This window comes from Gastrolobium bilobum, unplaced genomic scaffold (genome assembly GCF_033153095.1).
Source record: "Gastrolobium bilobum isolate Gb01-03AN ecotype WA unplaced genomic scaffold, APGP_CSIRO_Gbil_v1 utg63486, whole genome shotgun sequence".
NCBI classification, from domain to species: domain Eukaryota; kingdom Viridiplantae; phylum Streptophyta; class Magnoliopsida; order Fabales; family Fabaceae; genus Gastrolobium; species Gastrolobium bilobum.
In genome coordinates, this window is record NW_026899378.1 from 17817 (window position 1) to 80781 (window position 62965).

Genomic DNA, 62965 nt, shown 5'->3' on the forward strand with positions numbered 1-62965 from the left:
GGATCCAAGTGCTTTGGTCATAATATCTGCGGGTTGAGAACTAGTGGGGATATGTTGAGTAGAAATAGTCTTGCTGAGAAGATAGTCCCGAACAAAATGGCAATCTAACTCGATATGCTTGGTACGCTCATGGAACACTGGATTAGAAGCAATATGAATAGCAGACTGACTGTCACAAAACAGTTGCATAGGGGCTGCATGAGGAATATCAAGAGAGCTGAGAAAAGACTTTAACCAAATAAGCTCAGAAGTCGCAGCTGCCATGGCACGGTATTCAGCTTCAGCAGAGGAGCGGGATATTGTGTTTTGCTTCTTGGTTTTCCAAGAAATAGGAGAATGTCCAAGAGTAACAAAATAACCAGTGACTGATTTTCGAGTCAAGGGACAACTAGCCCAATCCGAATCACAATAGGCACGAAGAAGAAGATCACTGTCAGATCGAAGAAGGAGTCCTTGGCCAGGATTGGACTTAATGTACCGAAGAACACGAATAGCCGCATCGTAATGTATCTGCATAGGATGCTGCAAAAACTGAGAAAGTGTGTGAACTGCATAACTAAGTTCTGGTCGTGTAATCGTGAGATATACAAGACGGCCAACAATACGTCTATAACGTTTAGGATCATCAAACGGAGGTCCTTCAGCAAGAGCAAGCTTGTGATTGGGATCCATAGGATAAGCAACCGGTTTACAACTTTGAAGTCCACATTCCTTAAGAATATCCAAAGCAAATTTGCGTTGAGTAAGAAACAGACCGGTCTTGCTTCGAGCAAATTCAATGCCAAGAAAATACTTGAGGGGACCAAGATCTTTGATTTTAAACCAGGTTTGTAAATGAGCTTTGACACGGTCACAAAGAGAAGGATCACTACCTGCCAACAAAATATCATCTACATAGACAAGTATAGCAACATAATGGGAACCAGTCGAGTAAGTGAACAACGTATAATCAGCACGAGACTGAACAAAGCCGAAACTGAGGAGAGAACTACGAAGCTTAGCAAACCAATTTCGTGGGGATTGCTTGAGACCATAAAGTGAACGTTGAAGCTTACAGGCGTGACCAGACTTGGTTTGGGAGAAACCGGGAGGAAAACGCATAAAGACTTCTTCATCCAAATCGCCATGGAGAAAGGCATTTTGAACATCCAGCTGAAAAATGCTCCATTTTCGAGCTACAGCTACAGATAAAAATGTACGCACACTTGTCATTTTAGCCACCGGTGCAAAAGTCTCAGTGTAATCTTCTCCTTCGATCTGATTGTTCCCAGCAATAACCAGACGCGCTTTATAGCGTTCAATGGTTCCATCAGAATTGTACTTGATGCGGTACACCCACTTACATGGAATAGCTTTCTTACCAGAAGGGAGAGGTTGAATTTGCCAAGTATGATTGGCTTCCAATGCATCAATTTCGGCTTGCATGGCTTTCTGCCAATGAGGATATTGCATAGCCTCTTTAAATGATTTGGGTTCCAGGTTACTATCCACGGCGGCAAGAAAAATCTGATGGTGCGAAGAAAATAATGCATTAGAAACATAATGATCAATGGAATATTGAATACCTGAGTCGATTGGAGAAGTGGAGAGACGAGGAAAGGGTGTAGTCATTGTGTTGCATACATAATCCTTTAAATGAGATGGGGGACGTCTGGCACGCTGTTCACGAATATCTGCCACAGATGCAGTGTTGGGTTCTGTCAACGGAACTGGTGAACCAGGGACATCCGTGGATGAAGTAATAGAACCCGGAACTGGGGAGGATGAACTCCCCCTGTCATCAAGCTCCGCTGTGGGAGTATCAATAGCAGTAACAGGTGCCACATCATAATCGGTGAAGACAGCTTGTGGTGACGGTACATGGACAGAAGGTGCAGATGAAGTTGCAGCCAATGGAAGAATAGTTTCATGAAATAAAACATCACGAGAAACAAATATTTCATGAGTGGAGATATCCATGACCTTCCATCCTTTTTTGTTGAAAGGGTAGCCAACAAACACACACTTACGGGAGCGAGGAGCGAACTTGTCATGTGGTTTGGGTAAAACAGTAGTGTAACATAAACTCCCAAAGACCCGTAAGTGATCATACTTTGGTGGAGTGCCATGCAAAACTTCATAGGGACACTGACCACCAAGGAGTGGAGTCGGTGTCCTGTTGATGAGGTGAGCAGCGGTCAAGATGCATTCTCCCCAAAGAGATATAGGTAAGTGACCATCAAAACGCAAAGCACGAGCCACGTTGAGGATGTGACGATGACGACGTTCAACGCGTCCATTTTGCTGTGGGGTGTAAGTGCATGATAATTGATGATGAATACCGTAGGATGAGAGAGCCTCTTGGACTACAGATGACAAAAATTCAGTCCCATTATCACTCTGAATTCGCTTAACAGATGCATCATATTGGGTGCGAACCAAGTGGAGAAACCGAAGTAAACATGTGGAAGTTTCAGTTTTATTGCGCATCAAAAAAATCCAAACATGTCTACTAAAATCATCGACTACAGTTAAAAAATAGCGGGCACCAGTTGTAGATGCCATATGATATGGCCCCCATATATCACAGTGAAGTAAATCAAAAGGATGTAAACAACGTTTATTATTAATAGGAAAAGGACTTCGTGGTTGTTTGGCTTTACAACAAACGTCACAAGGAGCCAAATTGTTTGCATTGGAAATAAAAGGTAACAAAGATAAATAACGGGAAGATGGATGTCCTAGACGACGATGCCATAGTGCTGCAGAATCTGACGTACTGGCAACATGAGCAGAAGCTGATGATGCACACAATATATACACCCCTTCTCGTTCAACACCCGTTCCAATCGTCCTCTTCTGCTTTAGGTCCTGTATCAAACAAACAGAATTAACAAACAATGCCAAGCAAGACTGGCGCAGAAGCTGAGATACAGAAATCAAATTACAAGCCAACGAAGGGACATAAAGAACATTTGAGAGATGAAGAGAAGAGCCCAAAGTAATGCTGCCACATTGCGTAGCAATATCATGAACTCCATTCGGCAGTCCCACAGAACAAGGAGAAATAGAATGCACATTGGATAGATAGGAGAGTGTGCCCGTCATGTGTTGGGATGCACCACTGTCGATGATCCAAGATGGGTGTAAAATCTTACCCGTAAGTTTATCAACTGGAGGGGCAGAAGAGACAGCCAAGGACATGAGATGTTGTAGAACTTCTGGTGTAAAATCTGCCATGGAGATGGATGCTGATGACGGCTCAGAAGGAACCGAAGGCAGAGAAGTATGAGCAGCCCAATTTTCATAATTGGATTGTCCACGGAGGATGACCGTGGTGAGAACAGCACCAGGATTGTCGGATGGGTGCAGGTAAAAGGGTGACTTAGAATCAGAAACCTTGAAGGTTTTAGGTGCGGAAGTCATGATGAAAAAAAAAAAAAAAATGAAGGCTTGTTGATCGTCAAGCTCTTGATACCATAACAGAAGTTGCTGTCATTCGCAGCTTGATGATATATCAAATTGGGTCTATTATATAGACCAAGATTTACAATTGGTTACATCAGGAAATCAGCTAAACTTAAGGAACAGAAAGCATAAATCAAGGAAATCAGCTAAACTTAAGGAACAGAAAGCATAAATCAAGCTAATCTATTTACATCAGGAAATCAGCTAAAACTAAGGAACAGAAAGCATAAATCAAGCTAATCTATTTTAATATACAAGGTAACAAACCGTGATAGTTACAATCAGGATCCTAACAAATTAATGCTACTCTAATAGCACTTATGACATCTTCTTGTATGTACTTCATATACATAGTTTGTCTCGTAACAAAGTATAACCACTTTGCAGCCCACATCAGTTCATCCTGCAGTCGACATTCCATAGATTAAGAAAACTTAGTTAATTAGGAAATTAATTATGGTTCACACTTCCGAGATAATTAACAAAACTTAGTTTCATGCTTCTCTGTCTGTGATGAAAATTATCTGTTATATGTAATTTTTTTATGTAATAAATGCAAGGTACTCAGTATAAAGTTTATGTCAGTTATCTCTGTTTCATTGTTTTGTCGATTTTAGCATTTTTCCTTTTTAGTGCGTTTCATCTAGGGCCTGTTTAGAAGAGCTTTTTTTCAGTCAGAAGTTACTTTTTTTTTTCAAAAAAAAAGCACTTTTAGTTTAAAGTGTATTTGGATGTTGTTTCTAAAAAAATCATAAATCATAAAAAAAGTCAAAAACTTACTTTTTTCAGAAGCTGAAAATTTTAACTTCTTGAAAAAGCAAAAGTCAAAAGCTAATTTTTTTTTTCAAAAAATAAATATTTTTTAAAAAATCTAAATAGTCTTAACTTTTATAAAAAGCACTTTTAAAATAAGTAAGGCATAAAAGTAACTTTTTTCAAAAGTGAATCCAAACGCACTACTAGTGTCGTACACCGTAAGTTATAATACTCGTAACCATGATATATTTTGTTAAGATAGTTATGGTATATTATGTGACATAAATTTTTTTTGAAAGATCTCAAACTCAGAACATAAATGATTTCAAATATTAAAATTCAAATCATAAGAAAATTGAAGGAATTAAAGTCTCAAATAATGTAACACAACAAAATAAAGTGACAAAATTAGTCAAAATTAAAACTGCCACTTAAGTGAAATATCAAAATCAAAGAACTTAAGGAACTAATCATAATTGAAATCATGAACACCCAAATCTTCATCTTCACTTTCACTTGTATTTAAGTTGTAAATCTCTTCTTTCTATGACGAGAACACTTTTACAGAAACTATTGTAGCAGCGCAATAACGGCTGCTACATCTGGTACACTTCGCCGGTGGCGCAGTCTATGGCGGCCGACCGCTGCACCGCAAATGTAAGAACCCGCATCGTTAATTTAGGAATTTAATTAAACTAAATATGAGTTTAGGAAATAATTTCATAATTGACCTTGAATAATTATGAGAAGGCTTAAATAATTATTATAAGGGCTTAATAATATTGAAAGTCTCTTTTCTGGCGAAAAGTGCCGATACCGGCTCTGCTTCACGGTATAAGTGCGTACCGATGAAGTATCCCAAAAAATTATAATAAGTGTATGAATAATCTTAGAATAATATTTAAGTCAAGAATATCAAGTTTGAAGTCGAAATGATGAGAACTAAGTCAGAACTAATAGTGACTGCGTGAAAATGCGTACCGGAAAAGTGTTGCGAAAAATTAAAATTAAAATATGACAAATCCTAGAAAAATGGCGAGGTTCAGAATACGAAGTTTGAGATTAAAATGATAAGCGTAGCTATTAGTGCTAATACAGTAGGTCTAAACTTAAGTGCACCTATAAATACATGGGCACAAGGCCCTAGGTCAGAATTCTCATCCTCCTACGTGAAATTTTCTGAGCTTTGGTGCCAGCCACCTTCCTCCACCTTCTTCCCTCCATTGAAGCTCCAAGAGACCATCTTTTCTCTTGCTTTCTTCACAAAAATTCTTAGAGTGAGTGTGCTCTAGCATTGGATGGTTGAAAGATTACTCATTTCTGAGTTGTAGGTTTAGTTTGGGTGAGTGATCTCTTCAGGAAATGGAGCCACTAGCTCCCTTCACCTCAGATACTTTGGCCTTTTTGGCCTTGCTGACCACACATACATCCTCTATATCACGACACTGCTGAATCAATGTGCCAACGTCTCTAGGTGCCGCTCTAGCTATCCTGTCTGCTATCTTCTCATTAAGTCCCCTACGGAACTTAGAAGCCAAGAATGTCGGTGTAGGCATAGCAATCCTAAAGTGGAAAAATTTGGCCAATTCATTGAACTTAGACAAATGCTCAACAACAAACATCGAGCCTTGCACCAACCGCTCGAACTCCCCCTGCTTCCTCTCCTGAGCATCATACGGAAAGTATCTACCAAGGAACAGCTCCTCAAAGAATGGCCACGTGATAACATGACCCTGCATCTCATAAACCTGAGAGGTGTTCGTCCATCACTCGTGAGTGTCTCCCTCCTACATATAAGTAGCGAACATCAACTTCTGGGTATCCGTACTTTGCATCACCCTGAATATCTTGTCCAGGGCCTGAAGCCATCTAGCAGCAACGATAGGATCATAGGATCCATAAAAAAAAGGTGGCTTATGCTTTCGGAAAGCATTCAGCCTGCGGTCTATGGTCTCTCGATCCTCTATGGGCTCAAGGTAAGGCTGCATCAATCCCTTCAAGTGACTCACACCCTCTATGTGGATCAGACCATCATGGTCAGGAATATGTGTTCCTCCTCCTCCATCCCCATCATGGTGACTAGGTGGAGATGGAGGTGGCGGCGGTGGCGGTGGAGGTGGTGGCGGAGGGAACTGGCCCTCATTGTGGCCAGCCCTCATCTCCTCTAACATGACCCTCATCATGGTCATGTTCGCCAGTCTGTTCGCCTCAAGAACGCCTTTTGTGGCTTTCCTATTCACCTCCCTCACGACGTCCATCATCGCCTGATTGGCCACTCTCGGCCTCCTGGTCAGCTTGTCTAGCCGCCTGCATCTCAGCTAATGCAGTCAGGATCGGATCGGGCTGACCCACATTCATCTCTCGGTTCCTCCTAGGAAGTAGTACCATGACTCTGCACATGTTACACAAAGAATGAGTTGATCAGGCCCACACAATGTGGTCACACATGCATCATCATTGTAAAAACCCAAAAGAAACTCAACAAACAATTCACACAACATGTCATCCTAAGTTATTGCAATACATACAGGCTTTTCCCCTAGAAAGTGCTCTGATACCATAAAATGTAACATCCCATGTGCACCCGGTGTATTAACATACAAATGGTAATAGCGCAGCTAATTAAATGCAGAAACTAACTTTTTCTTTCCAATTATGAATCATTATTATTAACCAAGTGGATTTACCTATCCCTTTTCAAATATAGCCTGTATGTAAATTGCAATAAAAAACTAACTAAATAACCTCATTCAATATATGTGTATCTAGTCACGGAACTATAACACATAGCCAGACAATATCCTGATACATTATACAACTCAAGACTAAAAGCATAACTGACATCAATGTGGCATGGACAACCCCCATGCTCACCAAAATAAGGCAACAGAACCAAAGTACCACGGGTAGCGCCACTTTCCAGGCATATCAGAAATCCAGGCATATCAGTATACTGATAACAAGGCATAACAGAAATCCAGGCATATTAGTAAAACAACATGCATAGTCAACTCAGCTCTGGCCTCCTGCCGCTAGAGGTATCAACTCCCGAGGTACCTGTACCTGAAAATGTGCCCCAACACGGGGTGGGATCTCTAAAAAAAATCTTAGTAAGACGAGGGGTCCTCAAGGATCTCTCCACCCCATGCTCACTTACATGTGCAATATAAGTTCCAAAACAGTAACAACAATATAATTTCCAAAATCAGTGCAATGCAGCATATATCCATGTCACGTGTATATGCATCCTACTGGACAGAGAATATAAAGGTAGGGATTACATACGTCTATAACCTACAGTACAAGGAACATCACTTGTACCTCATCCACGGAGTTACCATCTTGTATGTCTCCATATACTCAGGGGTTACCGTTGATGCTTACCGGCAAGTATACCGATGGCACAAGTAATATAATGATAAGAAAAGTTCGTCTCCATAGGGATTGTGATCGTTTATCAATTAATATTCCTTTCAAGAATGGAAGAGTTCAAAAGGGTTTGTTTGTGACAAATAATGTCGATTTGAGTAAAATTAAAAGTAAAGACTTGTTTTTGTATTTTTATATTGAAGAATAAAAATAAGAATAAGAATGAATTGATTTGTAAAAATGAGAAAAACATTGTAGCTAGGATACACTCACCATATGATCCCCACTTCTTACTCTGGAATGATTTACAATATTCATTTCAAATTACTCGGATAATTTATTATCTATAAATATTAATAGTTAACCCTCAATTCCTTGCAAGGTTAATCCTTTAAACCCAATTGGAACCCCAATTCCTTGCAATATTACTCATGGTATTAAGCAATGAACTCAATAATTTGGCATCCGCAATTCAATACGAACCGTTATCCTACCCCCTTTCAGGATGAAAACCCCAATATTCCTATCTAAGGTTCTAACCCTCAAACTATCCTCAACTATCAGATTGATCAATTCTAATAAAGAGAATATAAATATGCACAGGATAAAGATAAAGACAATTTATATAAACGAGTAAAAGTAAACCAATCTGACGTAACAAGGGTTCACATAGGGTTTGTGACCCTAACTACAATAAAAGAGATTTTCCAGCCATAAACATGGCTGACATAAAATTATAAAAGATAAAGATGAAAGCATGTAATTACAATGAGAAACGAAGAACGATTCTCTGCTCTTCTTCTCCCTCACGAATCCTTGTTCTGCTCCGTCATCAAAAAGTCCCTCCTAAAGAACCCTCGCAGCGCCCGTTTAAGTTCGAAATTTCCTCCACGCTAAAGTCCGCGCGGGTAGCGCCATTTTGGCGCGGGTCTAGCGTCACTTTTTTGCACTGGGTTGATTTCTCGCGCGGCTAGCGCCATTCTGGCGCGAGTCTCGCGCCAAATCCCTGGTCTCTGTATTTTTTCGGCGCTGCAACAGTGCCAAAGTACCACGGGTAGCGCCACTTTCCTTTTTCAATTTTTCTCAATTTTCCTATTTCTTCTTGCTTTAACCTGCAAAAATGATATAAAAGATGAAAAATAAACTGAAATAGGAAAACTAACTAATAAAAGTAATTAATATACAAGAAATGCTCTTTTATGACTGATTTCTTATTGTTTTTGGCTTGGAAAACATCACATGCCAGAGGCACATCAAATCATTCCCAGATTTAAACGTTGTTGTCCCTAGCAACGAACAAGACTCAATCTAGGAAATAAACAATCATTCCAGCATAACAATACATAGACACTCTCAGACACAATATACTAAGCATGACTGATCCAACATCACAAAATTCCAACAATATCATCAGCTTCATAAAGATGCAAGTCTACATTGATTACCCCTCACAAAGATAAATACTATTCACTAAACACTCAGTGTTTAGGGTATCATGAGCACTCAATCCAACACAACTATAACACTACCATAAGCTTGATCATATTCTCAAAATTCTTAAAAATGAAGAATCAAACACATGCACCAGTTGATCAAAAGGACTTCACAGGTTTTATATTGGCCAGGTTAAAAGGTAGGAATATCTGGATAGTAGTTCAAAATAACAGTGAGATTGAAAAACTGATATTCTTACAATTTAGCACATTTAACTCAATGGTCTTGCTCCACTAACATTCCCACAGAATTTCGGGAATTAATTCCTTTCAGCCACCTTTTATGCATAAATAATAATTTTTTTTTTTGCACAACCCCTTATCACTTAACCTTTGTGGAGCTTACCTCTATTTCTTTATTTATTTTCAACACATCAGTAATTCAATCTCACTCAAGGTAAGTCACATGGATATAGGCTAAGCCATCAATCATTCCACAGGTAATTTATCAACAAAACAAGTTCAGGATCAAGGGGGCTAGCAATGGAAAAATTCCATACAGGTGGGCTATTTTGGCAAATAGTTAACAAGAACAAAATGCCTTTATCACATCGACCAATGCATGTATAAACAGATCAAGTTCTAGAGTGTTGCAACAGTGAGGTCTCTCTAAAAGAAAATTCAGTGTTTAAGCTCAAACCTCACAGCTATGGTATCAATATAGACTCAAGAAAATTAACCTCAGACATTATCAGAATTTCACAACATCAGTTCAGACAAACGAGCAATCATGCAATCCAATTATGCCTATGCAATGTTATGTTAGAAAGTCATACAATATGCTTCCAAGAATTCAGTCAAGCACATTAACTAAATAAGCACATTTAAACCTGAGAATTGCTTGAAAAACAGATCATTTTCCAAAGTTTTTTTTTTATATGTAAGAACAACATAAAATAACTACCTAAAATTAAAAATTAAAATTTAAAATTTAAAAGAGTTTAGGATATCTCCCCTGATAGAAGAATTGCAGTTCTAGAGTGCTTTCCCAAAAGCCAACCATTCCCAGATTTAGAGAATTCCTGTCCTCAACAATAGTCAAACCACAAGATGGATGAAAAACCTGCACTAAGGAACAAACAACAGCATATAGGATGAACTATAATGTGCACCCTAAAGCATCATAGTGTTTGGGAAATATACAAACTTAAACAGCAAAGTGACCCTAACATTAACCTATGGTCATGATAAAACAACAAAGTACAAAATAGAAAAATAAACTAATATACACTAAATCTCCGTAAGCTAGGAGATTTAATCAATCCTCCATGTCATCCCCATCAGCAGCATGGGATGACTCAGCAAATGGAGGATCTGGTGGTGCTGGATGCCTTGGTACATGAGATCACCATTCCCAGATTTGGTCTAAATCATGAAGCCATGTTAAGAACTCTTTGAAGCATTGATTTTTCTGAGAGATAGAGTCTCGGTGTCTCTTGTCAAAGACTCTTCTTTTTTAGGCCTTCATTTGTCGGTGATCCGCACACGTCGTCCGTCCAGTATCAAAAAGTTTGACCACCTCCTTTTTCAGTACCTTCTTCAGTATAGGATGACGCCTCCCTTGGGGTTTCCTCCCAGGTTTGTCATCATCTTCATTGAGAATTTTGTGGGTACGGGAAGAGAGATCTTTATCTTCCAAACCAGTCTCCTGTTCCTTCAGTGCTTCAATTATCGCCTCCTTATTACCCAAGAAGATATCTTTTAGAGTTTGAGGAAGCTCTTTCAATTCCACTTTTGAGGTACCATCTTCTTTGTAATCATCTGCTTTTTCCAGAACCTCAACCGCTACATTTTTTTCTTCCTTTAAGACTTCAAGACTAAAACAATCGTCTTTGTGAGAAGACTGTTTTATATAATCAAAGACATTGATAGTAACGGTCTCATCATTCATTCTTACCTCAAGCTTCCCATTTTCAACATTAATCATTGCACGAGATGTAGCTAAGAAAGGTCTACCCAGCAAAAGAGGCATCTCAGTTCCCCCTTCCATGTACAACACCACAAAATCAGCAGGAAAAATGAACTTGTCCACCTTCACAATAACATCTTCAATTATTCCACTAGGCTTCCTTAAAAATCTATCAACAAGTTGAAGAGATGCCAAAGTAGGCTTCAACTCGGTGATCCCCAAGGATTTACAAACAGAAAGGGGCATCAAATTAATGCTAGCCCCAAGATCGCATAATGCTCTGCCAATTTTAGTGTTCCCAATTTCAATAGGAATGTTGAAACTTCCAGGATCACGAAGCTTAGGAGGATATTTCCTTGTAATGATGGCATTGCACTCCTCAGTAAGTGCTACAGTTTGGCACTCTTGCAACTTGTGCTTCCTGGACAACAAATCTTTCATGAACTTGGCATAATTTGGCATGCTAGCCAAGGCTTCAGCAAAAGAGATATTTATATGCAACTTCTTGAAGATATCAAAAAATCTGCCATATTGTTGCTTCTGAACATCCTTCTTGAATCTTTCAGGATAAGGTGCCATGGCTATCACATATTCAGGTTTCAGCTCAAATTTCTTCTTTTCAACTGGCTTCTCCACTTCAGCAGGTTTTTCAATTTCTTTTTCTTTTTCGGGCTCACCAGCAGTATCTAGCTTTTTTTCAACTTCAAGAGATGGAAGTACTTTACTTCTTCTAATTGTGATAGCCATACAATCCTCCTTGGGATTAGTAATTGTATTGCTAGGGAAGGTACCCTGAGTTCTGTCAGCCATTTGTTTAGCCAGCTGGCGAATTTGATTCTCCAAATTTCTGATGGAGGCTTGTGTATTTCTGGTATTTTCCTGAGTCTGTTCCATGAAAGCATTAGAATGTTGGGCCATTTGTCCCACTAGCTTCTCTAAATCAGAAGGTTCCTTCGGTTGAACTGGTGGTGGTTGCAGATAATTATTGCACTTGAAGTCAAGACTAGTTCCCTGCACCCTCCTATGAAAATTATTACTCCCAGAAGGATAATTCTAATTCCTTGGAATATTTGGTGGCAAAGGTCTTTGGTCATACCAAATACCATTCACCTGCACCTGTTGAGGAGGATCATCAGATAGCAAGGTAGGACATTCATTATATTCATGGCCTTCCTTGCAATATTCACAAATAACTGAAGCAACTTTAGCTTGGATGCTAGAGAGCTGCATTTTATCAAGCCTTAATGTCAAATTCTCCATCTGCTGTGATAACAATTTATTTTCAGCCAATGCTGAATCATTGTTGTCTAGGTGAAGAATGCCTCTTTAGGCTTAGATGACAACCCTTCATTTTCATTGGCAGTCATTCTTTCAATCAATTCAAGATTCTCATTTGCTCTCATTGACTTAATGCTACCACCTGCTGCACCATTCAGAACCATTCGGATTTCCGATTTACAACCGTTGAAGAAGATTCGGACCTAATCACCATTGGTCATGTGGTAATGAGGACACCTCCTCATTAGATCTTTGAACCGGTTCCAGGCTGCACACATAGTTTCACCCTCAGCTTGAGTGAAATTGGTGATATCATTCACCATTTGATTGTATCTTTCCATCGAGAAGAACTCCGCAAAGAACTTGTTTGATAAATTCTCCCACGAGGGAATACTTCTCGCAGGCTGCCTCTCCAACCAATTCAAAGCTTTTCTTTTAAGAGAAAAAGGAAACAGTCTCAGCCGGACTGCATCATTGGACACTTGAGGATGTTTAGTCGAGTCACAGATCATCAGGAATCTGTTTATGAACCTATGAGGGTCTTCATCATCCTCTCCACCAAACTGAGCTCTCTCCACCAGTCGAATATTATCATACTTGAGCTCCCAATTATTGTTGCCAACTTCAGGATGGACAATACTTGAATTGGGCCTGTTAAATAGTGGCGTCAGAATGGTGTCCATGAGTGGATTGGATTGTCTTCTTCATTGTTCCCTGCCATGGTGTGTGTTTCTTTAGACAGAATTTCTGACTCGTCGAATTCAAGTTTCTTTCGAGCAAATTTCCTGTTTCTCTTTTCAGTTTTTGTAATCTCCAAATCAAGTGGAAATTCTGGCTTTTTACTTCGCATACAACTCAGAAAAGAGATTAGTAGCACTGTTCAAATATCACACAGAGAAATCAAAATTAAAAATAAAATAAAAAAATTCCAATCTTCAAAATCAAATTAATTGATAAAAGATACGCCAATCCCCGGCAACGGCGCCAAAAACTTGATGCTTACCGGCAAGTATACCGATCGCACAAGTAATATAATGATAAGAAAAGTTCGTCTCCACAGGGATTGTGATCGTTTATCAATTAATATTCCTTTCAAGAATGGAGGAGTTCAAAAGGGTTTGTTTGTGACAAATAATGTCGATTTGAGTAAAATTAAAAGTAAAGACTTGTTTTTGTATTTTTATATTGAAGAATAAAAATAAGAATAAGAATGAATTGATTTGTAAAAATGAGAAAAGCATTGTAGCTAGGATACACTCACCATATAATCCCCACTTCATACTCTGGATTGATTTACAATATTCATTTATAAAATTACTCGGATAAATTATTATCTAAAAAATATTAATAGTTAACCCTCAATTCCTTGCAAGGTTAACCCTTTAAACCCAATTGGAACCCTAATTCCTTGCAATATTCCTCATGGTAGTAAGCAACGAACTCAATAATTTAGGCATCCGTAATTCAATACACATATATTCCTAGCATGCATACGAACTGTTATCCTACCCCCTTTCAGGATGAAAACCCCAATATTCCTATCTAGGGTTCTAACCCTCAAACTATCATTAACTATCAGATTGATCAATTCTAATAAAGAGAATATAAATACGCACATGATAAAGATAAAGACAATTTATATAAACGAGTAAAAGTAAACCAATATGTCATAACAAGGGTTCACATAGGGTTTGTGACCCTAACTACAATAAAAGAGATTTTCCAGCCATAGACATGGCTGACATAAAATTATAAAAGATAAAGATGAAAGAATGTAATTACAATGAGAAAAGAAGAACGATTCTCTGCTCTTCTTCTCCCTCACGAATCCTTGTTCTGCTCCATCGTAAAAAAGTCCCTCCTAAAGAACCCTCGCAGCGCCCTTTTAAGTTCGAAATTGCCTCCACGCTGAAGTCCGCGCGGGTAGCGCCATTCTGGCGCAAACGAAGAACGATTCTCTGCTCTTCTTCTCCCTCACAAATCCTTGTTCTGCTCCGTCGTCAAAAAGTCCCTCCTAAAGAACCTTCGCAACATCCTTTTAAGTTCGAAATTGCCTCATTGCTGAAGTAATTAATATACAAGAAATGCTCTTTTATGACTGATTTCTTATTATTTTTGGCTTGGAAAACATCACATGCCAAAGGCACATCAACCGTCTAGGTGGTACACCACATACATATCATATGGCACTTGCACTCAGAAAATAGCTCAATAGCATTTCAATAATTCATCACATATTTTCAGAAAAACACAGCATGCATAAAACCATCCCTCCATGAGGTGTGGTGGAACCAACAATGGACAAAATCGAGGACACGAAAGCTTACCTCTCAAGCTAACAATCCCAAACCAAGAGTCCACACCAGCCCAAGGTCACCAAACAGCACAATCACATTCTGTTTATACCAGAATTACTATCAATACACAACATCTAGAAGTTCATTACATTACGATAATGTTTCCTTTTTTCATTTAATGCCCTTAGGCTTCTCTCAAAGCCATAAGCCTTCAATCTAAGTGATTCTAACTTAGTTAACTTATTACAAAGGTCCATATTAACCAATCATGGGTCCGGAAACCCAATCTACACTTCTGTTTGGACAGAACAGTGCATAACTCAAAATTTCCAGAATATCTGGATATTCATCGGGGGCATATCCGGATATCCATATCCGGATATCAAAGGGTCAATATTCGGATATCCATATCCGGATATCTCAGACCCAATATTCGGATATCCATATCCGGATATCATATTCGGATATTTCACGATAGAATGCAGTTTAGCATTTTCGCGAAGATATCCCTCCAAGACTCTATTTTTAACACCTTAAAACGTTAAAGCATGCATATTTAGACACATTTAGATTACTGTTCATGCTAGTTACTTAATCATCTCACGGAGTTACCATCTTGTATGTCTCCACATACTCAGGGGTTACCGTCTAGGTGGTACACCACATACATATCATATGGCACTTGCACTTTGAGAATAGCTCAATAGCATTTCAATAATTCATCACATATTCTCAGAAAATCACAGCATGCATAAAACCATCCCTCCATGAGGTGTGGTGGAACCAACAATGGATAAAATCGAGGACACGAAAGCTTACCTCTCAAGCTAACAATCCCAAATCAAGAGTCCACACCAGCCCAAGGTCACCAAACAGCACAATCACATTCTGTTTATACCAGAATTACTATCAATACACAACATCTAGAAGTTCATTACATTACGATAATGTTTCCTTTTTTGTTTAATGCCCTTAGGCTTCTCTCAAAGCCATAAGCCTTCAATCTAAGTGATTCTAACTTAGTTAACTTATTACAAAGGTCCATATTAACCAATCATGGGTCCGGAAACCCAATCTACACTTCTGTTTGGACAGAACAGTGCATAATTCGAAATTCCCAGAATATCCGGATATTCCTCGGGGGCATATCCGGATATCCATATCCGGATATCTCAGACCCAATATTCGAATATCCATATCCGGATATCATATTCGGATATATCACGATAGAATGCAGTTTAGCATTTTCGCGAAGAAATCCCTCCAAGACTCTATTTTTAACACCTTAAAACGTTAAAGCATGCATATTTAGACACATTTAGATTACTGTTCATGCTAGTTACTTAATCATCTCACGGAGTTACCATCTTGTATGTCTCCACATACTCAGGGGTTACCGTCTAGGTGGTACACCACATACATATCATATGGCACTTGCACTCAGAAAATAGCTCAATAGCATTTCAATAATTCATGACATATTTTCAGAAAAACACAGCATGCATAAAACCATCCCTCCATGAGGTGTGGTGGAACCAACAATGGACAAAATCGAGGACACGAAAGCTTACCTCTCAAGCTAACAATCCCAAATCAAGAGTCCACACCAGCCCAAGGTCACCAAACAGCACAATCACATTCTGTTTATACCATAATTACTATCAATACACAACATCTAGAAGTTCATTACATTACGATAATGTTTCCTTTTTCGTTTAATGCCCTTAGGCTATTCTCAAAGCCATAAGCCTTCAATCTAAGTGATTCTAACTTAGTTAACTTATTACAAAGGTCCATATTAACCAATCATGGGTCCGGAAACCCAATCTACACTTCTGTTTGGACAGAACAGTGCATAATTCGAAATTCCCAGAACATCCGGATATTCCTCGGGGGCATATCCGGATATCCATATCCGGATATCTAAGACCCAATATTCGAATATCCATATCCGGATATCATATTCGGGTATATCACGATAGAATGCAGTTTAGCATTTTCGCGAAGAAATCCCTCCAAGACTCTATTTTTAACACCTTAAAACGTTAAAGCATGCATATTTAGACACATTTAGATTACTGTTCATGCTAGTTACTTAATCATCTCACGGAGTTACCATCTTGTATGTCTCCGCATACTCAGGGGTTACCGTCTAGGTGGTACACCACATACATATCATATGGCACTTGCACTCAGAAAATAGCTCAATAGCATTTCAATAATTCATGACATATTTTCAGAAAAACACAGCATGCATAAAACCATCCCTCCATGAGGTGTGGTGGAACCAACAATGGACAAAATCGAGGACACGAAAGCTTACCTCTCAAGCTAACAATCCCAAATCAAGAGTCCACACCAGCCCAAGGTCACCAAAAAGCACAATCACATTCTGTTTATACCAGAATTACTATCAATACACAACATCTAGAAATTCATTACATTACGATAATGTTTCCTTTTTCGTTTAATGCCCTTAGGCTACTCTCAAAGCCATAAGCCTTCAATCTAAGTGATTCTTACTTAGTTAACTTATTACAAAGGTCCATATTAACCAATCATGGGTCCGGAAACCAAATCTACACTTCTGTTTGGACAGAACAGTGCATAACTCGAAATTCCCAGAATATCCGGATATTCCTCGGGGGCATATCCGGATATCCATATCCAGATATCAAAGGGTCAATATTTGGGTATCCATATCCGGATATCTCAGACCCAATATTCGAATATCCATATCCGGAAATCATATTCAGATATTTCACGACAGAATGCAGTTTAACATTTTTGCGAAGATATCCCTCCAAGACTCTATTTTTAACACCTTAAACTTTAAAGCATGCATATTTAGACACATTTAGATTACTGTTCATGCTAGTTACTTAATCATCTCACGGAGTTACCATCTTGTATGTCTCCACATACTCAGGGGTTACCTTCTAGGTGGTACACCATATACATATCATATGGCACTTGCACTCAGAAAATAGCTCAATAGCATTTCAATAATTCATGACATATTTTCAGAAAAACACAGCATGCATAAAACCATCCCTCCATGAGGTGGGGTGGAACCAACAATGGACAAAATCGAGGACACGAAAGCTTACCTCTCAAGCTAACAATCCCAAATCAAGAGTCCACACCAGCCCAAGGTCACCAAACAGCACAATCACATTCTGTTTATACCAGAATTACTATCAATACACAACATCTAGAAGTTCATTACATTACGATAATGTTTCCTTTTCGTTTAATGCCCTTAGGCTACTCTCAAAGCCATAAGCCTTCAATCTAAGTGATTCTAACTTAGTTAACTTATTACAAAGGTCCATATTAACCAATCATGGGTCCGGAAACCCAATCTACACTTCTGTTTGGACAGAACAGTGCATAATTCGAAATTCCCAGAATATCCGGATATTCCTCGGGGGCATATCCGGATATCCATATCCGGATATCTCAGACCCAATATTCGAATATCCATATCCGGATATCATATTCGGATATATCACGATAGAATGCAGTTTAGCATTTTCGCGAAGAAATCCCTCCAAGACTCTATTTTTAACACCTTAAAACGTTAAAGCATGCATATTTAGACACATTTAGATTACTGTTCATGCTAGTTACTTAATCATCTCACGGAGTTACCATCTTGTATGTCTCCACATACTCAGGGGTTACCGTCTAGGTGGTACACCACATACATATCATATGGCACTTGCACTCAGAAAATAGCTCAATAGCATTTCAATAATTCATGACATATTTTCAGAAAAACACAGCATGCATAAAACCATCCCTCCATGAGGTGTGGTGGAACCAACAATGGACAAAATCGAGGACACGAAAGCTTACCTCTCAAGCTAACAATCCCAAATCAAAAGTCCACACCAGCCCAAGGTCACCAAAAAGCACAATCACATTCTGTTTATACCAGAATTACTATCAATACACAACATCTAGAAGTTCATTACATTACGATAATGTTTCCTTTTTCGTTTAATGCCCTTACGCTACTCTCAAAGCCATAAGCCTTCAATCTAAGTGATTCTAACTTAGTTAACTTATTACAAAGGTCCATATTAACCAATCATGGGTCCGGAAACCAAATCTACACTTCTGTTTGGACAGAACAGTGCATAACTTGAAATTCCCAGAATATCCGGATATTCCTCGGGGGCATATCCGGATATCCATATCCGGATATCAAAGGGTCAATATTCGGATATCCATATCCGGATATCTCAGACCCAATATTCGGATATCCATATCCGGAAATCATATTCAGATATTTCACGACAGAATGCAGTTTAACATTTTTGCGAAGATATCCCTCCAAGACTCTATTTTTAACACCTTAAAACTTTAAAGCATGCATATTTAGACACATTTAGATTACTGTTCATGCTAGTTACTTAATCATCTCACAGAGTTACCATCTTGTATGTCTCCACATACTCAGGGGTTACCGTCTAGGTGGTACACAACATACATATCATATGGCACTTGGACTCAGAAAACAACTCAATAGCATTTTAATAATTCATCACATATTTTCAGAAAAATACAGCATGCATAAAACCATCCCTCCATGAGGTGTGGTGGAACTAACAATGGGCAAAATCGAGGACACAAAAGCTTACCTCTCAAGCTAACAATCCCAAATCAAGAGTCCACACCAGCCCAAGGTCACCAAACAGCACAATCACATTCTGTTTATACCAGAATTACTATCAATACACAACATCTAGAAGTTCATTACATTACGATAATGTTTCCTTTTTCGTTTAATGCCCTTAGGCTTCTCTCAAAGCCATAAGCATTCAATCTAAGTGATTCTAACTTAGTTAACTTATTACAAAGGTCCACATTAACCACTCATGGGTCCGGAAACCCAATCTACACTTCTGTTTGGACAGAACAGTGCATAACTCAAAATTTCCAGAATATTCGGATATTCCTCGGGGGCATATCCGGATATCAATATCCAGATATCATATTAGGATATTTCACGACAGAATGCAGTTTTGTATTTTCGCGAAGATATCCCTCTAAGACTCTATTTTTAACACCTTAAAACGTTAAAGCATGCATATTTAGACACATTTAGATTACTGTTCATGCTAGTTACTTAATCATCTCATTTTACATGCCAAGACTTTATCTTTTACATGAAATTTCAAGAACAAAGATTGTGATGCATACCAATGGCTCAAAAAAGAGTAAAGGAGTGGTCTTGGAGCTTTCCACACAACTCTATGATTTTGACCACACAAGACCATGAAAATGGCTATCAAGCTAAGTCTTATACTTGCCAGGGTAGCTCCTTGAAGCATCAAGTGCCAAGAAAATGGCTCTCCAGCCCACTAACCCAAGATATCAGCCTCCCACACTCAACACAGTGGTTGTAACAACTCAGAATATAGTACATCTCTACCTCCCAAGGCTTGCTCTCTAGCTCCGCTAACCATTTTAATCTCAAACTTCATATTCTGAACCAAGCCATTTTTTTAGGATTTGTCATATTTTTATTATAATTTTTGCACTACTTTGCCGGTACGCCTTTTATACATAGCCAATATTAGTTCTGGCTTCAGCACTCATTATTATGACTCTTAACTTGCTATACTGGACCTAGATATTATTCTAGGAATATTCATGTACTTATTATAATTTTTTGGGATACTTCATCGGTACACATTTATACCATGAAGCAGAACCTGTATCTGCATTTTTCGTCAGAAAAGCGACTTTCAACGTTATTAAGCCCTTACAATAATTATTTAATTCTTCCCATATTTATTCAAAGTCAATTATGGAATTTATCTCGTAAATTCATAATAAATCATTTAAATTCCTAATTTAATGGTGCGAGTTCTTACACTTATCTTCATTGACTGGAGAAATCTTTTACCCATGTTTTATATATGGCTTTAATGTTTATACTATGAATGTATATAAGTTATCCACATTTATTCCCAAAATAAAGTCATTTTGGGTTAAAAAATTAAAAAATTATAATGAGAAAAACTATCATAACCCTGAAATAAATTATAATTACAAAAACACCTTGATTTCAGACGTCATTTTGAGCTCAATATCGATAACTTATCTACATTGAGAGCCAAAAAAAAATAAAAATATATATACATATATATTTTATATATATATATATACATATATATTTTATATATATATATATATATACATACATATATATATATATATATATGATTTTTATGTCTCTTATAGTGTGTGGGACTCATATTTTCATTTTTTCTCTTTTTTCTTCATATGGCCCCACATAAGTCCAACTAGGAGTGTAAATAGGCTAGATGTAAGAACTTGCACCGTTAAATTAGAAATTTAATTAATTTAAATGTGAATTTAGGAAATAATTCCATAATTGACCCTAATAATATGAGAAGGCTTAAATAAATATAGTAAGTGATTAATAATGTTGAAAGTCGCTTTTCTAACGAAAAGTGCTGATACCGGTTCTGCCTCACGATAGAAATGCGTACCGATGAAGTATCTCGGAAAATTATGGAAAGTGTGTATATATTACTATAATAATATATAGGACTAGTATAATAAGTTTGGAGTCAATATAATGAGAACTGGTGTCAGAAATGATATTGGCTAAGTAAAAGCGCGTAACGACAAAGTGCTGCGAAAAATAAAATAAAAATATGACAAATCTTAGAAAAATGGTTAGGTTCAGAATCCTAAGCTTGAGATTAAAACGCTAAGCGTAGCTATTAATGTTAATACAGTGCGATTAAAACTTAAACATCTATAAATGCTTGTTGGCACATGATCGTAGGTCATTTCTGGTGCCTTCCTACGTGAGAGTGGCTTATGTGTTTCTCTCCAAGCTGACCAACCTTCCCTCTCCCTTTTTTTGAGCCAAAGTTACTACCTTTCTTCACTTTTCCTTCATCAAAACACCATTGTTGGATGTGGGGAAGACTTGAGTGGGTGAGAGACTCTTGCTTTCTGAGTTTTGGGCTGAGTTCATGAACCTTGTTGTGGGAGCCATTGTCATGGCATTGTGAGCTTCAAGGAGTGATATTTGAAGAGAAAGAACCATTCTTGGTGTGCCATTTTCGTGGTCCTTGAAGTCAAAGCTTTGGGGGCTGATTGGTGAGCTCCAAGAGCACCCTTTTCTGAGTTTGAACCTTTGGGTAAGCTTCACCACCTTTGATCATGAGTTTTCCTTGCTTAAAAGTTGAGTCCTGGCATTTTAATGAGTTATTTAAGTAAGTAACATGATCATGAACCTAAAAGTGTATAAAAATTCATGCTTGGACGTTCTAATGGGTTAAAAGTTGAACATTGGGAGTGATATCTCGCGAAATGCAGAAACTGCATTCTGTCGAGAAATATCTGAATATGATATCCGGATATGGGGTTGGAAATATCTCGCGAAATTCTGAAACTGCATTCTGTCGCGAGAGCTGCTGCGGTTCAGGCAGTCCACTTCAGATGGTTCCCCTTTCACCTACAGCGGCACATGCAGTGCCACCTGCCACCGGTTGTTTTTACACCTTGGATAGGCAGCAATCGGACCAAGCTCCGAACCTTGTCAGAGGTACTGTTTCCATTGCTGGTTCTATGATTGATGTTTTATTTGATTCTGGGGTGACGCCTTCTTTCATCACGATCCCGATTGCTGTGGGCTTGAGTTGCCCAGTGCTGTGCTTTCTCCACCATTGCGGGAGACTACCGCCACCGGAGAAAAGTGTGATACATCCACTGTACATCGAGATGTCATGTTTTAGTGGGATGGCCGTGAGTTTTTGGTGGATCTGATAGGATTGCCGATGGCTAATTTTGAGATCATCATTTGCATGGATTAGTTGTCCAAGAATTGTGTGATGATTGATTGATGTGAAAAGTGTGTGGTGATGTCTCTGTGTAATTCCATAGCCAATTCCTCGCCTTATATTTCAATGTTGTAGTCTAGGAGAGCCTTGAGAGCAGGGGCATTTGGATATGTCATGTTGGGAGGTTTGGTGAGTGGGACACTGGAAGATATCACTGGCATTCCTGTGGTGAAGGAATTCCTCGAGGTTTTTCCTGAGGAGATTCCTGAATTTTGCCACAGCGGGAGATAGAGTTCTCCATTGATTTGTTGTCTGGTGTGGGGCCTATTTCACTAGCTCTATATCAGATGTCTCCACCAGAGTTGGCAGAGCTGAAGAAGCATATTGAGGATCTTTCGGCAAAAGACTTCATCCGACCGAGCGTGTCTTCATGGGGAGCATCGGTCATTTTTGTGAAAAAGAAAGATGTGTCTATGAGGTTGTGCACCGACTACAAGCAGTTGAACAAGGAGACAATCAATAACAAGTATCCCCTCCCTCGTATTGATGATATATTGGATCAGCTTAGGGGTGCTTGCGTGTATTCGAAGATTGATCTCCTGTCCGGATACCATCAGATTCGGGTAAAGTCGAAGGATGTCCCAAAGACCCCGTTTCGTTCGAGATACGGTCATTATGAGTATTTGGTGGTCCCTTTTGGACTCACCAATGCACCCACATTGTTCATGGATTACATGAACCAAATTTTCCAGCCGTATTTGGATCAATTTGTGATCGTCTTTATTGACGATATTTTGATTTACTCCAAGACGGTGAAGGAGCATGCAGAGCACTTGAGGATTGTGTTGCAAGTGCTGACGGAGAAAAACCTTAATGCTAAGCCTTCGAAATGTGAGTTCTGGCTCATATTTTTGAAGTTCCTTGGGCATGTGATTTCTTCTGAGGGAGTTACAGTTGATCCCAACAAGGTTGAGGCTGTGTTGGATTGGGAAAGGCCCAAGACGGTTACAGAAGTGAGGAGCTTCTTGGGTCTGGCTGGTTACTACCGGAGGTTCATTAAGGGATTCTCCATGACGGTTCTACCATTGACCGGCCTTACCCGGAAGGAGACTCCGTTTGTGTGGACTCACGAGTGTGACGATTGCTTTCAGGAGTTGAAGGAGAGACTGGCTACTGCACCTGTGTTTGTCCTTCCTGATCCTGCTGAGGAGATTGAGTTATATTATGACGCCTCCGGAAAGGGGCTGGGCTGTATGTTGATGCAGTTGGGCAAGGTGATTGCTTATCCTTCGAGGCAGTGGAAGCGTCATGAGCAGAACTACCCGACTCATTATTCGGAGTTGGCTGCTATTGTTTTTGCTTTCAAGATTTGAAGGAATTACCTTTTTGGCATGAAGTTTTCCGTGTTCAGTGACCACAAGAGTTTGAAGTATCTGTTTGACCAGAAGGAGCTGAACATGAGACAAAGGAGATGAATGGAGTTTCTAAAGGACTAAGACTTTGAGTTGAAGTACCATCCTGGCAAGGCCAATGTGGTGGTTGATGCTTTGAGTCGGAAATCTGTGAGTCTATCCAGTTTGACGATGGGTGACTATGATGTTATTGAGAAGTTTTGAGATCTGATAGTGACCTCTTTGTTTGGAGTTGCACTTCTCGAGATGGAGACTGTGAGAGTCAAAAATGAATTGATGGAAAAAGATTAAAGAGGCGCAGGTGCAAAGGGAGTGCCTTGATTATGTTAAGAACAAGATGGCATGTCTTGGAATGAGAATGGATTGTTGACTTTCCAGAAGAGGATTATGATTCCTCGAGGTCCTTTGACTAAGGAGGTGATGGCAGAAGGTCACAAGGGCCAATTCACTGTCCACCCTGGTGCTACAAAGATGTATTAGGACTTGAAGATAAATTTCTGGTGGCCGGGCATAGAGAAGGATATTGTTGTTTACGTGTCCAAGTGTTTGATTTTCCAGAAGGTGAAGATTGAACACCAGAAGCCGTCTGGTAAGCTTCAACCTCTTGAGATACCATAGTGGAAGTGGGAGAGCATTTCAATGGACTTCGTGGTGGGATTGCCGAAGACTCAGGCTGGTTGTGACTCTATCTGGGTCATTGTGGATAGATTGACGAAGTCTGCCCATTTTATTCCGGTAAAGATGAGCTTCACTACTGAGTAGGTGGCCAGACTTTATGTTCGACAGATCGTGAGGCTTCACGGGGTGCCCGAGAGTATCATCAGTGATAGGGACCCGAAGTTCACATCTCAGTTCTGGAAAGCGCTGCAGGGAACTTTTGGTATTCAGTTGAGATTGAGTACAACCTATCACCCTCAGACTGACAGAAAGACTGAGCGGACCATCCAGACATTGGAGGACATGTTGAGGGCTTGCACATTGGAGCAGGGTTCAACATGGTATAGGTACCTGCCATTTGTTGAGTTTTCATACAACAACAGTTTCCACGTTAGCCTAGGCATGGCACCCTACAAGGCGTTGTATGGTAGGAGGTGTCAGACTCCTACCTGCTGGTCTGAGGTTGGAGATAAGGAGTTATTTGGCTTGGACTTTGTCCAAGATACCACCCAGCAGATTAAGATGATCAGAGAGAAGCTGAAGCAGGCGCAGAATCGTCAAAAGAGCTATTACGATGTCAAGCATCGACCACTGGAGTTCAGTGAGGGTGAGCACGTGTTTATGAGACTATCACCTGTCACCGGTGTTGGTCAGGCCCTCGGAGTGAGGAAGCTTAGCCCGAGATTCATAGGGCCATACTAGATTCTTGGTAGGGTAGAGCCTGTTGCCTACCGGCTTGCCTTGCCTCCGAACTTGGGCAACATCCACGACGTGTTTCACGTGTCTCAGCTTCGAAAGTATATAGCAGACCCTTCGCACGTGGTGCAACCTGATGATGTGGAGGTTCATGAGAACCTAAAGACTCCCGTCGAACCAATCAAGATTCTCGATCGCGGCAAGAAGAAGCTTAGGAGCAAGATCATTCTGATGGTCAAAGTGCAATGGACAGGAAGAACTCCTGAGGAGTGTACTTGGGAGCGAGAGGACGAGCTTCTCCGGCAGTACCCCGAGTTTGGGGACATGTATGTTTCTGATTTTGCGGAAAAAATCCTAAAATGTGGGGTGAATCTAAGAACTCGCACCGTTAAATTAGGAATTTAATTAATTTAAATGTAAATTTAGGAAATAATTCCATAATTGACCCTAATAATTATGAGAAGGCTTAAATATATATAGTAAGTGATTAATAATGTTGAAAGTCGCTTTTCTGACGAAAAATGCAGATGCTGGTTCTACCTCATAGTATACATGGGTACCGATGAAGTATCCCGAAAAATTATGAAAAGTGTGTATATATTACAAGAATAATATATAGGACTAGAATAACAAGTTTGGAGTCAGAATAATGAGAACTGGTGTCAGAACTGATACTGGGTAAGTAAAAGCGCGTACCGACAAAGTGCTGTGAAAAATAAAATTAAAATATGACAAATCTTAAAAAAATGGCTAGGTTCAGAATCCTAAGTTTGGGTACCGACAAAGTGCTGTTAATACATTGCGATTAAAACTTACATATCTATAAATGCTTGTCGGCACATGATCCTAGGTCATTTCTAGTGCCTTCCTACGTGAGAGTGGCTGCTGTGTTTCTCTCCAAGCTGACCAACCTTCCTTCTCCCTTTTTTTTGAGCCAAAGTGACTACCTTTCTTCAGTTTTCCTTCGTCAAAACACCATTGTTGGGTGTGGGGAAGACTTGAGTGGGTGATAGACTCTTGCTTTCTGAGTTGTGGGCACTGTTTAGTGAGAATTTTGCGCTGAGTTCTTGAACCTTGTTGTGGGAGCCATTGTCATGGCATTATTAGCTTCAAGGAGTGATCTTTGAAGAGAAAGAACTATTCTTGGTGTGCCATTTTTGTGGTCCTTGGGGCTGATTGGTGAGCTCCAAGAGCACCCTTTTCTGAGTTTGAACCTTTGGGTAAGCTTCACCGCCTTTGATCATGAGTTTTCCTTGCTTAAAAGTTGAGTCCTGGCATTTTAATGAGTTGTTTAAGTAGCTAACATGATCATGAACCTAAAAGTGTATAAAAATGCATTGCTTGGACGTTCTAATGGGTCAAAAGTTGAACCTTAGGAGTGATATCTCGCGAAATGCAGAAACTGCATTCTGTCGCTACATATCCGGATATGGATATCCGGTTATGAGGTTGGAAATATCCGAATATGGATATCTGGAAATGGTATCCGGATATGGATATCCGGATATAGTGTAACACCTCGTGTGTACCCGATTTGTTATCATGTCATCGTATTAAGCAGCGCTTAATTAAAATGCAGAATTAACTTTTTCTTTTCTATTATGAAGTCATTATTATTTACCTAGTTGATTAAGTAATCCTTTTTCAAAATATTGCATGTATGTAAATTGCAATAAAAGCTAAATACACTGAATAACCTCATACATAAATAAGTGAGTATCTAAATCACGGAACTACAACATGTAGTCCGGACCATAATCCTGATACATTATACAACTCGAATCTAAAACAACAAAGTATGTCAATGTGGCATTGACAACCCCCATGCTCACCAAATAAGGCAACAAAGTCCAACAGAGTTTCACATCAAATAACATGATAATAAATGTAAAGCATGTCAGAATCCAGCACATCATCATAAAAGCATAAATCTCAACTCAGCTCCGGCCTCCTGCCGCCCGAGGTCTCAACCCCCGAGTTACCTGAACCTGAAAATGTGCCCCAAACGTGGGGTGAGATCTCTAAACAGAAATCTCAGTAAGACAAGGGGTCCTCAAGGATCTCTCCACCCCAAGCTCACTTACATGTGCAATATAAGTTCTAAAAGCAGTAAAATAGTATAAGTTCCAAAATCAGTGCAATGCAGCATATAATCATGTCATGTGTGTCAACTATTCTACTAGCCAGAGAAATACAGGATTTACATACGTCTATTACCTACAATCAGTGCAAGACACCACTTGCACCCACCCACAGAATCACCCTATTTTATGTCTCCTCATACTCAGGCTTACCGTCTAGGTGGCACAACACATGCATATCATGAAGCACTTGCACATAATAGCTCAACAACATTTCAAATATCAGTACATTAAAACACATGCATATAAACCATTCCCCCATGGGGAATGGTGGAACCAACAATGGCTAAATCGAGGACACAAAATCTTACCTCTCAAACTATCCGTACAAACCAAGAGTCCACACTGGCCCAAGGTCACCAAACAGCACAATCACAGTCTGTGTATATCAAAAACATTATCAATATCCATACTCTAAAGGATTCATTTTATTATGACAATATTTCCTCTTTCATTTTCATCTTTTCTAGTTCATAATTATCAAGCATTAAGCCCCACCATTAAAGGTATTACTGTTTCCCAACAATAACACAGGCTTCCTAGGGCATTGATGAACCCTTAGTTCATCATGTTTTTTAGCCGGAATTAGGATCAAATTGTGTGATTAAATGATGAAAAACAAGGTTAATGTCCTAAGATGTCCTCAATTACAAGTTCAAGAGCTTTATTGGAAATTTGTATGATTCTTGTAAGAAAAGCAAGCTTGAAAGACAACTGGAGAAGGAAGAAGATTCTGGAGCTCAAGAGGAGAAAAATTGCCTAAGTGTTGAGCGCTAAAACGTCCACACTGAGCGTTTTAGCGCCCTGTTACCGGAAGAGGCCAAAACTTGCTAGTGTTGAGCGCTAAAACGTCCACACTGAGCGTTTTAGCGACCTGTTACAGAAAGAGGCCAAAACTTGCTGGTGATGAGCGCTAAAACGTCCACACAGAGCGTTTTAGCGCGCTGCTATACTAAGAAGATGGAAAATTGCTGGTCTTGGGCGCTAAAACGGCCTGCAATATGCGTTTTAGCGCCCTAAAGTGGAAAAAGATTCTGGTCTTCACCGCTAAAATGTCCAAATCAAGCGTTTTAGCGTTGGAGTCAGTTAAAGTTAGTTGAGCATTCACCAAGTTAGGACGCTAAAACGGTCATTCCTTAACGTTTTAGCGTTGAAATCAGTTAAAAGCAGTTGAGCATACGTAAAGCATGGATGCTAAAACGGCCACTTATGGACGTTTTAGCGCCCACATCAGTTTTCTGTTTTTAATTGTAACACTATACAAGGCAAAGCCTTGACACTTAGAGAAAAATCTGGGGGGATCTGAACTCTCTCTCTCTCTTAAACTTAGTCTGACTTCTCTCTAAATTCTCTTAGTTTTTGTATTAGGATTTCCTTGTAATAGTTTGGAGATTGAAGACTTTCAACATGGAAATGAAGTTTGTTTCTTCTTCTCTTCTTTATTCCTTAGTCATCTCTGAGTAGAGTCTTTGTAGTCTGAATGCAATGGAACTCCATGATAATATTATGTTGATTTGATTAATATGATGAAGTATTTTTCATGTGCTGATTTGAGATTTTCTGAGTTAATTATTCCTATCAAAGAAGTAGTATAGAACAGGGATGTTTATATGACTTCTGTATTTGATAATCTCAACATCAGAATTCTAGTACTCAAGGGATTGATGCTAGAGTTCTGATGTAATCTTAAAACCTTAGTATTTCACGCATGTATTAAGAAAGAAATCACCAAGGGATTGGGGTTTCTGATTAATGTTTCTATCAGGATAGTAAGGGATTACATCTTGATGATAAGTAAAAGGTTGATTAACATCACATGGAAAGGAATTCATCATATGATCAATTTTTATATGGGTTATCATGGAGGAAAGTTGTTTTCTGACTACTTGTTGTTTTTATTAATTCCTAATCCATATTTACTTTGTGTCAATTTACTCAAAATCAATTTTCTGGTGACAAATTATTCATGATTTTTACAAACTCTTATTTGATTCTAATTAGTTTTCTATGGTATATTGGTGTTTGAACACAATTCCTTGTGGGAACGATCTTTACTCATCATTTTATTACTTGTACGACTAGTGCACTTGCTAAACGTCCAACAAGTTTTTGGCGCCGTTGCCGGGGAATTTGTTTTTTAAACACTAACTGATACTATAGAATTTTGAGATTGAATCCTTTTATTTTTAGTATTTTAGTTTATGTTAAATTTCTGTTCAATTTTGATTCTGGTACATGCGAGGTACACTTGATCCAAATTTGTTGTTGTATGATCCAGAATTAGAAAGGACATTGAGGAAGCACAAAAGGGCAGCCAGGCAAAGGAGACAGTTGCAAGAAATTGGTGAATCAAGTACAGTTAATCAGGAAGATATAATGGCAGAGAATCACAGACCACCACCACCACAGAGGACACTGGGAGAGTACATGACTCCTGCAGTGGTTCCTCCAATTGGGAGTGTTGTGCGCCCAACAGTGGAGCCCAACAACTTTGAATTGAAGCCTGCTTTGATACATTTGGTGCAGAAGGATCAGTTTGCTGGAACCAGTGCAGAGGACCCTTACTTGCACATAGCGAACTACCTATTGTTGAGTGATACTGTGAAGATAAACGGTGTCACAAGAGATGCAATTCTGTTGAGACTATTCACTCATTCACTGACGGATGATGCAAGGAGATGGCTGCAATCATTGCCACAAGGAAGTATAACAACTTGGGATGATTTGCAAACCAAGTTCTTGCAAAGGTTTTTCTCAGCATCCAAGAGGGCCAAGTTGAAGGATGAAATTACAAGCATTAAGCAGAAAGAGTGAGAATCTATTTATGAGGCTTGGGAGAGATTCAAGACTTTGTTGAGGAAATATCCACAGCATGGAATTGAGGCATGGCAACAAGCAGCAATCTTCCTGCAAGGAATGACCACTAACACTAGAACCTTGGTACATGCCACTGCTGGTGGATCATTGACTACCAAGACCCCTCAAGAAGCCTTAGATATCTTTGAGTCATTAGCATCTCAAGAATTTGATAATGCTCCAGTGGCTGACAGAAGGATAGGAATTATCTGGTTGGATGGGTATGATGCTTTGTTGGCAAGGAATGATCAACTGATGCAGACACAGAGACAACAGCAGCAACAATTAGATACCCTTATTAAGCAACTCTCTTCACAAAAGGTAGCTTCTGTGGAATCAAAGAGTGTATGTGCTATCTGTGGTAAGGGCCATGTGACAGAGGAGTGTGATTATGGGGGATCATCAGAACAAGCAGAGGTGAATGGAGTGTGGTATGATCAGAATAATCAAAGGAACTACAACAATCAGGGAAAGAATGTTTATATGCCACCATGGAAAAACAAGAATCAACACCCAGGATTCAGCTATAGTTCCAACCACCAATTGAATCCACCATTACATCCTCCACCACCACATATGAAGGAGCAGTCAAGTGATCCTGCTACATGGGAGAAAGCGTTTGCTCAGTTATCTAAGACAACTCAGGATTATATTCAGGGTTCTACTTCATTCAGGGAAGAGACAACTGCATTCATGCAGGAGACCAGAACTTCTTTCAGAAATCAGGAAGCATCAATCAGAAATTTGGAGACCCAGATTGGTCAATTATCAAGACAGATATCAGAGAGACCACAAGGGAAATTTCCAAGTGATACACTGGTGAATCCTAAGGAGCACTGTAAAGCAATTATGACAAGAAATGGGTTGGTACTTCAACCAGGGAAAAAGAAGGTGGAAAATAAAAAGAATGAAGAAGAGGTTGTGGTTGAAGATGTAGTCTCTGATGATGAAGGAGAGAAAATGAGAAATGAGAAAAGTGAGAAGGAAGTAGTTGTTAGAGATGTTATAGTTGGAGTTGACAAAGAAGAGGAAGGGAAGGACAATAAGAATGAAGGAGAGGTAGAAGTTGGTAAAAATGCTTCCCCACAAAAGATGATGAAGTGGGAAAAGAAGAAGATGGCTGACAAGAAAGAACAGCCAGTTAGTTTATCTCCCTATGCTAAAGTTCCCTACCCTCAGAGGTTGAAGAAAAAGATTCAGAAGCAGCACTATGCAAGATTTCTGGATATCTTCAAAAATTTACAAATTAACATACCATTTTCTGAAGCACTGGAAAATATGCCTCACTATGCAAAATTCATGAAGGATCTTCTTACTAAGAAGAGGAAATTAACTGATGGTGAGACAGTGGCCCTAACAGCAGAGTGTAGTGCCCTAATCCAGAAGAAGCTTCCAACAAAAATGAAAGATCCAGGAAGCTTCAGTATCTCTATTGCTATAGGAGATGTGGAGGTGGGAAAGGCATTGTGTGATTTGGGAGCCAGTATAAACTTGATGCCGTTGACAGTATGTAGAGCTTTGGGAATTAACACTTTAAAGGAGACCAATCTTATTCTGCATCTTGCAGATAGATCTATCAAGAGGCTTGAAGGTGTGGTTGAAGATGTCTTGGTCAAGGTAGACAAGTTTATTTTTCCAGTGGATTTTGTGATTCTTGACATGGAGGAAGAGGATACAGAAAGTCCTTTATTGTTAGGAAGACCCTTTTTAGCAACTGCAAGATCTTTGATAGATGTTGAACAAGGAAAGTTGTTGCTAAGGGTGGATGAGGAAACAGTCACAATTGATGTATTTGAAACCATCAAGCATCTTGTTGATGTGGAGGATTGTTTTAGATTGGATGTGATACAGGAGGTTGTGGAAGAAGTGAATAAAAAAGAAGAATTCCCAGTTGAGGAACAAAGATCAGAAGAAGAGATAGGTACAGAGGATTACCAAGAAGAGCCAGAAGTGGAAGAGCTTGAGAAGAAGATTGATGACATTCCAAAAGGAGCACCTAAGGTAGAACTTAAGGAATTACCTTCACATTTGAAGTATGTGTTCCTTGGGGATGATCAAACATATCCAGCAATCATTAATGCAATGTTGTCTGATGAGGAAGAAAGGAAGTTGATTAAGGTACTCAAGAAGAATAAAATGGCTATTGGATGGCAGTTTTCAGATCTCAAGGGTATTAATCTTTCCTTTTGCACCCACAAAATATTGATGGAAGAAGAGGTCAAACCAGTAAGGCAACCACAGAGGAGACTCAACCCCACTATGAAGGAAGTAGTGAGGAATGAGGTGGTGAAGTTTCTTGATGCTGGGATGATTTACCTAATTTCAGACAGTGCTTGGGTGAGTCCTGTGCAGACCGTGCCCAAGAAAAGGGGGGATGACTGTGGTGAAAAATGAGAACAATGAGTTGATTCCCACAAGGACAATCACTGGCTGGAGAATGTGCATTGATTACCGGAGGCTGAATAAGGCAACCAGGAAGGATCATTTTCCACTTCCTTTTTTGGATCAGATGCTAGAGAGGTTGGCAGGACATGCTTTCTATTGCTTCTTGGACGGTTATTCAGGGTACAATCAGATAGCTGTGGCACCAGAGGATCAGGAGAAGACTGCTTTTACATGTCCATATGGAATATTTTCATACCGGAGGATGCCTTTCGGTTTATGCAATGCTCCTGCCACATTTCAAAGGTGCATGCTTTCCATTTTTTCTGATATGATAGAAGAATGCATTGAAATTTTTATGGATGATTTTTCTGTATTTGGTTCTGATTTTGATGTATGTCTAAGGAATTTAGATTCTGTTTTGAAAAGATGTCAAGACTGTAATTTGGTTTTGAACTGGGAGAAGTGCCACTTTATGGTGACAGAAGGTATAGTTCTTGGACACAAGGTGTCTAGGAATGGAATTGAGGTGGACAGGGCAAAAATTTCTGTGATAGAGAAACTTCCTCCACCTGTAAATGTTAAGGGTGTGAGGAGTTTTCTTGGTCATGCAGGATTTTATAGGCGGTTCATAAAAGATTTTTCAAAAATTGCTAAGCCCTTATGCAAGTTATTAGTTAAGGATCAAGAATTTCTGTTTGATGATGAATGTTTGCATGCATTTCATGTTTTAAAAGAAAAGTTGACCACTGCACCTATCATGATGGCACCTGATTTTTCATTACCATTTGAATTAATGTGTGATGCCAGTGACTATGCCGTAGGAGTGGTATTGGGCCAAAGAGTGAATAAATTGTTGCATGTCATTTACTATGCCAGTAAGATCTTAAATGATGCACAAAAGAATTATGCTACTACAGAAAAAGAATTACTGGCTATTGTGTATGCATTTGACAAATTCAGGCCACATCTGTTAGGATCAAAAGTTATTGTTTACACTGACCATGCAGCTTTAAAGTATTTGTTGAGCAAGCAGGATGCTAAACCCAGATTGCTCCGCTGGTTGTTACTGTTGCAAGAGTTTGAGGTAGAAATCAAGGACAAAAAGGGAGTTCAAAATTTGGTGGCTGATCACTTATCCAGGATTACAGAAAAAGAGCTTCAAGAAGGGCCGGAAGTAGTGATCAGAGAAGAGTTTCCTGATGAACATGTTTTGGCAATATGTGCTGTAACAGAGATGGTTGGGGATAAAGTCTTATTTATCAGTACACCACCATGGTTTGCTGATTTTGCCAACAATAAAGCTGCTGGATTGATGCCTAAGGATTTAACATGGCAACAGAGGAAGAAATTTCTGCATGATGTTAAGAGGTATATTTGGGATGAGCCATATCTTTTCTATAGATGTTCAGATAGTGTGATCCGACGGTGTATTCCAGAGGAAGAACAGAAGGATGTGTTGTGGCATTGTCATGGTTCTGCATATGGTGGACATTTTGCAGGTGAGAGAACTGCAGCGAAAGTTTTGATGAGTGGCTTCTACTGGCCCACTTTATACAAGGATGCAAAGAAGTTTGTGGAGGCATGTGACAACTGTCAGAGAACTGGGAATATTTCTAGGCGACATGAAATGCCGTTGAACAATATCCAGGAAGTGGAGATCTTTGATGTTTGGGGTATGGATTTTATGGGACCTTTCCCTTCTTCCTACTCTAACAAGTATATATTGGTGGCAGTTGATTATGTTTTCAAATGGGTTGAGGCTATAGCTACACCAACTAATGATTCCAGGGTGGTGATTGCTTTTCTGAGAAAGAATATATTTTCAAGATTTGGAGTCCCTAGAGCTATCATTAGTGATGGGGGAACTCATTTTGATAATAGGATGGTGGAGTATGCCTTGGCTAAGTATGGAGTGAGGCACAAAATAAGCACTCCATATCACCCACAGACTTATGGTCAGGTTGAGATTTCCAACAGGGAATTGAAGAGAATATTGGAGAAGACTGTTGGGAATGCTAGGACCCAGTGGTCCAAGAAACTTGATGACACCTTATGGGCATACAGGACCGCTTTCAAAACTCCTATTGGGATGTCTCCATTTCAGTTGCTGTTTGGAAAAGCATGCCATTTGCCAGTTGGATTGGAGCACAAGGCTTTGTGGGCTGTGAGATATCTGAATTTTGATTCCAAAGCAGCGGGACAGAAAAGATTATTACAACTGGATGAATTGGATGAGTTTCATTTGTCTGCTTATGAAAGTGCCAGTTTGTATAAGGAAAAGACAAAGCTATGGCATGATAGGAAGATCACATCTAGAGACTTCAAGGTGGGGGATCAAGTACTTCTGTTCAATTCCAGGTTGAAGCTGTTCCCAGGGAAGTTAAAGTCTAGATGGTCTGGACCGTTTGTGGTAAAGGATATGAAACCATATGGGGCTGTAGAAATCAGTTCTTTGGATTCGGACAGAAGTTTTACAGTCAATGGTCAACGGTTGAAGTTATATGTTGGAAGTGTTGTGGATAGGCAACTACTGACAGTTGCTCTATTAGAGGTAAAATAGATCATAACCGTCAAGCTCGTGACGTTAAACAAGCGCTGAGTGGGAGGCAACCCACTGTACTAGGTATGTAATTCCATGTTCATACCATATCCATAAGAGGAAGAAGAAAAGGGGAAATTTTTTTGAAAAATCAAAGAGAAATTTTTTGCTATGTGCTGGGCGCTAAAACGTCAACCATGACCGTTTTAGCGTCCCCAAAGTTCCTTCATTATGAAACTCTCTGGTTGTGCGCGCTAAGACGTTCATTATGAGCGTTTTAGCGTTCACTGACAACACCAATCCATGCACTCTGGCCAACAGCGCTAAAACGCTAAGTCTGACCGTTTTAGCGTTGTGCTGCACAAAGTGTACAATTTTCTCTGGGCAAGGACGCTAAAACGCTGGTAAGCCACCGTTTTAGCGCCCTGTCATTAATTCGATATAACAGAGTTCCTCTTCTCTTTTCCTCTTACATTCTTATACTTTGCCTCTGTTTTCCACAACGCACTCCTTATCTCACGTTTGTATCATCCATCTTCGTAGTCTCTTCCACATCTTCTCATCAACATCAAGGTATGTAACTCATCTCAATTCCCTCCATCACTTATCATATCTGAAGCATGCAATTATTGGGCATTTTCTAGGGCATTCACATGTTGATTGCCTGCATCATTCGTAGGATTGCATGTTGATTTAGTTTTATTGGTATTATTCTCCTGAACTATTGCTTTTGACTGGTTTTTTGGGAATGAGACAACAAATCCAGCGCGTGTTGGTTCTCAGTTGTCTTCAAACAACAACCCAGCGTACACACACACAAGGTGTTCGTGGAAATGCCTGACCCAAAAATTGGCCTGGCGCTAAAACGCTCAGTGTGACCGTTTTAGCGCCCGTCCAGTTTTTATACACATTAAGGTCTAGCACTAAAACGCTCAGTGTGACCGTTTTAGCGCCCGTCCAGTTTTTACACACGTTTAAGGCCAGGACGCTAAAACGCTCAATGCGACCGTTTTAGCGCCCAGGCCCTGTTTCATACAAATTGAGGGTCTACATTATGGCATTGTGGGGTTGTAATTCATACATGTTTTGATCAAAATTCCCCACTACAAGAGTTCTAAATCTGGAATTGTGGAATTGGATTCATGATATGTAATTGTTTGACATTTGGACTGATTTTCTCTTGTTGTGTAGGCACAATGTCTTCTCCTTCTCAACCAGCTCCTGCTACAAAAGGGAAAAAGAGATTTAAGAAGCGAGCAAGAGTGAATCAAGGAGGAGATACTGAAGCTGAGTTTACCCCACAGTTTGATGCTCACTTTTGGAAAAGTGAGGAACATGAGAAAAGGTATACTGACAAGACTTCCAAGAGGCCATTTGTTAGAGAAAGAAAATTTGTTCTAGAACAGGATGAATATCCCCAGTTTCTGTCTCAGCTGAAGACCAGGGATTGGGCAACTTTTGGAAGAATACTGGGTGATAGCAGTCCTAACATAGCAAGGGAATTTTTTGCTAATGCATTTAATGGAGATCATGGAGGCCAGAGGACCTTCACTAGCTGGGTGAGGGGAAAGAAAGTGAAGTATGATGCTCACACTATCCAAAAGCTGCTGAAGATAAGGTTCTGTGACTATATCCACAATGCCAGTTGTGAGTTCAGGAGAAACTGGCAGAATATTGAAATTCCACCAAGGAGGAGTGACCCAAACTTTGACACCTGGACCAAGATGGGGGTAGCTGAGCCTATTTTGCAGACTATAGCCAAACCTGGTGAAACTTGGGAGTTAACCAAGGATAAGGTTGCTCCTAAGTTGATTTGGTTGAGGCATTTAAATGGTGAGGCTAGAGTCTGGTTTCACTTTGTAATCTCAAATGTCATGCCCTCTTCCAACCAGGCAAAGGTTATCCTGAAGAGAGCTGTCCTGATTCACACTATCATGACAAGGGCGAAGGTGGAACTTCCTATTCTCCTTCAGGACAACATTTATGATATGGCTCACTCTGACAGTGACTCTGCTGCTTTGGGTCACTGTTCCTTGATTCAGTTGCTTTGTCAGAAAGCTGGTGTAGATGTTACTGATAATGGGGCACCAACTAAATTGCACCCTACAATTGATGCCGCAATGATAACAAAGCAATTGAAGATAGGAGGAGGGGAGGTCACAAGATTGACTCCTGGTAGGAAATCTGCAACTCAGAGTGATGATGAGTTCGAAGAGAGGCTAAGGTCAGGGGAGCAATGGACGGTGAACACTGACTTCCGAATGAGACATTTGCGCAGGCGTCTCCAGTTTATGCAGTCCAGCCAGCACTCATTTCAGACATATATGGTGACGATGTTGAAATCTATATGTGAGGCTCAGGGCTTAGATGTTATTGATTACCAGCCTGCTGTATACCCTCATTCTGATGAGGAGGAAGCCTTTGAGGCAATGGCCCGGACTCTCTATGCTGATCATGTGGATGGAGCTGCGCCTACTGATGGTGCTACATCTTCTCATGCTGCACCCACTCCAGAGAGATAGCCTGGTGCTGATGCTACTACCACAGAGACCACTTCTGCTGCTGCTGCTGATACTGGTGCTATGGATGAGGACAGGGGTGTTGATCCTGAGTACAATCCCTTGCCTACTGCTGATCCAGGCTCATATTTGGTGTTTAGTGATGATGAAGAGTCTACTAACTAGACTTCTCATTTTGTTTTTATACATTTTCTGTTTTATGGTTTTATTTTGGATATTTTTAGTTGATTGTGGTATTATTTTCATTTTGTATATTTGTTAGTACATTGAGATTCTCTGTTTGAATGATGCACTTTTAAATAGTCCTGATGTTATTTGTTGATATGTGAATGTGTTTCAGAATTTGTCAACTGCTTTTTAGATTTAAATTAGTTGCTGGGGACAACAACGTTTAAATCTAGGAATGGGGTGTGAATGAATGACATGATTATGGTGGAATCACACAGTTGATGATGACACACAGTTGATGAGCTACAAACAGGGAAACATCTCAATCCTTTCTTTTAAAATTCTTGTGAATATAGTTTTAGGTAGTTTAGGAAGTGTTTTATATGTACAAAGGTTGGATTTAGAGTTGAGATGATGTGAATTTTATGAGGATAGGATGATCAAAGTTTTACATGATGGATTAAACATTTTTTGATGCAATTTGAAATCCCTGCATATGTGCTAAATGATATGTTTGCATGACTCATGTTATGTGAGGAGTAGAGAGATCAGGTTGATGTATATAGAGGAATTCAAGCATGCACTCTGAACTGTGAGACATTGAGCCTATACAGAAAATTTTTTGTTCAGAGAGCACTTCACTGTATGAGTAACTCTAGAACTTGCCCTGTTTCTAACTTGAAATAGTTCATGGTTTGTAAAGTAGAGCTCATTGAGGCATTTTTCTTTTGAACCAAATTTTCTTATTGCATGGAAGCCTTAAGCCAGAATTTTTGTGATAAAACTAAGAGCCCTGCACTTATTCCAGATCCTAAATTTTCAGATTATGTGTTCAGATAAGGGGTAAGGAGGAAGGCTCTGTAGGAAAGGTGTTTCTGCAATGAACAAAAATATTAAGTGTTAAGTGTTGGAAATTTGGAGAAAAAGAAGAATGAAAAAAAAAAAAGGGAAATGAGGAAGTAAAGGCACAAAGTGCTTGGTTTGGAAAAGAAAAAGAAAAAGGAAATGAGGAAAAAGGGAAATCAAAACAACACAAAGTGTTGAAAGTTGGAAGAAAATGAGGAAGGAAGTTCGAGAAAAAGAAAAGTTGTAGAAAAGGTGGTGAAAAGAGCAAATGAAAAGGAAGAAGAGAATGAGAAGGATTAAGGAGTACATAGATAAATTCAATAGTGATCCTCCTCTTATCTGAATCTGATCCATTTATCTAACCTTCTGCAACATCAAATCCTACCTTTAGCCAACTACATGCCAAGCCATTTTTCCTTCTTCTATACAGAATCCTATTCTTAGTCAAGTCATACCACCAAAGCCTCTTTTGTTCTGCTTATGAATCACTGTAACTATGGAAAGTGAGAAGATGGGCAAGCTTATAGTAGTTTGAGTGCAGTGGAGATTGAGTGATGAGTACACCCTTAGACACTAGAGTGCAAGAGAGTTTATTCTCACAATTTTTGAGAAGTTCCAAGTGAGGGGGTGTTTTGTGTTGAAGGTCTCTGCATTTCATCTTACTGATCTGTTGAAAGTCATTGTAATGAGGTTAAGCAAGTCATAGTAAAAGATAGATTGCTGGGTTGTTAGATTGTATTTTGGAAAGTTGATCTGTCATATTTCAATCCAACCTCATAAATTTCATGTGTAAAGAATCTCAAGTCTTTCTCTGTCTTTAAAGCTATTACTGAGGACAGCAATATTCAAATATAGGAATTATGATGAACCCTTAGTTCATCATGGTTTTTAGCAGGAATTAGGATCAAATTGTGTGATTAAATGATGAAAAACAAGGTTAATGTCCTAAGATGTCCTCAATTACAAGTTCAAGAGCTTTATTGGAAATTTGTATGATTCTTGTAGGAAAAGCAAGCTTGAAAGACAACTGGAGAAGGAAGAAGATTCTGGAGCTCAAGAGGAGAAAAATTGCCTAAGTGTTGAGCGCTAAAACGTCCACACTGAGCGTTTTAGCGCCCTGTTACAAGAAGAGGCCAAAACTTGCTGGTGTTGAGCGCTAAAACGTCCACACTGAGCGTTTTAGCGCCCTGTTACAGAAAGAGGCCAAAACTTGCTGGTGATGAGCGCTAAAACGTCCACACAGAGCGTTTTAGCGCGCTGCTATACTAAGAAGATGGAAAATTGCTGGTCTTGGGCGCTAAAACGGCCTGCAATATGCGTTTTAGCGCCCTAAAGTGGAAAAAGATTCTGGTCTTCACCGCTAAAACGTCCAAATCAAACGTTTTAGCGTTGGAGTCAGTTAAAGTTAGTTGAGCATTCACCAAGTTTGGACGCTAAAACGGTCATTCCTTAACGTTTTAGCGTTAAAATCAGTTAAAAGCAGTTGAACATACGTAAAGCATGGACGCTAAAACGGCCACTTATGGACGTTTTAGCGCCCACATCAGTTTTCTATTTTTAATTGTAACACTATATAAGGCAAAGCCTTGACACTTAGAGAAAAATCTGGGGGGATCTGAACTCTCTCTCTCTCTTAAACTTAGTCTGACTTCTCTCTAAATTCTCTTAGTTTTTGTATTAGGATTTCCTTGTAATAGTTTGGAGATTGAAGACTTTCAACATGGAAATGAAGTTTGTTTCTTCTTCTCTTATTTATTCCTTAGTCATGTCTGAGTAGAGTCTTTGTAGTCTGAATGCAATGGAACTCCATGATAATATTATGTTGATTTGATTAATATGATGAAGTATTTTTCATGTGCTGATTTGAGATTTTCTGAGTTAATTATTCCTATCAAAGAAGTAGTATAGAACAGGGATGTTTATATGACTTCTGTATTTGATAATCTCAACATCAGAATTCTAGTACTCAAGGGATTGATGCTAGAGTTCTGATGTAATCTTAAAACCTTAGTATTTCACGCATGTATTAAGAAAGAAATCACCAAGGGATTGGGGTTTCTGTAATGTTTCTATCAGGATAGTAAGGGATTACATCTTGATGATAAGTAAAAGGTTGATTAACATCACATGGAAAGGAATTCATCATATGATCAATTTTTATATGGGTTATCATGGAGGAAAGTTTTTTTCTGACTACTTGTTGTTTTTATTAATTCCTAATCCATATTTACTTTGTGTCAATTTACTCAAAATCAATTTTCTGGTGACAAATTATTCATGATTTTTACAAACTCTTATTTGATTCAAATTAGTTTTCTATGGTATATTGGTGTTTGAACACAATTCCTCGTGGGAACGATCTTTACTCATCATTTTATTACTTGTACGACTAGTGCACTTGCTAAACGTCCAACAGGCATCATGCCCAAATGAGGACTTTCCCACGCATTAAAACTGGTTTCTGGTCATTTTGACAGGTGGTAATCGATTACCAAGGACATGGTAATCGATTACTACACATGGTAACCGATTACCAAAAACAAGGTAATCTATTACTGAACATAGTAACCGATTACCAACGAAAATTTATCGATTTCCACGCGAGCAGAACAGATTTCTACAGAATTTTTCTGCATAATCTGAAGTAAAAATGGCTCCCATTGATCCAAGGTGCGGTTTTGACCCAAAACAGATGTTCATTATCACTTATTAACCCTAGATTAAGAACCCTAAGCTTGAATGATTAAAGTTATCTCTTTTCATGACACAAACAAGTTATTTTCATGAAATTTCAAAGGGAATGTTCAAGGTATACCTATGGGGCTCAAACTCAGCAGAAAAGGGTGCTCTTGGAGCTCTCAAATTTGTCCCAAAAATCAGTTAATCGCCTCAAAATGGCACCTACAAGGCCTCAAAATGGTGACCAAAGCTTGATCATTTCTCCACCACAATGGCACCTTGAAGCTTCAAATGCCAAGTAAATGGTCCCCTCTCCAACAACTCAGAATATAGCCCTCACACACTCAAGAAAAGAGCTACCAAACTCAGAAATGCCAAGACTTCCACCCATCCAAGGCTAGAGAACACTCAAACAAGGAACTCTTGTGAAGAAACCAAGAGAAAAGGTGGTCTCTTGATGTTTCAATGGAGGAAGAAAGATGGAGAAAGGTGGCTGCCTCAAGGAGCTCAGAAATGTCACGCAAGGTTTATGATTTTCTGACTTAGGATCATGTGCCCTTTGTATTTATAGGTGTGCTTAAGTTAATCGCGCAGTATTAGCGTTAATAGCTATGCTTATCATTTTAATCCCAAGCTTCATATTCTGAACCTAGCCATTTTTCTAATATTTTTCATATTTTTATTTTAATTTTTCGCAACACTTTTTCGGTACGCATTTTCACGCTATCAGTATTAGTTCTGGCATCAGTTCTTTTTATTTTGACTCCAGACTTGTTATACTAGTCCTATATATTATTCTAGTAATATATACACACTTTTCATAATTTTCTGGGATACTTCAGCGGTACGCATTTATACCGTGAAGCAGAACCGATATCTGTTCACGGTATCTGCACTTTTCGTCAGAAAAGCGACTTTCAACATTATTAATCACTTACCATAATTATTTAAGCCTTCCCATAATTATTAGGGTCAATTATAGAATTATCTCATTAATTTCATAATTTAATTAATTAAATTCCTAAATTAACGTTGCGGGTTCTTACATATGGCCCAGACAAATATTCGGATATTCTGAGAATTTCGAGACAGTGACTGTTCTGTTCATACAGAACTGTATTTGGGGTTTGTGGATCCTAGATTGATTAAGTTGAACCTCTGTAATAAGTAACTAAGTCAGAATCGAAATGATTAAGGGTTTATGGCTTTGTGAGAAGCCTAAAGACATGAAACGTAAAGGATGACATTGTCGTTATGTCTTGAATTTTTAGAATATAAATATTGATATAATTGTTGGACTAAAACAGATTGTGATTGTGATTGTGCTGTTTGTGGACCTTGAGCTAGTGTGGACCTTGGCTTGGATTGTTAGCTTGTGAGGTAAGCTTTCGTGTCCTCGGTTTAGCCATTGTTGGTTCCACCATACCCCATGGGGAATGGTTTATATGCATGATGTATTTTCATGTATTGATATTTGAAATGTTGTTGAGCTGTTATGTGCAAGTGCCTTATGATATGCATGTGTTGTTCTACCTAGACGGTAAATCTGAGTATGTAGGAGACATACAATAGGATGATTTTGTGGGTGAGTGCAAGTGGTGTCTTGCATTGATTGTATGTAATAAACGTATGTAAATCCTGCATTTCTCTGGCCAGTAGAATATTTTGACACACATGACATGATTATCTGCTGCATTGCACTGATTTTGGAACTTATATTGTTTTACTATTTTAGAACTTATATTGCACATGTAAGTGAGCTTGGAGTGGAGAAATCATTGAGGACCCCTTGTCTTATTGAGATTTATGTTTAGAGATCTCACCTCACGTTTGGGGCATATTTTCAAGTTCAGGTAACACAAGGGTTGATACTTTGGGCGGCAGAAGGCCGGAGCTAAGTTGAGATTTATGCTTTTATGATGATGTGCTGGATTCTGACATGATTTACATTTATTACCATGTTATTTGATTTGAGACTATGTTGGGCTTTGTTGCCTTATTTGGTGAGCATGGGGGTTGTCCATGCCACATTGACTTTACTTTGTTGATTTAGTTTCGAGTTGTATAATGTATCAGGATTATGGTCTGGACTACGTGTTGTAGTTCCGTGATGTAGATACTCACTTATTTATATATGAGGTTATTTAGTGTAGATAGCTGTTTATTTGCAATTTACATACATGCAATGTTTTGGAAAGAGAATTAAGTAATCAACTTGGTTAATGTTAATGACGTCATAATTGAAAAGAAAAAGTTAATTTCGCATTTTATTAAGCAACGCTTAATACGATGATATGATAACAAATCGGATATAGAGGGAGTGTTACACTAGACTTTACTAGGCTTTGGCTTAAATAGGTCAGGCCTGTGTAAAATACTTTAGGGCTGACCTAACCTGTTAATCTTGTGTATGCCCAAATTATAAGTCTAACCTGACCTATGTTTAAAAAATCAAAGCTTTGGCCTAGACCTGTTTAAGTCTATTAAACATTCAATAATAAAAAAATAATTAAAATAATATTACTTATAGGCCGACCTGTATACTTATAGGCCCAACATGTTAAAAAATCCTTTAGTCTGCTTTCTAAATAAACTTTTTCAATACCCTAAACTTATTCTATTCGGTTATATGTGTTAGGCTAAGTCTGACCTGATTTAGGCTAAGCAATAGGTTCCTGTGGTTGACCTAGCTCATTTACACCCCTAGATCCAACACACTTTTACGTGTGTATTAGATAAAATTATTTCCTACAACATAAGAAACATTATATATATATATATATATATATATATATATATATACATTCAATGTTTGTAATCCATTTTAAATATTATTATTATTCGATTTTGCTGAATTAAATTTCAAATAAAATATAATATTAGTGGAACATTGAAATTTTCAATCACATATTTTTTATTTTGCTAGAAATAAATTTTAATTTATTATAGTACTATGTTATATTTAAGGGGATGTATTGGATTAGGATTTTAAAAGATTTTTTTGAGCTAAAAAATCTTAAAGATTTTAAAAGACTATTTAGAATTGGGAAGACTTTAAAGACTTTTTCAAAAGACTTTTTTTACAATCAAGATTTCATAAGATTGGATTTTAAAATATTTTAATAGAATTTATAAGATTTGAAAGGACAATACGGATTTATAAGATTTTAAAAAACCATATGAATTTTTAACAAACATTCAAAATTACAAGAGTCAATAAAAAAGGGAAAGGTTATACTTACAACCTATTTTTGTTTACAATATTTTACAATAATATCTTAACCGTTGATTTTCGTCAATCAACGGTTATCATTCATTGTAAATTAAATATTAATTAATGAGTTTGATTTGCGAAAATAATAACCGTTTGTTGACGGAAATCAACTGTTAAGATATGGTTGTAAAAGGTTGTAAACAAAAATAGGTTGTAAATACAATCTCCCTCATAAAAAACCAAAAAAATGCAATGACATTAATAAAAAAAGTAAAACCTAATATAATTTTCTCAATCAGTAAACAACAGCTTTTCACATATCTAATGGGTTGAAAATTATCTTCTTCATTTGGTATCAAAGCTATGCATATATGATTATAAGAACCAATTTTTTTAATTATAAAAATAATTCTAAAATTGCATATAGAACCTAAAGTTCATGATAAAATTTCGTTTGGAATTTTTTGCAATTGATCTTGAAAACCTTGGGGTTTTTATTTTACGCGATGCTAGTTTTCTAACCATATATCATATGTATATTTTCATTGAATATTCAAAGAAAATTTTGAATCTGAAAAATTTCTCAATTTTTTTTCAATCGATACATTGAAATCTTAAATTGCTTTGGGGCTTTTGAGAAACAAGCTTTTAGTCATCTATTGACACAAAAATTGTTTGAAATCACTTTCTATAGTGAAGGAATTTCGTTCATGAATGTATTGTTACGAAATATATAGTTCATATTATGTAAGTTTCAATCTTTCTTTAAATTGATATTGTTTCATTGATGTAAAACGAAAATTGGTTTGAGGGTTTTAGTTTCCCTGTTATCTTTTCACTGTTTTATGTTGTTTTTAATACGTTTTTGTGCCAAGGAAAACCGCGACCCATAGCTTGAAAATCATTTTTCTTCCAAAATTTCTCAAAAATATGTTATTTTTTAGATAGATTATATTAAAATCTCGTTGATTTGTTGTTTCTGGGTTGTTTTATGATGAAAATAGCTCAAAAATATATTTATTTTTTTAGTTTTGACGAAGTTCCTATGGCGGAACCCAATTTCGGGCGGTCAACCTCCTGCCAAAGGAAGAAGAAAACACTATAATATAAGAATCTCAAGGAATCCTAAGGGTTGTGAAGAGATTGTGAGAGGCATCCTATCTATATTTTTTACTAAAAAGTCTCACGAAATCCACACCAATGGAAAATCCATTAAAATCGTCGGATTTTTGAATATCACGAGATTGTGATTCCAAGGTTTAAAATCTTGATTGAATATCAACAGATTTGGACCGATTCTAATATAATCTTTTAAAATCCTAATCGAATACCACGTAACTTTTTTTCAATCCATTAAAATTTTAAACGAATAGCAACGGATTTTTTTGTCCAAAAATAATTCATTAAAGTTCTTTGAAATCTTAATCCAATACACCCTTTATTTTCGTATAAGATCATAAATGTGAAACAAAGATATGAAATTCAAATAACCGGGTTAATAGTCCAAGTACGGGTCAATCAAAACGTTAGCTTGAAGACAGGATGTCAATTGCTTGTAATGACGGGCTAATCTAAACGTTCAGCGTATCTTTGCTTCCTTTGTAGCTGCAATTGAGGAAATTTTTCCTGATGCTGGAGTTCTTGTTATTATTCCATGATTCCATCCATATCCACAATATCGGTAGCAACTGTCATTTGAAATTCAAATTATATTTAATTTATCTTTTATTTCTTTTTATTTTTTTGGTAAGCAATTTATCTTTTATTTTAATTAGTTTTAAGTTTGTCTGATCTTATCTCATTAGCAGAATTAGTTATTTCATTTCGAATTATGTTATTGGATATTTTACCTCATCTATAAATAAATAGTCCATTAATCACAAGAGGAATCAATGAATTAACAAATCAAAATCTTCTTTTCAAATTATCTCTTATTTCTTAATCTTTATCTTATTCTTCCCTTATCCCTCCTTTTTTTTTTCTTGACCTAACTTCTCTCACAAGCGCTTCAATCATTCTCCTTTTCCCCTAATATTTTTTCCTTCTAATTTTTATCGCTACGATATCGATCCCTCGCACCCATCTATTCAGTTATTTTTTTCACCAAAGCTTCATCTTTTCCCTTGTGCTACTCCCTCTCCCTCCTATTTTCATTTTTCTCCCTCGTTCCACCCACCATTTTTCTCTCATTGAGATTACAAGCCTAGAGCCTAAAAAAAAATGAGTACAAATGAAGGAGTAGATCTCATTAGCAATCTTCCTGATGAACTCCTAGCTGCTATCATATCCCTCCTTCCAGGCTCCGAAGGTGTGAGAACCAGCATACTTTCGCGACGCTGGAAATCAATATGGATGCACTCTTCCCACCTCAGCTTCGATCAGAGACAAATGTTACGGCCTTTTATCGATTTATATCTTCAAACTACGAGCCCATACAAGCGTCTTAAAACAGCTTTGCGTCGTAAGGTAATGCCTAGAGAGGAAGGAGATGCAGATGCAATTGGCCAAGCAGCCATGCTGATCAATTCAATCTTGGATACTCACTCTGGTCCCTTAACAAGTTGCAAGATTCGACACATGGATGAGAGCTGTGCAAGTGGGGAAGCTGTGGGGTGGATGAGGAAGCTATTGGAGCAGAAAGGGGTGAGAGAGCTTTCCATGGAACGCGAATCCCCTCTTAATGCATTTCGTATACAAAATGGACAACGTAGACTGGAAGAACATGGAATGACTCTCGATTTGCCTTTTGATATTTTTTCAGGTTTTGAGGTGCTTCAATTGAAGAATTATTACCTTAATACTTCACCCTCTGTTGATGTTCCTCAAACTTTAAAAACCCTAACATTTATTAAAGTGAGTTTGCCGCCAGTGGATTTGCAAGGGATTCTCTCCAACTGTTCATCCCTTGAAAATCTAACTCTTGACTCTTGTGGTTTCAGAAAAGAGGTTAAGATCAACTGTCCAAGTCTCAAATTTTTTAAAATTTGTAGAATGACTGTGAATGAGATTGTGATTTCTGCTGCTAACCTTGATGTCATAGAGTTCGATACCATTGTTTCTAACCCTCAAAGACTGGATTTAAAGGCTCCAAAACTTAAGGTTCTCCGTTGTTACAATGATTTCAAATTTGAAAGGCGTTATTATTCTGCATCTGGGAAAAAGCTTTTGACCTCAATGGAGCTTCTAGAAGCTTGCCGTGATATTCAAGTGAGTATTTATTCTCCACCAGTCTATACTTCACTAATTGGTTAGGACTGTGTCGTGGTTGTGTCTAGTTTTATCCTGTGTGCATTTGCTTGCAATTGAGATGTTGTGACTGTGTCACGTTATGTTATCTACAATTTAAACCTCATGATGTACTTGTTTGATTTAGAAGTTTGTGTAGACATATGCTTCATACCTCCGTTTTAAGTTGATTATTTATAGACATATTCTACAATTTAAGTTGTTTATTTTATTTATTGTTATTATTATTTTTTTGCAGAGTCCTCAGAGTTCAAGCATCGCCAATGTATTTGAGAATCTGGTTACTCTCTCCATTGAATTAGATTTGAACAATGTCAGAAATGTCATATCTCTCTCTTATTATCTTAGATCTTGCCCTCATTTGCAGAATCTCGAAATAAACAATAAGGTACACTTACGATTACTTTAGTGAAATGCTTGTAATTTTCCTTTTATATTTAGTGACACGTACAGTTTTATCCTGCTACAGGTTAGGAATGAGTCAATGGATCACTACAGTAGTGTGTTTAATGATAATGGAGATGATTGGCTGCTATTCCATAAGCATTTCTTTTGGCAGAGAAGGGTGCATTTTGAATGTATTAATCACCAATTGAAGACCATTTGCATAAGGGGTTATACAGGTAAAAAACTTGAAGTTGAATTTGTTAAGTGCATAATAACTACTGCTGAAAAGATGGAGAGGATCACAATTTGCTTTGTTGATGATTGCTCATGGGCACAAGCCACTGCTACTTTCTGTTTGTTGGCATTTCCGAGGGCCTCTAGAAAATTGTCAATCATTCTGAAACCTGGGATTGAGTACATTACAAAAGTAGGTGCGAGCTTTAAAAAGTGGATCTCAACTCGAAAACTATACTAATGGTCTGTATTTTCATTGTAATTTCATGGTTCTAAACATTGCAATTTTCAACTCTAATATTTGTTAAATTACAAAATAAAAGTATTGTTTATTTCTTGTTTGGTATCCTGAGATTTTCATATATTTTCATTGATTATATTTATGCGTATTACTTGTTGCAAATAGTCTACAACCATATACGAAAGATTATTTTGAATGGGTTTGGTACAGGTACATCAATGATGCACGACGATTTTGGATCTGAGACGTAAACATTACACAAAAAAACCGTTAAAATGGAGAATGAAATCCAAAAGACTCATTTGGTGAACTGATCATAGCCTCCTCAGAGGTTATACACCACATCAAAGTGAAGGGGTGTGTTTGCTTCCACATAAACTTCCTTCTCTTTATAAGGATGTTGCTAATTCTTATAGAATTGTGAATTGGAAGCGTAGTGATGATCATCCACAAGTGGAAGCAATGAAGAGCAAACGAAATATTAAGGAGTATTGTGACAATTAGTGGGGGTCATATTTTGAAACGGTACAATTCTAGGAGGAAATGTAGCATGTTATTAACACCTTCCTTATTTACAAATTTGTATTCAAAAGCATGGGGCTGTTTTATTTCTGGTTTACGCCAAAATTAATCCGTTATTTATCACTCCGAATTTTTCTTTCATATGCCTTATTTTTTTTTACAAAGAAGAAAATAAACAGACGCAAACTAACTATCCAACATGGGCATTACTCACACTACAATCACCCAATAGGAGATCTATACACTCCTCAGGAGCTTGACTAAACCAAACAGTATCCCAATCAACATTAGATGCATGTCCAGCCATCCAATCAGCCACCCTATTGGCCTCTCTATACACATGACCAATCTGAATAACCCAGTCTTTCTCCAGCATTTCCTTGATTCTGAGTGACAAATCATGGCAAGGATGGGAAAGCATACAGCCATGAAGACTAATGTCAAGAGCATCCATCGAGTCAGTTTCCACCAAAACCTGCTGGTACCCTTTCACCCAAGCCCATTCCAACCCAATTAGGACACCCCATAATTCTGACATCAGTACATTACCACCACTTAGTCTCCTGGAAAAACCAGACACCCAACTCCCATTGCCATTACGGATGACCCCACCACAACTGAATCTTGCTCCCTCCTCAGAACAGGCACCATCAGCATTGATCTTAATCCAGTTAGGAAGAGGCACTTTCCACTGAGCTTTCCCCCTGTTTCTACCCTCATCAAATAGCCCAGCTTTGCAATATAAGGACTCAGCCACAGAAATATTTGTCACAACCGAATGGGCAGCAAACACCACCTCTGATGGATTCTTCCACTCATCATTAAAAACCCAATTGTTCATTTCCTTCCATAGAAGCCAACACACTACCCCAAAAAGCCTCCTCCAATCTTTGTTTTGTTTTTTCCTACACAAGTTCCTATCAACCCAATCAGAAAATTCTCCTTCCCAAAAATAATTGGCCTCACTGCCAGTGAGGCATAGCTGCCAAACACTCCTAGCCCAACTGCAATCTCTGAAGATATGGCTACAATTTTCAGCAGCAAGGAAACACCTGGGACAAAGAGCATCCTCACAAAGATGTCTTTTAACTCTTTGCTCATTAGACAACAGATTTTCCCCAATAAGAAGCCAGAGAAACGATTTAACCCTATGAGGGCCCTCCCAATCCCAAGCAAGCATCCAATTTCTTTTCTCATACAAGATAGGCTGACCAATCAAGGAATTATAAGCAGACTTAATCGTAAATGTACCTGATGGAGAATAATTCCATAGCACCTTATCATCCCCAGCTTCCACAGAAGGAGGTCTAATTTTAGAAATAGCTATAACAGCCTCCTCATCCAGGTAGTCCTTGAACATCTCCCACTGCCAGCCCCCCTCTCTGTCAACACAATCAGACACCTTCCAGTTATTAGCATCCTCTGGAATGGGTTCAACCACTCTCTCAATCAGTCTCCCCATCACAGGTACCCACTTATCCAACCCAAAACATAGTTTGAGTTCCATTTCCAATAAGAATTTTCACCCCTTCTTGAACATGGCTCCAGCTTTTGCAAACACTTCTCCAAGTATTAGAATTACTTCTAGCTTCCTTCAGCATTGGAACTAAACCCGAATCCACCTTGTACTTACTTCTGAGGATTCTGGCCCAAAGAGAGCCAGAATTTGTCATCACTCCAAACCCAATCTTCATGGCATAAGCCTTATTAACCAGACTTTGGTCTCTCAAGCCAAGTCCTCCCTCCGTCTTTCTCCTGCAAATGTTATTCCAGCTAACCAGATGAACCTTCCTCTTAGTAGAGCTTGAACCCCAAATGAATCTCCTAGTCAGTTTCTCCACCTCCTTACAGGTACCAGAGGGGACATCAATAGTCTGCATAGCATAAGCTGGAAGAGTCTCCAGCACTGATTTAGCCAGTGTGACCCTCCCTGCCAGGGATAGGACATTCTGACTCCAAGATGACATCCTGCATTGCACCCTCTCAACCACATAATTCAAGGATTTCCTAGATACTCTTTTATGGTTGAGATTCACCCTAAGATACTTCCCCAAATCACTAGTGACACCCACTCCAAGACACTCACTAATCTCTTTAGCCCTATTGAAGCCCACATTACTAGAAAAACACACTCTAGACTTCTCCACACTGATTTTCTAGCCAGAGGCAGCAGAGAACACCTTGAGAACTTGATTAATAACAAAAGCTTGATCCAGGGAAGCCTCAGCAAACAGAATAATGTCATCAGCAAAAAATAAATGGGAGAGAGGAGGTGCATTTTTATTAACCAGAACAGGTTTCCAGGCTTTGGTATCCACAACTAATTGTATAAGATGAGCCAATCTCTCCACACACAACACAAAGAGGTATGGAGAAATGGGATCACCCTGCCTAATCCCTCTCTTAGGCTTAAACTCTTTTGTCAGACCCCCATTCTAAAGTAAATTTAATGAGCTAGATGAAACACAATTAAGAATCAAACCAGACAGCTGCTTCCGAAGACCCAAATCCTCCAAAGTATCTTCAATAAAATTCCAGTTGAGACGATCATATGCCTTCTCCAAGTCCACCTTGATCATCTTCCAACTTTTACCCCTTTCTTCCCTTTCATGGAATGCACCACTTCTTGTGCAACAATATTATTATCTGCACTTTGTCTCCCTTTAATGAAACTACACTGGTTAGGAGCCACCAACCTGGGCATAAAATCCCTCAATCTATCAGTAATGATCTTAGTCACTGCCTTATACACCACATTGCACAGACTTATAGGCCGAAAATCTTTCATGCATTCTGGACAGTCCTTCTTAGGAATAAGGCAAATCAAGGACTTGTTTATTTCCTTGACTTTCCCAGGATCCAGAAATATAACCACAATTAACCTACAAACAGAATCCCCCACCAACTTCCAGTGACTTTGGAAAAATACAGCTTGCAACCCATCAGGTCCAGGAGCCTTAAACTTTCCCATTCTAAAAATCACTCTTCGGATTTCCTCAAAAGTAGGAACTTTAGCCAACTAGTCCAACTCCTTATTATCAAGAATGGGAAACAAACCTTTCACTGGAAATTCCTCCACCTCAACATCACCAGGAGCAAAGAGCTTCTCAAAATAACAACTTGCTAGAGTGCAGAGTTCCTCCTTGTCACTGACCCAATTCCCATCCTCATCTTTAAGGGCAATCACCTTATTATGCCTTCTTCTAGATATAGCAGCTGAATGGAAAAACTTTGTATTCTTATCACCAAATTTCAGCCATTGGCACCTAGACCTTTGAAACCAGTCTAACTCCTCCCTAACCAAAATTTCCTGAAGCTCCTTCCACAAGCTTCTCTGAAGGATCTCCATGCTATGGTCATACCTACCCATCCTATAATTGTCAATCCCCCTAAGTCTAGCATATATGTTATTCTTCTTTCTCATATTCAGTCTGTACACACTATGGTGCCAATCTTTAGCCCTCCTTTCAAACTCATTTCTAGCAGGACCCCAGTCAAAGAATCTATTCCAGCTACTCCTTACAACATCCTCAAACCCATCAACAGTCATCCAAGAAGCAAGGAACTTAAAAGGTCTCTCCCTAGCATCAGCCTTATGGACCTCATCGTAGGCAAGCAATATAGGTCTGCGATCAGAATTCAGGAAAGGAAGATGAGTCACAAACCTATTCGGCCAGTTAAGAACCCAAGCTTCATTAGCACAAGCCCTATCCAACCTTTCCTGCAGAATTCCCCTCTTCCAAGTAAAATTAGGACCTTTGAAACCTATATCCTCCAGCTCACAATTCATCAAGCAAGAATTCATCTCATTCATACTGATTAGGGAAGCTTCTTTTCCCCCTACTTTCTCACACCCCTTTTGAACAGAGTTAAAATCCCCTAATACAATCCAAGGCCCAACCATCTCCTGAGAGATGAGCTCCAACCTCTCCCATAACACCTGCCTATCCAACCTTCTCGGGTTGCCATAAACAAAGGTCACAAACTCACTTCTGTCATCCTCCACATGCACAACTCTAGTGTGAATATACTGATTATGGTCATAAGCAATTTCGACTTTGACTTTCATGTCATCCCATAGGAGCCAAATCCCCCCAGCAAAACCCACAGCCTCATGTTTAAAGCTTTTATTGAAACCCAACTTTTTTATGATTTTATCCCCTCTACAACCACTTATCCTAGTCTCAACTAAAGCCAGAATGCTAATCTTAAATCGAAATTTCAAATCTTTAATAAGGGCAGGAAACTCTTTTTTCCCTACCCCCCTACAATTCCAAGAACAAATGAACATAAAAGCTAACAAAACTAAGAACAGAGGGCCAAACACCCAACACAGACAATTAGTAGCTAAAAACAGCCCTAACACCCCCTGAGGGAGTAGGCTGGTCCTCTATACTCATCTCCTGCTGAATAGGAGTAAAAGAATTAGACAAAACAGGGGCCTCAATCCCCTTACCTTTAATCTTAGCTTGAACCTCCTCACCCGAGCCTCCATATCCTCCTAGTGGCAAGGACTTCACTTTAGCCCTAGGTTTCTTCCCTTGCTCAGCTCCACTCTGACCAGCATTCGGAGGAAGATTCTCAACTTCACCCTTCCTATGATCACTAGAGGCTGCTTTACTGAGCTTGGAACCACTACTACCAATCTTGCTTCTGTTGTCCTTCAGAATCCCTCTCTTCTGCCCCAAGCTGTCCTGCCTCAAACTCTTGGTTGAGTTCTTTGGACTAGCAGCTCCAGCATTGCCCTCAATTCCAGCTACCATCTCCCCTTTAGGCTCAGATTGCTTTGAATCACCATTCTTGTTCGAACTCAAAACAGGAATTGAAGAGTCCTTCTCACCCGTTTCTTTCTGAGAACCAAGACTCCCTTCCCCTTCATCCCATCTGGAACCCCTAACATCCTCCCTAGCATCCTTCGAACTAACCACAGGAACCTCTTCCTTCACAAACACCCTCTTCTCCTGGACAAATCTAGGTTTCCCTCCCCTCTTAGGTTTCTGAACCACCATCCAACTCCCAAAAGCTTCCTCAACCTCCTGGCTTGTCTTACTACCAACACCAGGATTTCCCTCCAAGGGCTGCTGACCATTCACATCCACCTCCATAGGTCTCCCCTGATTTTGAGTAGATAAGTCATCACACTTATCCTTCCTGTGACCATAAACACCACACTTAAAACAAATAAGGTGAATCCCTTCATATCCAACCTGGTATACCTTATCATCAACCGTGAATTTCGAAAGCAGTGTCTTTCTAAGATCCACTTCCACACAAATTCTTGCAAACTTTGCTCTCTCAGTGATAACCACATCCCCCAAATCATTTTTCCTCAAGGAATTTCTATCAATTTTGAGCGTACGCCCAAGTAGATTCCCAATTTTCCACAAGTAATGGACTGAGTACAACTCAATTGGGAGCCCAGGGACCCTCACCTACACAGCAAGCTTCCTGAAGTCTTCATCATACGGGTCGAAGAAAGGGAACCACCTTTGAACCACAATATAGTGATCAGCAACCACCCAAGGACCCTCCTCCAGCACATGCACGTAATCCCCATCATCATGGAACCTTAGGAGAAGGAACCCATTATCCAGATCTATCAACTCGTACGTAGAAACCAGGTTCCAAAGCCTCTGCAAACGTGCCATCAAGAACCGCGTCCCTATTTTCTTCCCCATCAACTTAATGATAAGGGCCTTCCTCCACTGTTTACAACTTCCCTTGTGCTCGCTCTTAGAAAGACGGAGAACTGGACATAGGGGATCCTCCACAGCACCGTGACTAAGATCCTCATCACACCCATCCTCCTCCTCTTCCTTGCGTTGAATTTCCTTCCAATCGTCTGCCTCTCCCTCCGAAAAGCCTTCTCCCTCATTCAGCCTTAACAACTTATCTTTGTACGAGATAACCCTCGTACCATTACCCTCCTTCTTCGTACAGTCACCCTCCGCGCAAGAAGCCTTGGCTTCTTCGCTACCTTCAACATCCAGCTTTTCCAGCATAAAATCGTCCATGTTGTCATCAACTAATGTCACCCCTTTAGGTTTCTTCACACTCCGCAGAATCAAGTCTTCTTCCTCAGTCGTTCGATCTCTCCCACCTGTAGATCCATCATCAACCATCTCCATCTCCTCAGTCACAGCTCAGAAAACCCTAACAGAGAGGAAAAAATCGCACGCGTGTATCGTACGCGCTTTACATTTTCCAAACTAAGTTATCATACTATATTTTCATATGCCTTATTAGTTATTTTTTAATTGCACTTTTTGAATTACTCTCAATTAGGTAATTTTTTAAATTAAAATTAATCAATTACATTTTCTACTATATATTCAGATATAATGACAGACAATTTAAGAAATTGTAATTATATGTTAATTAACTGGGTGTGTAAATTGATAATTAAAAATTCTAAATACACTTCTTAAATTTTGAATGTAAATGTATTTAACGTATATGTGTGATAGATAAGATACAATAAGACCACGCCATTTAAATACGAATTAACAAATAAAAATATTAATGTTTGTCTTGACTAGAAAATAGCGAATAACTTTAAAGTTTAGTTCAAAAATAAAATAAAATCAGGTTGCGTATGAATAAAAAATTAAGCTTGTTAGAAGATAGTCTCATCCGATCGATGGAAATCAAGCATGCTCTGAATTTATTAGGCCACCTCTTTTTATATGCAGGTTTTTATAATAACTTTTTTTTAATAATGAAAAAACATTGTAAAAAAAAGGTATTGGATTGAGCTTTTCTATAATTTATTCCATAATTTAGGGATTTTCATAATTATGAATTATTTCTTTTTTTGTTATTTTTAAATTATATTTGAGTGTGCGATGATCGTGCGTTATCTTCTTTGATTGCATATGGTTATAGTGATTTATTTTTTTATTTTTTTATTTTTTTATTTTTTCTATTTAAGGCTTGTAGAACCTTATTATTATCAGGTCGTTTTTGGTTAAATAAAATTAAGAAAAGTGAAAAGTGTTTTCTCGCAATTTGTGTTTCGTTCTTTCTTTCTGTTTAGCCAATTGGTTATTGTTTCGGCATTATTTGGTAATTAGAGCTCTGGTTGTCACATAAATGGCTGAACAGAACAATGACGGTCGAACTCGAGCTCGAGCTCGTGGAAAATGGGGTCAAGGCGACAGTGCGGCGGTAGAGGGTGTGGTAATACCCTTAACAACGACGACTGATGACCACACATCTACAGTATAAATGCTTAAGTCTCTTTCTGATAAAAGTGCGAATACCGGCTCTGCTTCACGGTATAAATGCGTACTGGTGAAGTGTTCTAAAAAATTATAATAAAAATACAAATATTCTTAGAAAAATATCTAGGCCAATGATATCAGTTTTGGAGTAAAGAAAATGAGTGATGTCTAAATTAATAGCGGCTATGTGTAAAATGTGTATTGGTAAAGTGTCTCGAAAAATTAATGTAAAAATATGATAATTCCTTGAAAAATGTCTAGGTTAAGAATATAAAATTTTAGAGTTAAACGAAGGGCGGAATAAATTAAACTAATACTGTTAGTTTAAGTGAGTGCACTTATAAATAGCTAATGGCACTAAATCCTGGGTCAGAATTTATAACACCCATGTAGATACAGCCTCTCATCCTCTTATTTCTGCCACCCTTTGTTCTTCATGAAATACAAAGCCTTTCTTTAAGAAAAAGCACCAAGATTCATTCTTTCTTCATCATTGATCATTTCACCCATGTAAACACCTTGAGTTTGTGAAGTTAGTGAAGAAAGTGAGCATCTTGAAAGAGTGTGTTTGCTGCCTTGGTGAGTGAGGAGTGTATCCTTGTGTGTTTTGTAGAGTTGGAGCCATTTCCAGCTACTTTCAAGCTTCAAGGAACCAAACTTAAAGAGAAAGAACCAACCTGTCTTTGTCATTTTCATTCACCATTTGGGCAGTGGCTTGGAGCAACTGCAAAGCCCTCAAAGTTCTCTCATTTTATTTTTGAAATTCCTAAGGTAACCTATCATAATTTCCTTTGTAATTTAGCTTTTTTGAGTCTTTTAAAAAGGGAAACTTTGATGATTCAAGTAAAAGGTTGTTAATTTAAGTGTAATATGATAATTTCAACTTCTGTTTATGGGTAAATCAAAGGTGGGAACCTTGGGAGGCCATTGGAGCTCGAATTATGCAAAAAAATCTACATTTTCGCGTTTCTGCACAGGTGGTAATTGATTACCTTAGAGTGATAATCGATTACCATGAATGGTAACCGATTAACCCCTGTACGGTAATCGATTACCTAGTGCGAATGTGACAACAACACACTAGTTTGGTAAAATTGCGATATCTTGAGCTATAGAGCTCCAAATCGAGTGCCGTTTAGACCTATGTGAAGCTAACACATAGGGATACAACTCTGTAAAATTTAATAGCCATTGGATAAGTGTTTTGATCGCAGTATCAATTTGAATTGGCATTTTGGTTGTTGGAAATTCTGTTTGTAACAGTCACTTTTGCGTAAAACATAATTGGAGTTATACAACTCCGAATGAGACATAAAATATGTCATTGTAAAGCCGGAGATGTCTAGTTTAACATATTAAAATATTAGAATTTTCGGTAAAAATTTACAATTAAAGTTTAAAAAGAGTAAACGCGGTTTAAGGCTTAAGGCTTTGAGGAAAGCCTACAATAAGCGAAAATGAAAATGAAAACATATTCCTTTTGGCTTGAAATTATAGAGCATGAGTATTGATGATATTTATATTATAAACAGACCTTGATCCTGCTGTTTTGTGACTTGTGGAATGCTGTTTGGATTTTAAGCTTGAGTATACTACTTGACAGGTAAGTTCTGTGTTCTCAGGGTTAATCCCCATTTGTTCCACCATACTCCAAGAAGGGGATGGTAGTTTTATGTGGTATATGTGCTTACCTGTTATTTGACATGATGAAATGATGCACTCTTATATATGTATGTTATGTGGTGTATTACACACAAAATGGCTAATACATGAGTGTAATGTACTGGAGCTGCACAAGATTGTATTTCCTGAGTGTGGGTATAAGGCAAGAGCCTTATACTTCTTGTGTATGTAGTAGACGTGTGTAAGTCATATCGTTCTCTGGCCAGTAGACTTGTTAGCACACATGCATGATATATATCATTTGGACATGATTGTTGTATCTGAGATATGACTATTATGCTTGTGTTATATTTGTTGTGAGCATGGGGGTTGTCCATGCCTTATTTGATATTGGTCTTTGGTTGGACGAGTATGTTTTGTTTACGCCATGAGATATGGACGTTGGTCATGACTATGTGATGTAGCTTCATGACTTAGTATTTAATTATGTTATGGAGGCATTTTAGGATTTATATTGTGGTTTTGCAATTAAATAAGGATATAGATGGATTTTATATTGCCATGTTAATAAAGAAAAAGTGATCTTGCATGCCTAATAACTAGTTTTATTTTAGCTTCCGCATTTAATTGAGTTGTGCTTAATACGGTAATATGATAACAATTCGGGTATACATGGGGTGTTACATTTTATGGTATCAGAGCAAACTTTCTAGGGAAATATCCTTATGTATTGCAATAACCTAAGATGCCTTGTTAGTCTAAGTTGTCTTGGGAGTTTCTTTTAGGTCTTGCTATGATAATGCTTGTGTGACCACATTGTGTGAACTTGATCAACTCATCCTTTGTATAACATGTGCAGAGTTAAGGCGCCTTCTAGGAGAACTCGAGAGACAAATGAGGGTCAGCCTGATCCTATCTTGACTGTATTAGCTGAGATGCATGCAGCTAGACAGACCGATCAGGAGGCAACTAGTGCGGCCAACTAGGCTATGATGGATGCCATTAAAGAGGCAAACCAGAAGGCCATTAAGGATGTATTAGAGGTGAATCGACTGACGTATATTGTAACATCCCGGGCGCTGATGCGGGCGGGAAGTGATCGCCAGTGCAAAGAGGCACGGACAAGGAGTGGCTCCTGACAGGCTTCCAGCGGGGGATTACATGCATGAATGAATCGAATCGACACCAGAAAGAAAGGATTCCAAAGACTGTGCAGGTATGAGACTGCATAGTTCATGATAGCTTATAAGAATTAATTGGTACTACCTATACCAACAAGATGCATCTGTTTTTCGGTAGCTCGAAAGAGAAGAACTTCACAGTTAAGCATGCTTAACTTGGAGCAATTCTGGGATGGGTGACCTCCTGGGAAGTTTTCCCAGGAAGTGTGAAAAATCGTATAGTGGAAGTTCTACCGAGAGATATCATGCAGAATAATCCTTCATTCAAGAAGTCTTTAGTTTGCAAGCAGTATTATGAATTTAGGGACAACAGGCGTAAGTAATTAGAAATTTTAGAAGCTTGCTCTTATGTATGACAAAGACAAGTAATGGGTCACAGATACCCAGCAAGATATGGGTTTTGCGAACTCACAATAAACTTAATCCTTGAAGTTACATTGAAGAAGTACAATCTTTAGTAATTTTAGGCTTGTGAATGCAATTCCTTAGCAGGGGAGGATATGTATGAATTTAATCTGCTCCAATCATGTAGCTCCATAAAGGACAAAACCCATAAACTATTGCTAGAATAATATTGCCTGCAGTTTGGTTCAATGATCGCATCTGTACCCATTATAGGAAAATCTGTATGATGTAACTACAAGTCCCATTTCCCCTGGGCACAACGATCTCTAATTAAGCTTCTAACAAAAGCTATGTCTTTATCTCCATGGAGCATGAGGTTGTTACGCCTGTTGTCCCTAAATTCATAATACTGCTTGCAAACTAAAGACTTCTTGAATGAAGGATTATTTCGCATGATATCTCTGGGTAGAACTTCCTCTTTGTTAGAGATATTAGAATTTCTAATAACTGACTTTCCACCGAAATCACTACAAGAGATTTCTTCCACCTCTAGATTCTCATCATCTTGCTCCCAATCATACTTATCATACATAAGGAATTCGCAATAAACTAGAGCATCCATAACGTGATTCTCATCATCTTGCTCTTCATCAGATTCATCATAAATCGTGACCTTTTGGTCTTCTGTCAAGTCTCTGATGTCAAAGACCCTTTCGACGATGTGTAACTCGTCGAAAAACTCATTTGGATGAGTGGTGCCATCGAATTCCGGGATCTCAATCTTCACCCCAATATTAGCAAAAATATTTATCGCCAGGTTGACTTCGTCCTTATCGCTCCTTGTAACGCCCGGCCGCTTCAAGAATCAATGACTATACCCACATACTAACACAAGATTTTTCAGTGTGCTTTTTCTTTACTCGCACACTTCCTGGGAAAACTTCCCAGGAGGTCACCCATCCCAGAATTGCTCCAAGTTAAGCATGCTTAACTGTGAAGTTCTTCTCTTTCGAGCTACCGAAAAACAGATGCATCTTGTTGGTATAGGTAGTACCAATTAATTCTTATAAGCTATCATGAACTATGCAGTCTCATACCTGCACAGTCTTTGGAATCCTTTCTTTCTGGTGTCGATTCGATTCATTCATGCATGTAATCCCCCGCTGGAAGCCTGTCAGGAGCCACTCCTTGTCCGTGCCTCTTTGCACTGGCGATCACTTCCCGCCCGCATCAGCGCCCGGGATGTTACAATATACGTCAGTCGATTCACCTCTAATACATCCTTAATGGCCTTCTGGTTTGCCTCTTTAATGGCATCCATCATAGCCTAGTTGGCCGCACTAGTTGCCTCCTGATCGGTCTGTCTAGCTGCATGCATCTCAGCTAATACAGTCAAGATAGGATCAGGCTGACCCTCATTTGTCTCTCGAGTTCTCCTAGAAGGCGCCTTAACTCTGCACATGTTATACAAAGGATGAGTTGATCAAGTTCACACAATGTGGTCACACAAGCATTATCATAGCAAGACCTAAAAGAAACTCCCAAGACAACTTAGACTAACAAGGCATCTTAGGTTATTGCAATACATAAGGATATTTCCCTAGAAAGTTTGCTCTGATACCATAAAATGTAACACCCCATGTATACCCGAATTGTTATCATATTACCGTATTAAGCACAACTCAATTAAATGCGGAAGCTAAAATAAAACTAGTTATTAGGCATGCAAGATCACTTTTTCTTTATTAACATGGCAATATAAAATCCATCTATATCCTTATTTAATTGCAAAACCACAATATAAATCCTAAAATGCCTCCATAACATAATTAAATACTAAGTCATGAAGCTACATCACATAGTCATGACCAACGTCCATATCTCATGGCGTAAACAAAACATACTCGTCCAACCAAAGACCAATATCAAATAAGGCATGGACAACCCCCATGCTCACAACAAATATAACACAAGCATAATAGTCATATCTCAGATACAACAATCATGTCCAAATGATATATATCATGCATGTGTGCTAACAAGTCTACTGGCCAGAGAACGATATGACTTACACACGTCTACTACATACACAAGAAGTATAAGGCTCTTGCCTTATACCCACACTCAGGAAATACAATCTTGTGCAGCTCCAGTACATTACACTCATGTATTAGCCATTTTGTGTGTAATACACCACATAACATACATATATAAGAGTGCATCATTTCATCATGTCAAATAACAGGTAAGCACATATACCACATAAAACTTGGAGTATGGTGGAACAAATGGGGATTAACCCTGAGAACACAGAACTTACCTGTCAAGTAGTATACTCAAGCTTAAAATCCAAACAGCATTCCACAAGTCACAAAACAGCAGGATCAAGGTCTGTTTATAATATAAATATCATCAATACTCATGCTCTATAATTTCAAGCCAAAAGGAATATGTTTTCATTTTCATTTTCGCTTATTGTAGGCTTTCCTCAAAGCCTTAAGCCTTAAACCGCGTTTACTCTTTTTAAACTTTAATTGTAAATTTTTACCGAAAATTCTAATATTTTAATATGTTAAACTAGACATCTCCGGCTTTACAATGACATATTTTATGTCTCATTCGGAGTTGTATAACTCCAATTATGTTTTACGCAAAAGTGACTGTTACAAACAGAATTTCCAACAACCAAAATGCCAATTCAAATTGATACTGCGATCAAAACACTTATCCAATGGCTATTAAATTTTACAGAGTTGTATCCCTATGTGTTAGCTTCACATAGGTCTAAACGGCACTCGATTTGGAGCTCTATAGCTCAAGATATCGCAATTTTACCAAACTAGTGTGTTGTTGTCACATTCGCACTAGGTAATCGATTACCGTACAGGGGTTAATCGGTTACCATTCATGGTAATCGATTATCACTCTAAGGTAATCAATTACCACCTGTGCAGAAACGCGAAAATGTAGATTTTTTTGCATAATTCGAGCTCCAATGGCCTCCCAAGGTTCCCACCTTTGATTTACCCATAAACAGAAGTTGAAATTATCATATTACACTTAAATTAACAACCTTTTACTTGAATCATCAAAGTTTCCCTTTTTAAAAGACTCAAAAAAGCTAAATTACAAAGGAAATTATGATAGGTTACCTTAGGAATTTCAAAAATAAATAAATGAGAGAACTTTGAGGGCTTTGCAGTTGCTCCAAGCCACTGCCCAAATGGTGAATGAAAATGACAAAGACAGGTTGGTTCTTTCTCTTTAAGTTTGGTTCCTTGAAGCTTGAAAGTAGCTGGAAATGGCTCCAACTCTACAAAACACACAAGGATACACTCCTCACTCACCAAGGCAGCAAACACACTCTTTCAAGATGCTCACTTTCTTCACTAACTTCACAAACTCAAGGTGTTTACATGGGTGAAATGATCAATGATGAAGAAAGAATGAATCTTGGTGCTTTTTCT

At 38.5% G+C, this 62965-nt stretch overlaps 4 protein-coding genes and 2 non-coding genes across 6 annotated transcripts; 3 read left to right on the forward strand and 3 right to left on the reverse strand.

The window, feature by feature from the left end:
- The first annotated feature begins 12471 nt into the window (after nt 1-12471).
- Nucleotides 12472-12577, forward strand: LOC133290035 (small nucleolar RNA R71). Its single transcript, XR_009748572.1, has one exon. It is a non-coding gene; the product is annotated as a small nucleolar RNA R71 (small nucleolar RNA).
- A 17485-nt stretch (nt 12578-30062) lies between these two features.
- Nucleotides 30063-30169, reverse strand: LOC133290034 (small nucleolar RNA R71). Its single transcript, XR_009748571.1, has one exon. It is a non-coding gene; the product is annotated as a small nucleolar RNA R71 (small nucleolar RNA).
- Nucleotides 30170-32784: 2615 nt separating this feature from the next.
- LOC133290033 (uncharacterized) lies at nt 32785-34884 on the forward strand (the record flags this gene model as incomplete). The annotated part of the gene is made up of 3 exons (XM_061488080.1): nt 32785-33038; nt 33126-33891; nt 34189-34884. Coding segments are annotated over 3 exons (1716 nt in total), but the record flags the coding sequence as incomplete, so codon positions are not given.
- Nucleotides 34885-46716: 11832 nt separating this feature from the next.
- Nucleotides 46717-49108, forward strand: LOC133290029 (F-box protein At1g80960-like). Its single transcript, XM_061488077.1, has 4 exons — nt 46717-47703; nt 47981-48130; nt 48212-48556; nt 49001-49108. The coding sequence occupies exons 1-4, from the start codon at nt 46717-46719 to the stop codon at nt 49106-49108; spliced, it is 1590 nt and encodes a 529-aa protein (XP_061344061.1).
- A 1493-nt stretch (nt 49109-50601) lies between these two features.
- LOC133290031 (uncharacterized) lies at nt 50602-52097 on the reverse strand. The gene is made up of 3 exons (XM_061488078.1): nt 51720-52097; nt 51415-51561; nt 50602-51282 (listed from the first exon to the last, which is right to left on the reverse strand). Exons 1-3 carry the CDS (start codon nt 52095-52097, stop codon nt 50602-50604), a joined length of 1206 nt encoding a protein of 401 aa, XP_061344062.1.
- A 48-nt stretch (nt 52098-52145) lies between these two features.
- On the reverse strand, nt 52146-55254 carry LOC133290032 (uncharacterized). Its single transcript, XM_061488079.1, has 4 exons — nt 54563-55254; nt 53583-54466; nt 53493-53529; nt 52146-53391 (listed from the first exon to the last, which is right to left on the reverse strand). The coding sequence occupies exons 1-4, from the start codon at nt 55252-55254 to the stop codon at nt 52146-52148; spliced, it is 2859 nt and encodes a 952-aa protein (XP_061344063.1).
- Nucleotides 55255-62965: the final 7711 nt, after the last annotated feature.

What these genes read in the sequence shown, in the direction of transcription:
- LOC133290029 (XM_061488077.1), top strand. Translation starts at nt 46,717, where the DNA reads ATGAGTACAAATGAAGGAGTAGATCTCATTAGCAATCTTCCTGATGAA. An exon ending in ATCTCGAAATAAACAATAAG is followed by an intron (nt 48,131 to 48,211) that starts GTACACTTACGA and finishes ATCCTGCTACAG; the next exon opens with GTTAGGAATGAGTCAATGGA. An exon ending in GGATTGAGTACATTACAAAA is followed by an intron (nt 48,557 to 49,000) that starts GTAGGTGCGAGC and finishes TCTCTTTATAAG; the next exon opens with GATGTTGCTAATTCTTATAG.
- LOC133290031 (XM_061488078.1), bottom strand. Translation starts at nt 52,097, where the DNA reads ATGGGAAAGTTTAAGGCTCCTGGACCTGATGGGTTGCAAGCTGTATTT. An exon ending in CCATGAAAGGGAAGAAAGGG is followed by an intron (nt 51,562 to 51,719) that starts GTAAAAGTTGGA and finishes AATTTACTTTAG; the next exon opens with AATGGGGGTCTGACAAAAGA. An exon ending in AAGCCTGGAAACCTGTTCTG is followed by an intron (nt 51,283 to 51,414) that starts GTTAATAAAAAT and finishes GCCTCTGGCTAG; the next exon opens with AAAATCAGTGTGGAGAAGTC.
- LOC133290032 (XM_061488079.1), bottom strand. Translation starts at nt 55,254, where the DNA reads ATGGAGATGGTTGATGATGGATCTACAGGTGGGAGAGATCGAACGACT. An exon ending in GACTTCAGGAAGCTTGCTGT is followed by an intron (nt 54,467 to 54,562) that starts GTAGGTGAGGGT and finishes CAAAATTGATAG; the next exon opens with AAATTCCTTGAGGAAAAATG. An exon ending in GGTTCAAGCTAAGATTAAAG is followed by an intron (nt 53,530 to 53,582) that starts GTAAGGGGATTG and finishes CCTATTCAGCAG; the next exon opens with GAGATGAGTATAGAGGACCA.